This window comes from Miscanthus floridulus, chromosome 8 (assembly GCF_019320115.1).
Source record: "Miscanthus floridulus cultivar M001 chromosome 8, ASM1932011v1, whole genome shotgun sequence".
Classification (NCBI taxonomy): Eukaryota; Viridiplantae; Streptophyta; class Magnoliopsida; order Poales; family Poaceae; genus Miscanthus; species Miscanthus floridulus.
Genome location: NC_089587.1, coordinates 6,317,469 through 6,371,479, shown reverse-complemented (window position 1 = coordinate 6,371,479; position 54,011 = coordinate 6,317,469). Strand labels below are relative to the sequence as shown.

The 54,011-nt window shown below is 49.2% G+C and overlaps 2 protein-coding genes, 1 long non-coding RNA gene and 1 pseudogene across 3 annotated transcripts; 1 reads left to right on the top strand and 3 right to left on the bottom strand.

Moving 5' to 3' along the window:
• Positions 1 to 829: 829 nt before the first annotated feature.
• LOC136468488 (uncharacterized) lies at positions 830 to 3,617 on the bottom strand. Its single transcript, XM_066467048.1, has 2 exons — positions 1,631 to 3,617; positions 830 to 1,137 (listed from the first exon to the last, which is right to left on the bottom strand). Exons 1-2 carry the CDS (start codon positions 3,615 to 3,617, stop codon positions 830 to 832), a joined length of 2,295 nt encoding a protein of 764 aa, XP_066323145.1.
• Positions 3,618 to 4,804: 1,187 nt separating this feature from the next.
• Positions 4,805 to 15,902, bottom strand: LOC136470991 (AT-hook motif nuclear-localized protein 7-like). The gene is made up of 5 exons (XM_066468718.1): positions 15,193 to 15,902; positions 12,540 to 12,607; positions 12,212 to 12,343; positions 5,529 to 5,690; positions 4,805 to 5,376 (listed from the first exon to the last, which is right to left on the bottom strand). Exons 1-5 carry the CDS (start codon positions 15,623 to 15,625, stop codon positions 5,077 to 5,079), a joined length of 1,095 nt encoding a protein of 364 aa, XP_066324815.1. The 5' UTR covers positions 15,626 to 15,902; the 3' UTR covers positions 4,805 to 5,076.
• A 5,711-nt stretch (positions 15,903 to 21,613) lies between these two features.
• Positions 21,614 to 22,583, bottom strand: LOC136470989 (probable calcium-binding protein CML11; annotated as a pseudogene).
• Positions 22,584 to 41,832: 19,249 nt separating this feature from the next.
• LOC136475577 (uncharacterized) lies at positions 41,833 to 42,644 on the top strand. Its single transcript, XR_010763214.1, has 3 exons — positions 41,833 to 41,993; positions 42,069 to 42,167; positions 42,253 to 42,644. It is a non-coding gene; the product is annotated as an uncharacterized lncRNA (long non-coding RNA).
• The last annotated feature ends 11,367 nt before the right edge of the window (positions 42,645 to 54,011 follow it).

Below are 54,011 nucleotides of genomic sequence, written 5' to 3'. Positions count from 1 at the left end.
CCAGTGGTTGTGTTATATATACCTTCGATTGGTAATAGTAAGACCATGTCAGCATGACGAAGACTTTGACGAAGCAACGGTCTTCGTCTTGTCATTATTGTCCTCGGTGGTGCTAGATGTAAGGTAATAACCAAAGAGGACGTTCCCTCTATATGTGGATCATCTAGGGTTTTAGGGCATTCGCCTTAGCTTGGCCTCAACATTAGACTATGCGGAGCCATCCGTGACAATGTTGGTGAAGATGAGGTTACTTTTGTTGGTTCCACCATCACAACCATCATTGTCAAAACTTCCTCTCTGGTGCCATGTTTTCAGGACGGCTGGTCGAGTCTGGACGCCTGGGGACCGTCCAGAACATCCAGGACGATTAGTCATCGTCCAGGACGATTAATCAACCCTGGACGAGTCCCTTGGTCGTCCCCTATATATGGGGAACTGATATACCATATATATTATATAGTTACTCAAACTAATATACACACACTAATATACTACATGTTCTGGGCTCTAGATAGGTCAGTTGGCCACTTACCTGGCTGTTGTAGAGCCCTTTCTTGTCTTGTTGGTTGCTGCTGACAAACTAAAATTATAGAAAAATAAAGCACATTAGCAAGGAAATATGGTGAAAGGCAATCAGGTGAAAGGCAATCAAGTGATCAACAAAGGAAATTAAAACAGTAAAGCACACAATTTAAACCAGTCCAGAACTGCATAGTGCATAGTGGCTAGTGGGCATAGTGCCACACTGCCATTGCCATAGTGCATAGTGCAATAGTGCATACATCAAGTCTAGTACATAAATAGGCAAAACAGCCAATGATCTAAAGAACTACTCAAGTAGAGTGCCATCTACACAAAAGCCTCCTCCATCTCCATCTGTTGCACATCCATGGGGGTCTTCATCCTCCTCCATTGGTGCCACAGGATCAGATGCATCTTGATCTTCTTTGTCTTCATTTCTTGCATCAGCTTCATGGTCACTATCATCTTCTTCACCTCCAGATATATCTTGTGCTGTAGAAGTCCCCCTACGACGCTTCCTGTTCCTAGTATAGGTCTTCTGGATAGTGGCTACAGCACGGCTAGCAGCAACCCTAGGCAAGTTACGAGCCCTTAGATTCTCAGATGCACCAATAGCTTCATCCACAATAGCCCAAGGCAGCTCCCCACAATTCTCATCAACCCATTCACTGTCCCACTAAAACTCTTCTAGCAAGAGAGGGTTGCTCCTCTTTCCTTTGCAACCAAGTTCTCGAATTTTTTGAAACCTATTTGTCATCTTTTTGTTGTAACTGACATAAACCAATTTATTTAGCCTCTTGTGCTCTAATCTATTCCTCTTTTTGGTGTGAATCTGCAGAAAAAAATAACATGACATCACATTGGTCTACAATTTCCAACAGCACTAACACTCTAGCAATGACACTTACACTAGAGAATTCGCTCTAGTTACGCTCACAACCTGATGCTGCGCAACAAAGACTGATAATTTTCTTTGCTAAACATTGTAGTTCAAATGCATGGCCACCATATGAACACCACCAATGAACTGAAACACAATTAGACTAGAATCAGCTCATAGCAAAACAGAATCAACACAATTGAAGGAAAGAAAATGTTCTAAACTTACTAGGGTTCTTTTTGTCCCTTATAGCTAAAGGCATTGAGAAGCCTTCACCTTTAGATTGTTCATAGTCATCAGCTTGCTGCGAAATCTTGGTTGACACATTGTCATCAGCCACCATTTTCCATAGAAATTGATTGAACATGCCTCTTAACCTTGCAGCTTGTCTCTTGTCTTTCTCCCTTATGGCAAAGAACTTGTTTGGATTCAAGAATAGGGCTGCCCCATATAGCTTTTGTTCCATTTGGGTATCCCACCTCTTATCATATAACGCCAGCACCTGGCCAAGTAATTCAGTTTTATCTTTTAGAGATTCTTTGATGGTGCTTTTTGCAACATCCATGGCTGCAGTGATCTCAGGAGCTACTGGTGTCTCATCCCCATCTGCAATCCTTAGAGCAACGAGAAGTGGTTGTGAAGCTTTCAAGCAATATTCCAATTTAGTCCAAAATGGCACAGACCGGATAATATTCTCAACTCGTTTGCCTTCAACAGACTTAGACATGCTGTTATTGTGCCATTCCTCGTTGATGACTAAATTTCTCAAGCCTTGCTTATTTTTATACATACTTGCCAAAGTGAGATAAGAAGTAGCAAATCGAGTCACAGCTGGCCTCACAAGATCCCCACCTATTTTCTGTCTCATTAGATCAAGTATCCTCCCATGCTTGTATAGAAATCTGCTCACCTTCTTTGCTGAATTTATGACAGTGTTGAACTCCTTTATCTCTCCAATGTCTTGCAGCAACAAATTCAGGCAATGGGTAGCACAAGGTGTCCAAAACAAGTGCAGGATCCTATCCATTAGAATCCTTCCCGCTGCCTTGAAGTTGGACCCATTGTCTGTGACAATCTGCACCACGTATTCCCTCCCAATCTTGTCAATTTGTTTCTCTAACAAATCTGCTAGCAAATTCATATCAGCTACCTCACTTGATGCATCAACTGAACCTAGGAAGAAGGTCCCTGCTGGACTGTTTGCAAGAAAATTGATTAGATGACGATGGCTAGTATCTGTCCAACCATCAGACATCAGAGTGCAACCATACTCTTTCCAAGCTTCCTCATGCTTCTTCCTCAGTTCTGTTGTCCTATTGACAGCCCTTTCTAACAATGGCTCCCTAGATTCATGGTAGGATGGTGAGCGGTACCCATGTCCACACTGTCCAATTGACTCAAGCATAATCTCCCAGCTTCTAGAGTTAATGACATTGAATGGTATACGATTTTCATAAAAGAAATCAGCTACATGGTCATCAACAACTTGTTTGTTCTCTTTCTTTGTGCAATGCTCTATAGTAGGCTGAGAAGTCTTGAATTTGTGCCTTTCTGAAACTACCTCTTCTGGTGTCTTCCGAAGCATGGAAACAACTGACTTGGTGTTCTTTTGATTTGCTGGTTTTGATGAACCAGCAGCAGCCATATAGGCAGCGATGGAAGATTGAGCTACTTTCTTCTTTGCTTGTGCTTGCTTTTGCTTGGTCTTTGTACCAGAACTAGGAACTTTTTCTGGTTCAACTTCAGCAACTTCATCACCTTCACCCTCTTTAGAATCTTGTTGAACTTCAGGAACTACCACAACTGCAGACCTTGTATTCTTCTTGATGTAAGCATCCATCTCTTGCTTAATAATCTCAGGGCAATTTGGACATCCAAGTGCATCACCATAGCTTCCAGCAAGGTGTTGTTTGAACCTACTAATTCCTGAGGGAGTTATCTTCTTACAAAAAACACATTGCACAGCGTCCTTCTTTGCAATATCTGGCCACCATCCAAACTTCCATCCAGGGTCTCGAGACTTAGCCTTCCTCTTGGGATCTTTAGCTTCAGCAGCCATTTCTGGAGGCAGTTTTGCTAGGGCCTTTTCCACAAGAGATGCAACATCAGGAGCAGTTGATGCTGCTGAACCAGCAGCAGCAGTAGAGCCTGATGCAACTGAGGAGGCTGGAGCAGAACCAACTTCTCCTTGAACTTCAGCATCAGGGATGTTCATGTACACTTCCACTGCACGTTGCCTCTGTCGATCTAGATCTACACAGAGAAACAGAGCTTCAAGCTTCAAAGCACCAAGATTGAACAAGGAGGTGATGACTGACCTGAGGAGGAGGAGTTCATATTCTTCGTGCAGTCTTCCTCCCTTGAACAGTTGGATCTGCAGTTCTGCACCCGCTGGATCTACAGGCCTGCGTGCCTGTAGCACTGCAGCAACCACAAGGAAGAGAGGGAGGGCAGCTAGAAGGGGGAGGAGCGGCAGGGAACCAAGGGAGGGCAGCTAGAAGGGGGAGGAGCAGCTGGAAGGGAGAGGGAGGGCTGTTGCTGGACTGGGAGAGGTGAGAGACTAGAAGACTGAAGAGTGAGTGTGTCTGCCGTGTGAGTGAGAGGCTGAGGGAGTGAGGGGGTAGGAAAGGGAAACCCTAATGGGCTTGGGCCAAAATATAAAATAGGCCCAGCTCTCAGATACAGCCCACTCTCAGGCTGGACGGGCTAGACGACTAGCACAGCCTAGACGGGCGATTAATCGCGGCTGGACGACGATTAATCGGACGACTAGTTTCCTGGACGGTCTGGCCTATTCGGAGGCCCTGGTCGAGTTGCTAAAACCGTCCAGGATGATTAGTCGCGATTAATCGCGATTAATCGGACGTCCTGAAAACATGGCTCTGGTGTTCGCCATTGGAACTGACCTTTCCATGATGATTTAGTTCAATCGCCTTATAGTACCTGTTATTTGTGCATAAGCCATAAACAACACAATACAACATGATATGTATGTTTGTTTCAGATGAACATGTAAAATTGCTACTGCTACTTTGACGAAGCAACTATATGTCATGAGAGATGAGACTTCTTGTAAGAGGACATCCATAGGAGACGATACTTAGCAGCCACGAACAGTTATGTCCATGACAATGATGGTGGAGATGTGGAGTCCTCAATCGTCTTATACTCTTATATGCATTTGAGTCTTCCTTTTGGTTGGAGTTGGATGGATCTTCATCCACCATTTCGTCACAACATAGGAGACGATACTTAGCAGCCACGAACAGTTATGTTCCATTGGCAGTCTGTCCAAGCCGGAGCTTCCACTGAGGCGTTTGCCATTGAAACTAGCTCATTGAACTTCGCATGGCTGACTTTTAGAGCTCGATCGTGCATAAAAAAAAAACAATTCATGCTATGTATATTTGTTTCAGATGAACAGACAAAAATTGCTACTACTACTACTTAATTACCACTAACAAGGATACACCGATATTAACCATTGTTTATGAAGCTCCATACATATAAACCGGAAAAATGTCAACACCTAATTAAATCATACTGACCCACTTTTGTACTAAAATGGCATCATTATAAACATCATAAATTACTGAGTTCCCTACAAGCTGCAGGGCCTGATGGTCACCAGCCTACAAACCGGCTAATGTGGAGGATCCCAGCCTCGATCAGCCTCACCCTCCGGGAACGGGGACTTTGGCCTCGGACGGCGGCGGTGGCGGTGGTGTCTTCTTCGCCTGATCGGGCGCGGGCGCCGTCCAGTTCTCCACCTTGAACAATGGCGTCGTCGAGCTCCCTTTCGCTGCCACTGACCTTGGATGCTGGCTGCCGCTGTACGCGTCGTCCATGTCCCCGCTAGAGATGGTGAACCCGATGGTCGCCGCCGGCGGCGGCACTGTCGTGATCTCTATGACCGGCTTCTTGTTGGCGTTCTGGTCCATCTGGTAACTCGGCAGGAAGCTTCCCACCACGACCTGCCACAACGGCAAGGGCACCTCAGGTTTTTCCACATTGCAAATCAACAAAGATTTGTTGTGTCATGATAATAATGGACTAGTGACTACTAGTCAATAATGTAATTAACCACAAATTTTCATTTCTGTGGTTCAACAATGGGTTCACGTACCTGGACAGGGCTAGCAGCCACGAGGAGGCCGGCGACTCCGCCTCCAATGACACGGCCGTCGGCGGCTGCTAAGGAGACGCTCATCCCACCGGAGCGGCTTCTGGTGCCACCGCTATCAGTGGGAGTGAAAGATCCAGACAAGGAGAGCAGCTCGAACCGGCCCTGAATTAACAGGATGTATGTCAGTTAAAAATATCACTACAGAAAATGAAATAGCACTTGCTTTCAGAGATCCAAGGATTCACAATATTTTGTCTAAACAACAGACACGCATTCTCTCAAACAGAAGTTGAAGGTCGTCACAAGAGTCCAACATGTGTAATTACTATTCGTCTACCATGTAAATGAACACACAAAGAACTATCAAACAACAGGCCAGCTGGGCACATCCTTTTCCTACTTCTCAACACTTACATGTAACAATTAACAACACACGACTTGTCTATATGTGTATAGTTCTACATATATATAGTTTCTCTGCAGCTTCTTCATGGTGGGATACTGGGATGCTACTAGTTTCCATGCGTTTACCTTTTTCTCAGAAAGAGTGGAAAGGTTCTGAACATAATTGGCCTAGTCACACAAGTCAACACACTCTGCTGGCAGCATTTCTACTAGGCTGCAACTGCAATAGTCACCTTTCAGATTCAGAATTTCTCTTTGAGGCGCCTATTCAAACATGAGTTGCTAGACATTCAAAGGATTAAATGTACTAAATTTAGTTTTGTGATATGCAATTTGAAATTCCGTTGGGGCACGACACAGAGTGAACTAGAAACTTTTAGTGTATTTCCGCTGTTAGCATTTCTCCCAATAGGAATAGCAAAGCCATGACTGAACTATCTGCATACCATATAACAACACACATACAACTATATACAAGAACATCAAGCAACAGGCTAGCTAGGCACATCTTTTTCCTAAGACAATACACTAACATGTAACAACACATGACTGATGCAATATCTATAATTGTATACATGCATATAGTTTCTCTGCAGCTTCTCAATGGTGGGATGCTACTAGTTTCCATTGAGTTTCCATCCATTTACCTTTCATAACAACAAGTGGAAAGGTCCTGATCATGATTTAGTCTAGTCACGTAAGTCAAACCATACGAATATTCTATAACAATATATATATGGTCATGGTGTGTTTTGCAATTTGACCTTCATCTTTAATTTGCGCTCGCTCTCAATATGAGGGCAGCATTTCTATCGGGCCACGATAGCCAACTTCTTTGAAGAATTGCTATCAGATAGCTTATTCAAACATCAGTTGCTAGACATTCAGAGGTTAATTGCTTATTAAATTTAGTTTTGTGATGATATGCAATTTGGCATTTCATTGGGGTATAACACAAGAGTAAACAACAACCTCAGCTTGTAGAATTTTGCTGCTATTAGCATTTCTCCTACTAGCAAACCCATGGTTGTGTTATGTGTATGAAGGTCCTATTAGATAATCTACTGCTTCCTTGTGTGAACACACGGCAGGGGAAGGTGACGCCGAAAAGGCTCCCTGCTGTGGTACTGTAGCCGCTGCAGGGGCAGACGCCGAACGGCTCACCTGCCACCCTATAGCCACAGCAGGAGCAGGTGCCAGAGTCAGCCCTGATGTCCCATCTAGTCACTGTAGCAGCATGACAGCTGTACTAGGACTAGATGGATAGAGTTGTATATATAGTTTGCCACTGCAACTCAGTAAAGAGAGAGTTCAGATTTGCCATCTCCTATACAGAGCTTCGGCCAATGCTGGTGTCTCTGTTGTGTGTGTATGCTCTGTTCTCTCTCCCTTCTTCTACCTCTAGCCATAAGTGTGTGGTCACACAACGTTTGTCGTGGTCGGCAAGACTGGTGAGTGGTCGACTCACCTGAGCCGGTGATCCTGTGGGCCAACAAGTGGTATCAAAGCCATACAACCGCCGTCGCCGGACTAACCGCTGGAGATGATAGACGGTTTGGAGGTGGGCGACAACAGTGGCACTGTTGTGGCTGCTCAGCCACGACAGGAGGTCGTTGTTCGCACGGTGCGGGAGGTCAGCGGCACCAGTTGGCCGACGTTGACTCGCACCAACTATGGAGAGTGGTCGGTGACCATGAAGGTCAAGCTCAGATCCCGATGGCTCTGTAATGCTGTTGACAAGGGCACCGACATGAAGAAGATGACATGTCAGCGTTGGAGACTATCCTCGCTGCTGTACCGACAGAGTACAGGGAGCCGTTGGGGGCGAAGAGCTCTGCTAAGGAGGCGTGGGAGGCTATTGCGGGATGGCCCAGCTTCTGAAGCAGGAGTATGCCAACCTCAAGTTCAAGGATGGTGAATCGGTGGAGGATTTCTCCCTCCATCGACGAAGAGGAGGCGGTCTCCAAGTACCTCCACTCCGTGCCGGCAAAGTACATCCAGATCGCTCTCTCCATAGAGACAATGCTGGACTTATCCACCCTCACCATTGAGGATGTGACAGGCCATCTACGAGCGGTGGACGAGCGCCTAGAGTAGACGACAGCAATGAAGGACAACGACAAACTGTTGCTGACAGAGGAGGAGTGGGCTGCTCAGAGGAACTCTAGGGTAGCCTCCTCCAGCCGCGGTGCGATGGCAAGCGCCGCGGCAAGGCTTTTTCAGAGAAGAAGTTGGTCGACCCCAACTCCTACCGGCGCTGCGGGAAGACAGGTCATTGGGCAAGGGAGTGCCCAATCATAAGCAGAAGAAGAAGGCTGAGGCTCATCTAGCGCAAGCTGACGATGATGATGAGACCACTATCCTGATGGTGACGTTTTGTGCACTGCACAACGTCAAGGCCGAGGAGAAAGGAAACGTGATGACGGTGAAAGGGCCTAGGAAGACCCTGAAGGCTGTCAACCTTTGACGAACCGCGCGTCCAAGTCCACCTCGGACGTATGGGCTGTGAGCAGGAGCAGTGGTGGTACCTGGACTCTGGCGCCAGCAACCACATGATGGGCTCCAAGGCAGCCTTCTCCAAGCTCGACGATGATGTTACTGGTACGGTGAACTTTGGTGGCAGCTCAAGGATGGCAATCCAAGGGCGTGGCACCATCATCTTCAGGTGCCAGAACGGCGAGCACCGTGCGCTAACGGATGTATATTACATCACGCAGCTGTGTTTTAGCATCATTAGCATTGGCCAGCTGGATGAGCGCGGTAGCGAGGTACTGATCAAGGACGGAGTCCTCAGGATCAGGGACCAGGAACAGCGACTTCTTGCCAAGGTGAAGAGGTCCTAGAACTGGTTGTACCTGCTCGACCTGAAGGTAGAGCAGCCGGTGTGCCTGACGACAAGGCTCACTGAGGAGCCATAGCTGTGGCATGCCCGGTTCGCCCATCTCAGTTTCGACACGCTTGGTCGGCTGGAGAAGATGGTTCGAGGGCCGCCTCACATCGACCATAGAGGCGAGCTATGTGATAGCTGCCTAGCCAGGAAGCAGAGGAGGCTGTCGTTCCCAAAGGCGGCCACTCGGAGATAAGGTGCTTGTCTTGCGCGACGTCATGCTTGACGAGAAGGCGGTCTGGGACTGGAACAGTCTGAGCACGGGGGAAGTTGGTGGCTTCACCAACACCTTTGTTATCGAGCATTTGGTCATCCACGGTGGTGGAGACGCTGGGGAAGAGGTGCCGAGCACTCTGGGAGGGGTGCCGAGCACTCCAGTGACAGAGCCGAGCACTCTTGGGGAGGTGCCGAGCACTCCAGAAGGGGTGCCGAGCACTCCAGGAGTGGAGCCGGGCGGTCCTGCAGTGGTGGCGACCACTCTAGGACGGGTGCTGAACACTCCCGTAGCAGAGCCGAGGAGTCTTGCAGTGGTGTCGACCACTGCAAGACGGGTGCTGAGCACTCCGGGAAGGGTGCAGACCACTCTAGGAGTGGTGACGAGCGGTCCAGGAGTAGTGCCGAGCACTCCAGGTGCTGTGCCGACCACTCTGGCGGAACAGGAAACTCCATCAACACCGATCGAGTTCGCCTCACCTCCAAGTGACATCACTGAGTTTGTGGATGCCTTCCATAAAAGTGAGGAGGTGCGGTTCCATAGACTGGACGACATCATCGGTGACATAGGCCCCTCAGGCCTAGCGGGTAGGTTGCTCAACGACCCAGAGTTGTTGCTCATCAGTGTAGAGGAACCACCCACGTTCGCGCTGGCCGAGCGCAATGGAAATTGGCGACGGGCGATGCTAGAGAAAATAAAGGCGATCGAGGAAAACAAGACTTGGCAGCTCGTCGATCCACCTCTAGGATGCCGTCCGATCAGCCTAAAGTGGGTGTACAAAGTCAAGTGGGACGAGCACGACGCCATTGTCAAGCACAAGGCGCGTCTCGTCGCTCGAGACTTTGTCCGACGCGAGGGCATCGACTTTGAGAAAGTCTTTGCGCCAGTAGTGCGCATGGAGTCTATTCATTTGCTATTAGCCTTGGCAACAGCGAAGGACTAGCGCATCTATCATCTGGAGGTAAAATCGGCCTTCCTCAATGGCGAGCTGGCAGAGACGGTCTTTGTCAGGCAACTTCCAGGTTTCGCCATCAAGGGAGCGGAGCACAGGGTGCTCTGACTGCGCAAGGCGCTCTACGGGCTGCGGCAAGCCCCGCAAGCGTGGAACGCCAAGCTTGACGCCACGCTAGGCGAGCTTGGGTTCACGAGGTGCACAACCGAGCACACGCTCTACACGGGGCGACGGGGGAAGGAAGAGTTCATCGTCGGTGTGTATGTGGATGACTTGATTGTCACCGGCGCGTGTGCGGAGGACATCGACAGCTTCAAGCGCGAGATGGCGGCTCATTTTCGAATGAGCGATCTCGACGCGCTCTCCTACTACCTCGGCATTGAGGTAAGACAGTGGAAGGAGGCACTCACGCTCAGTCAGAGCGCGTATGCCTCGAAGCTGTTGGAGTGGAGCGGCATGGCTGAGTGCAAGCCATACGTGACTCCGATGGAGGAGTGGCTGAAGCTGACGAAGGCCTGTACTGCAGCGAAGGTGGATGCAACACTCTACCGAAGCATCATCGGCGGTCTACGCTACCTAGTCCACACGAGGCCAGACATTACGTTCGTCGTGGGCTACGTCAGTCACTTCATAGAGGATCCCAGAGAGGATCGCTGGGCTACGGTGAAGCGGCTACTGCGCTACGTCAAGGGGACGGTGGATCAGGGGATCATCTTCCCCAAGACCGACGTGAGTAGGCTGCAGCTCATTGTGTTCAGCGATGCAGACATAGCGGGGGACATCGACGGACGGCGTGGCACTTCTGGTGTGCTCATCTTCCTCGGGTCGGCTCCAATCTCATGGCTATCGCTAAAACAGAAGGTGATGGCGCTATCTACGTGCGAGGCAGGGTACGTAGCGACGGCCACAGCGGCGTGCCAAGTAGTGTGGCTGCGCCGGCTGCTGGGCGAGCTAACCGGTGTGGAAGCTCACCCACCAGCACTGATGGTGGACAACCAGCCCGCCATTGCCCTCGCGAAGAATCCGGTTCTCCATCACCGGAGCAAGCACATCGACGTGAAGTTCTACTTCCTCAGGGACTGTGTCGATGGAGGGCAGATCGTCATCGAGTTCATCGAAACTGGTCGGCAACTCGCGGACATCCTCACCGAGCCGCTCGGACGTCTTCGACTTACGGAGCTAAAGGAGATGATCGGCATGGAGGGGGTTAAAGGGTTAGCAGTAGGATTAGGGGAAGAATTGTTAGATAATCTACTGCTTCCTTGTGTGAACACACGGCAGGGGAAGGCGGCGCTGAAAAGGCTCCCTGCTGTGGTACTGTAGCCGATGCAGGGGCAGGCGTCGAACGGCTCACCTGCCACACTGTAGCCATAGCAGGGGCAGGCGCCAGAGTCAGCTCTGCTGTCTCATCTAGTCACTGTAGCAGCATGACATCTGTACTAGGAATAGATTGATAGAGTTGTATATATAGTTTGCCACTGCAACTCAGTAAAGAGAGAGTTCAGATTTGCCATCTTCTATATAGGGCTTCGGCCAACGCTAGTGTCTCTGCTGTGTGTGTATGCTCTGTTCTCCCTCCCTTCTTCTACCTCTAGCAATAAGTGTGTGGTCGGACAACGTTTGTCGTGGTCGGCAAGACTGGTGAGTGGTCGACTCACCTGAGCCGGTGATCCTGTGGGCCAACAGGTCCATCTATTATAGGCCCATATGGCCCATGAGTCTCCTATATGTATAGTCATCTCTGCTACTAGAATGTTCATATTCTCAGATCCACAAGGTTAGTAACATGGTACTTTTCAATTGATACTACAGGTGACCAATTAAATATTTGAAATCTGCAAAGTCATTATGACACATCTTAACTGGAGAGGACTATGATAAAAACTAAAGAAGCGAAAGCCACAAAGGCTTGATTATTCAGTTATGTAGGTCACACATAATGCATTGATCTATCTCACAAGTTCATTTAGTTATAACAATTGATTGCTAAAAAAACGTCAAAGAACTCTCTTTCAAGGAACAACTGCTAAACAAAAAAAAATGACACATCATTGTAATAGATAACATGGAAGTAACATGGTAAGTAAGAACTGAAGTTCATCCATTAGCTTCACTTCTTAAATGAAACGTGGGTGCTTTACTGCTACTGCATATTCTAGAATGACCTGGCCAAAAAACTGTTAACATATATATGTATATAACTTCAGAAGTCAATATGGACAAACCTCATAAGTAACTGTGCCACCTAATGAGTCCTGTTGACGCAGTGTAACATTTGCAATAACACCATTGGCAGATAGAATGCAAATTGCCCTTGGACCTCGTTGGGAGAAAGATATGACCTTCATATTGACATCCTAATAGATAAGATAAAAAAGTTGGTAAGAATACTGATGAAATTAAAATGAAATGTCTTGTAAGAAGGAAGATGTCTGAATTCTAAAGAATGCTAATTCAAGAGGAAAGGGCATCGATCAAGAAGCAAATGTATACAGCGCATCAAGTTATTAAGTACAGTGCTTTTATCAAGCAGAGGACATAAATGATACTTACCTCACCAGCAGCAACATTAATAATATGCGGTGTAAAGTTGGCACCAGAAGCACAAGCTAACAATTCACCTGCCCATCACCAAAGATCATGTCTCAGAAATGAAATACACGGAATTCTCAAGAGAATGCTCACTTTGAATATTCTGTATTCATTTTGTTAAGCGCAGAGGCGGGTACAAAGAGTACCAGATGGCAGCCCTATGATGCATACAACAATCTTATATTCAAATTCAACTAATGCGCCAAACTATTTTTTCCTCTTGGGCTGTATAGTGGTCATGCCAGTCTTTATAGTGTTCTATTTCTTGGGCTGTCATCCAAGAGTTCTGCCTAATTTGTTAAATTGGAGGAGAGTCAGGGTGTTAGAGTACGTCATGGGCCTATTGGGCCTGGGCTGGCGGTATAGCCCGTTAGTTTTAGGGTTAGATAAGGTCGCTTGCTTAGGGGTCAAGTAAACCTCTTTATATAAGGAGAGGAGATGTATCAATCTAATCAAGCAAGAATTAAGAAGGAAACCCTTTCCTCTTGCTCGGCCGTGGGCAAAGGCCCTGCGGCCGGCCTCTCACCCTCACAGCCCTAGCGATAAACAGTACCCGCGGCTGTAGCATCGCGGGTACTGTATCACGGCAGTCGCCGCCGCTCCCCTCAACTCTCTCCTCTCAATCCCAACAACCACATAACACAGGGAGTGTAAATTGTTAAGTTTTACTCATCGCAACTCTGGTGGTAAAAAAACAAAGGAAAAGAACAATAAGGAGGAGCAATCAGAAATTGTTACTGTAGCACAACTGACAACAGAGTTATTTCATCATGACACAGTTGTTTAGAATGAGGTGGCAGTGACCTCTGCTGAATCACCTCCGCAGTTTGTGTTTTGTGCTTTTAAGAGTCCCCATAATCTTTGTAGAGAAATTTGTAAGCTATCCCACCAGGCCACCACACTTTATCTGGCTACCCATGCCAAACAGCAAACAGTAGAAACATACAGGTTTCATGGATGAAGGAAACATTGTAAACCACTTAAAAAACGCAGATATCACACGTAACACATGGCCCATCCACCCAAGCAACTTTTAACTATCTGTTTCCCTCCGAAAGGAAGGAATATGCTCCCAGCAGACATCATCTAGTTTAACATCGCTATCAGCCATAGTTATGTGTCCAACTAAATATCAATAAATAGGCTTCCAAGTCACTCAATCCGGTCATCTATGACAACACATCGATCATATCATACATTAATATGAATATATCATTTACAGTCGTGAGGTTCCCATTGAACTTTCAAATGCACAACATTCAGGCAGAATCCCTAATTCCCTGAACAGGCATGACAGACAGTTCCAGTGTCCCTTGTCTTTCTTTCTTTCACCCCTAGGTTTAAGGTACTAGTAAAAGAACTCAGACATGAACAACAATCATGCAGTGGTCAATTTATCAGATAGGGTTGCAAGCATGTCACAGCCTGAAGAATGAAAGCCTGAAATCACTTGCAAAGCACGAGTAAAACACGACACGATACCAGACAGACAAACATGAGCACTACTGAAGTACTGGTCCAAGCAGAAAAAACTGAACTGATATTTGGATAGTAATAATAAAATAAATTACAGAAGTCATAGTAATCAACGAGACGAATTTATTAAACCTAATCAATCCATCATTAGCACTTTGTTACTGTAGCATCACGTTGTCAAATCATGGACTAATTAGGTTTAAAAATTTTGTCTCGCAAATTAGTCGTAATTTGTATAATTAGTTATTTTTTAGTCTATATTTAATACTATATGCATGTGTCAAACATCCAATTTGATACGGAGTAAACTTTAGGGGGGAAATTAAACATGGCCGAAACTAGGGGCCTGTTTAGTTCTCCCAAATTCCAGAATTTGACACTATGCAAAAAGAAGATTCCCCGTCACATCAAACTTGTGGTACATGCATGGAGTACTAAATGTTGACGAAATCAAAAACTAATTGCACAGTTTGGTTGTACTTTACGAGATGAACGTTTTAAGCCTAATTAGTCAAAGTTTGGACAATTATTACCAAATAAAAACGAATAAGCTACTGTAGCTACAGTGGACGCAAAGTCTGGCGGCTCCGAGTTGGTATACCAACTAAGGCCGCGTTTAGTTCGACCCCAGATTTGGCGCCGCCCAAATTCGCGGCACTGTTGCGGCACTGTAGCGTTTTGTTTTTATTTGGTAATAATTGTCCAATTGTTGACTAATTAGGCTCAAAACGTTCGTCTCGCAAAGTACAACTAAACTGTGCAATTAGTTTTTGATTTCGTCAACATTTAGTACTCCATACATGTACCGCAAGTTTAATGTGACAGGGAATCTTCTTTTTGCATAGTGCCAAATTCTGGAGTTTGGATGAAGTAAACGTGGCCTAAACGTGGCCTAGATGCATGTCTCTTTCAGAGTTTCAGTTCACCTACCTAGAATAGCAGAACTCTCACCAACTATGCTCCGACAAAGCAGAGTTTCTTTGACTAATAATAAATAATAATAAAAAAGGTTGCAAGCTGTCAGTTTCGCCCCCCAAACTCCAATCTCGGATCGAAATTGAACGAACTTGCGGCGAAATTTCTCAGAATTATGCAACACAAGGAAGGCGTGAGGAAGGAAAGACGGAGGACGACGTACCGAGCGGCGCCGACGCCGGCGCTGGCGCGGACACGACCACCGCCGGGGTGGGCGCGGCGGCCGTCACGGCCACCGATATCGGCGTGACGCGGCTGATGAACCCGACCGGGCGGCCCCTGCCCCTCTTCATGACGGCCCCGACGGCCGCCGCGGGCGTGTACTGGCCCACTCCCGCGTCGTCCGGCGCCGACGCCGAGATCGGCGTCGCATTCAGCGGCCGCAGCGGGGTCCCGTCCGGCCCGTACTTCCGCGGCCTCCCCCGCTTCCTCTTCCCGTCTCCCCTCCCCGCTACCGCCGCCACAGACGGGGCAGCCGCCGGAGCTGCCAGCGCAGGCTGAGAGCTCGCCATCGTCGTCGTCGTCGTCGTCGTCTCCGGTGCCGGCGCCGGCTGTGTTGCCGGGGCCGGCGACGATGACGCCTCCGTGATCTCCATCGTGGGCTTCAGGCTATACGCTACCACCACGTCCCTGGTCGGGCCGTGACCATCAGAGGCTACTTGCTGCTCTGCTTGTTCACAGACACGAGCGCGATCACGACGCAGGGAGCTCGGAATTATTCAGACCCACAACCCGGAATTCAGCACGAAAACTCGGGAAAGCGAGCGAGCAGCCGTTAAGGTTCTCCGGCGAGCTTCCACCGGCAGTGTTCCGGCGAGAAATTCAAGAACAGAAGCGACGAGGGGAGGAGAGAGAGGGAAGGAAGGAAGGAGACGAAGGAAGAAGATATGGAAATACAGCGAGGAAATAAAAGCGATCGATTGGTTTTTAATTTAATTTAAACAAGGACAGAATGTATTTATTTTAAAATATTTTGCAAATGGACGGAGGGTTTTAAAAAAATTGGAGTTTGTTCGGTTTGGTGATTGGGGCTAAATTAGTGGGGGATTTTTAATGTGAAAAATTAATGGTGGGGTTTATTTTTTAATTGTTTCCTTGTTTTGTATCGTCTAGAGGGGGAATTTTTAATCATGGCTGGTGCTAATTTCGAAATATGCGGTGTGACGCAGAATTAGTTTATGTTTTTTTGTGTGTGTTTTTGTGGGTGAGTCCTTGATGATTTAATTATTTTGATTTTGATGAGGTAGGAGAAGGAGTTCGTGCTGTTTGAATGGTTCCCGCTTCCATAATCCTTTGGTTGCACGACGGTACAAACAAGAGAAAGCATGTTGTTTTCCTCTCTATTTTACTCTCATGTTATAAAAATATTGTTTTTTTATGTGTGCCTCAGTTAGAATTATTGCTAGAATTATTGATTGAACATATATGTTCATATTTTGCTATTAACTAGGATTATTTTTTAGTGGCAATATGTGTTTATACTATAATCTATATGTTTTGAGAAAAAAATAGTACTTTTTATGAAAAAATTCAAGTAATGCTAGTACATAGGACAAAATATATTCACATCCATAGAAAAATTGTATTCATGTCTCAGATTTTTAATTTATATGTATAATTTGTTGTAGTACTTAACAAATATATGGACCACAAATCCATCATCATAGATTCCGGTCATCTTGAAAATAAAGCTGGTGCCTTGGACGACATAAATTTGCAGAAAGAAAGAGTGTTTTCGCAAAACAACATTTTATATTGAAGTTTATTTTGTTAAAGTTATATTTTATAGCCTAGCTAGCGACCCAAACATTAAGAAATGTATGCAAAGGGCATATATGTGGGAAGCAAAAGTATGACTTTGTCTAAACTAAAAAACTATACATACTATTTATGTCAAATTTCTTTGGTGGAGGAGAGCCTCTTGCTCACCACTAATCTACTTCTTATCTGATGACTACTTTAGCAAATGAATTTCTATAAACCACGAAAAATATTGTAATATTAAGTAACTACTTTAGGACCACCTCACATATGTATGTAAGTCATGGTGATCAAGAGGCTTAGGATTAATTAATTGTCCTGCCTATCATAAATCCTCATCTCATCTAGACTAAGTGTGTTGCCTTAACTTTTCCGCTCTATATTTTTTAGTATTTATATTGGGGTTCCCACTTTAGATCAGTGATCTATACAAAAGATAACATCGACGTAGTTTACACTCAAAGGACACCGATTTAAGATGATTTTAGCCATAAATAATCATTTTGCATGACAATAATCACATGGTAATTAAAATATCATTTAATTTCCCTATCCAATATCGACGTATTCATCATCGATGATGTTATTTACTTGTCTACTAGAACATAAATATACATGTATAATACGGAGGCAGTTGGTTATGATGGTATTATCATTATCTTAATCTTGGATCGATGATAACACCTTCAAATAATAAATATAGAAATCAACATTGCACAAGAAAAGTCAGTACATGCCAAACCACCTTTCGCGCAAGTGGCATGATTAGATTATCCTAACCGATGACCATCTTGCAATTAGCACATCGGCTCAATAGTTTTTTATAAATAATTAATAGTTTGGTTCATTCCCACAAAGAAAAGTTGAATCTTTTGGTTAGTAAAGAAAAAGGAGCTGCCAGTTTTTTCCTCAACATGTAGTTCACTTTTATTTTTAACCATGGGTGCACACTTACAACTAGTCCTTACACAAATGTTGTAGATGCTTTATTTTTTAAAACAAAAATATGTTAGATCCTCTCAAACATAACAGTTGATCGGTGCCTCAAGTCAATCTATATTTATATCCTTAGATTTAATTTCATTATTGCAGTGAAAAATACATAACACCTGGACATATATGAGAATATGTCTCAACTCTCAGCTAAGGAAAGAAATGTAGCAACAATAATCAGGGCAAAACAGATAATAATCACTTTGTTTTGAACCAAAGCATACGTGTACCATCTTGAGTTTTTTCATAATAAACAAATAAAAAATGCATTATATATTTTTAAATTCCTTAGTATATTGAGGAAGGGTGTAGAAGCACTTACTAGTTAATTACGATTTCCAAAGTGTTCACATGCATCCGGGCCCATATTTCTTGCAGCCGAATTTTGTAGCTTAGAGCATCTTATAAATACGTTTTATTTATTGAGGCGTAATTTGACTGAATTATTTTTTAGTGGGGGGCAAATTTTGACCGATTTGATATGATCAATGGGACAAGATTATAGTATCTTATTTTACGCGAATTATGGATTTGGGTGATCTAGGTGGTTTAGTCAGTGTGACGTGGTAACAATATTACATTATGTGCCAAAGGAAATGATGTCGATTGGCGTGTTATTGCTCCCTCGCTGCCAAAAATGCTTTTTTAAACCATGGGCACATGACGTATTGCTGTTTGCCCATTAGTTTACACACCCTTGTACAGATAAGTCCTACCCAACGGCCTTATCTCTTTTCCAATTTTTTATATCATATATTAAAATAAATTAAATAGTTCATTTTATGTTCTTTACTGAAAGTCCAGATATTTTATTTATTTATCTGTCTATCCTCATGGAACGATGCATCTTCAAATATATTTTTCTTTCCTAGTAAACTTTGATGGTTTTGAATCTTATATAATAGTTTCGGTCAAAAGAAATTTGGTCCAGTCGAGGTATTACCTCCTCTAGGGCATTGTAATTAAGGTAGAAGGCCTCAACCATACCACCCGAGAAAATCCCCCAAACCACGGCTTTTGCCAGCGAGAGGATTTTTTAACAACGCGCCACGAGCTACCAACTCATATGCACAAGCAGGTCTGTTTAAATTCGCTTCCATGTGGAGCTGAACTCAGAACTTGAGGTAGTGCTACTAATTTCGGTCAAAAAAAAATCATGCGAGCCGCCTATGTGCTGTATAGTCCCTTTATTATTATAATTCGGAATGGAGGAAGTATAATATATTAGCGGTTAAAACTCCGAAGTTCTATCCACTAGGACGTCTTAGAATGTAGTTTTAGAACACGGAAATTCTACAATTCGAAATGAAATCGCGTTGTTTCCTTGTGATGTTCGGATGGAATTCGAATGGAGTCCTTTGCGTCGGAAGTTGGAACTAGACCACTAATATAGGGTGAGAGGTGCAGAGGGCCTCAGAATTGAAGCAAATTAAAACGAGTCCAAATGTCTTCATCTTGGGCTCCGGTGTTCTAAAGCGGGCCGTCGAAACCCTTGTTTCGTTGGTCTGGGCTTCAGTGGACTTCTAAACCATACGTGGGGGTCCGGAGGAGAGAACGCAAGTGGATGGACCACGTGCGCGTATTCATCCGCGGGCTGACAAGACAAACTGAGCAAGCGTAGCGGCCAAGTCTGCAAATGCTGTCCATCAGCAGTACTGGACGCGAACTGATCGTAGAAGTGTTGGTTGGGCCGCTTACACCCGAATTCTAGTTCTCGACTTGGCACGGGGCTTGTATTTTTCTAGGTTTATTTTAGGATTTAATGGCGCTATACTTTCGGTGGTAGGCAATGTACCCGTCGACAGCGATGCGTCTGTGGTGACTTCGTGAATCTCAAGATCTGCCAGCTCAGTTCTTTAAGGGTAGGGTTTGCGGCATCTACGTTGTGTAATTCTCAAAAAAATCTCATGTCGGCTCATTTCTTCGAAGGTGCTTATAGGGGTAGTGTTTGCGGCGTCTGCGTTGTGTAATTCAAAAAAAATCAGCAGTACTAGTCCAAGTCTGGCTGCATTTGGCATGTGTTGGTGTTGGAAACTGGCTCTATACTCTTCTGCCTCTTGGAAGATGTGGATGTGATGACTCTTTTTCGTCTCATGGCTAAAAGAAGTACGGAGTAGTTTTTTTCCCTCCTGATATTTGTTCAGGCCTTGTTTCGTGCATGAACAATTGGAGAGAGTAGTGGCCAAGAAACCATGAGTTTCAAAAGATGAACCAAGGAAGTAGGTAGCAAAGTAGAAACATGATTGTTAGCAATAGTTGAGGTAAATTTATTTGTTTTTGTTAAGGTAGTTTTTGATGAAATTTGGAACGAGCAAACAAAATTATTACGCTATGGGCTTCAAATTATGTCATTCTGACTTTGTACTAAGTCAATCTTCTTTAACTTTAGCCACGGTGTTAAAGAACATATATTGACATCGATCGGTTCAAATAAATGTATTACCAAAACATATGTAATGGAAATTCCAATGAAAGTAATTAGTTGTTGGTTGTAAATATTTAATTTTGCACAAGTACACAAAATAGTAGCTCTGTTAGGCTCCATTTCTCGCGGCTGCAACTGTTGTAGCGGCAAGAAGTGTAGCCAAGCACTTCTGGTACGGGAGACACTAGTGCCCGCACGTCCGGCCCCAGGAGCATGTCCGGATGCAGCTCCCACACCAGCGCCCAACGCACGCAACTCCCTTCGACACCTGCTCTCATTGCCTCTCGCGCCCGCTCGCATTGCGCGCTAGCATCTAGAACCGCGCCCCCACGCCCACACGTGAACCACGACGGTGCCCTGGCAGCAGCACCAGGCTTGCCGCGCCCATCCCGCACCCACACGTGAACCACGGCGGCGCCTCGGTGGCAGCACCAGGCAGCTGCGACCGACCCCTGTCCGCCAGCCACCAGCACACATTGCAACATGTGGAACGCCCTGATCTACTTTTGAAACATAATCATGAAACATTTGCAAGATACAACTGAAACAGATAAAACTTGCTCTTGAAACATGCGTGTATAACCATAGCAACATATGCAACATCTAGGTCCACTTTTGCAACATAAGTCTGAAACATCTAAAATACATGAAAACAAACACTTGAAACATGTGTGTGCAGCCATAGTAACATATTCAACATCCAGATGAAAATACTTGAAACATACGTCTGAAACAACTAAAACATTTTGAACATAGGCTTGAAACATGCGTATATTGTCATTGCAAACATATAGAAACATCCAAGATAAATTTGAAACACTTGAAACATAAGTCGGAACGCTTAAAACACTTGAAACATGGCATCGGCGGCGGCCATGACCTACCTAGTGGGGGACTACCATAGACAGAAAAGTCGGGTTTAAGGGGACGTCGAGAGCAATGGCTGGTGACCTCCTCCTGCTAGCGCCATGGTGCTTTGCACGCCATGGCCACGATGAGCGAGGCGGGTGGCGACGCTCGGGCACGGTGGGGAGGATGATAGCGACGAGGCAGCGCGGTCGCTGTGGAGAGCGTTGGTGAATCGAGAATGGGTGTGGTCGTGGCAGCGATTCGAGAGGAAAGTGAGCGAAGATTTTTTATTCGGAAATGCTATGGAGCAACGTGAGCGACCGTGCGAATGGAATAACCGTGTTGGGCTGTTCGGGCGGGCGTCGAGGCCCACCAACGCTGGCGTACGGACAATCGGACGCACTATCTATAGCATTTCCGTTATGGTATTCTCGCCTACTCTATATTCGTTGCTTATAAAAAGTAAAGTAATGAAATTCGATTTGTCCGTGGTCGAAAAAAGACGAACACAATCAATCATGCATGTAATTTGTCCCTAAATCGATTCTTTTTTTTTGTTTGATCTGTTATTATTCACAAGAACGCCTCACCTCTTCTATAGCTTTCTAAATTAATGTCCCCCACAAAAAGAAGACGAACAAAGTGAAAACTGGGAATGACGACCAAGAAAACCAAATCGACGATCGACAAACACACATCCATCGCGGCTGTCGATAAGGCTGTCGGTCGGTCGGTCGGTCAGCAGAAGATGTTGTCAAATGCGGCGGCGGTGATGGCGCGCGAGAACTCCTGGAAGTTCATGCGACCGTCGCCGTCGGTGTCCGCCTCCTTGATCATTCCCGTGAGCTCCTTGACGGTGAGCGCGTGGCCGAGCCTGGCCATGGAGTGCGCGAGCTCGTCGGCGGTGATGAACCCATTCCCGTCGCGATCAAAGATGGCGAAGAGCTTGTGGAGCTGGTCCTCAGAGTACGGGGACCGGTCGGCGAGGAGGTCGGGGGCGACGAGCGCGACGAACCCGGAGAACTCGACGAAGCCGTTGGAGTTGGTGTCGGCGCGGGTGATGAGCGCGTCGAGCTGGTCGGCGCTGGGCGTCAGGCCCAGGGACCGGAGCAGGGAGCCCAGCTCCAGCTGCGTCAGGCTGCAGTCAGCGTTGCGGTCGAAGGACCGGAAGATCTCCCGCAGCTCCGCCAGCTGGTCGTCGTCCAGCCGTGGCTGCTGCTGCTACTGCGACGCCTGGCTGATGGTGGCGGCCACGGACACGGAGCTGCCGCCGCCCTGTCGGATGCTTGCCATCGTTGTCTCCGGCGATGCGGCGGCGGACGACGCCTGCTTGTGCGCGGCAGAAGCGTTGGCGGTGGGGGCCGTGGTCGCGTCGCTCATGTTCAGATCTCGGGAGCGCGAGGAGGGAGGCGGGGAGGACGATCGACGAATTGGGTGGAGCGGCCGGAGAAGACGGGTCTTCCCTCACCTCCCTGGAAAGTCGGCATGCCAACCCATCTTCGCAACTGCATGCATGAGCTTATCTTCTGTTCTACCGCGTGAAATTTTTGTATTTTGATCTCTTTTGAAAACAATTTCTAGAAAAATACCAACGCCAAAACAATTTCTGAAAATAGACCATTTTTAGGCGTCTTAGCACATGACGCCGAGATATGAGGCTCGGCGTCGTGTCACGCCACGCCGAGGTTCTGCCACGTCATGGACGACCGGGGTCGTCGTCGCCACGTTGGCGCGTGGGTGCGAGACGTCAGCGTCGTGTCAGCCGACGCCAAGTACCCAACATCGGCGCGGTCGGACAGAGCGCCGAGCTCTGGCCCCATCCGGAGCGCGGCCCAGGCGGCCTAATAGAGGACGGTAGCCCAGAAGCTCGGCGTTGGGTCACTTAACGCCGAGCCTCCAGACCTCGGCGTGATCCGACTCAACGCCGAGGTCTGGACCCTTTAGGCCGCGCCGAGGCCCCTTCTTCTTCCTCCCTTCATTCTGAAACCGCCGGCCTCCCTCTCTTCCTCTTCACCCCCGCGCCGCCACCAAACCCTAACCCCCAAAATCGACCCCCGGTGCCACGATCTCGGCTCCCGAAGGTTCCTCGAGGTAATGGTCCCTCCCCTCCTCCATTCTATCCGCGTAGATGTGCTTACATTGTCCTTAATCATTTGGAATCAAGGTTGTTTGGTGATTTGGTATATTTGTGTTTGCATTTGCAAAATGTATGGCTTAGGATGATTGAGTGCATTGTTGTTTAACTGTTATATGTGATGAACATGTTAGGTTAGTTTGGTTTCTAGTTATTTTGGTCATTAGGGTTATTTGTTTATTGTAGGTGTCATTAGGGTTAGTTATTTGTTGGTCATTAGGGTTACTATGTATTTTATTAATTTGTTGGTCATTACATTTCAATTTGTTATGACTAGAAATGATTATGTTGTTGGGGTTGAAAAACGATGAAATGATATATTTTAGTTTCTACTTATTGGATTGAAATATATTCATATGTTACACTACTTGTTGTGTGATGGATGTAGATGGATAAATTAGTGAGGTTGCATCATGGAGGCCGTATTGTTAGGACAAGAGATGATAGTTTGGAATTTCTGGACATGTGTGAGGAGTTGTTGATTTTTTCTGAAACACCATCTTTGACCCAGTTAGTGGAGCGAGTGAAGGTTAAGTTAGGCTGGAATGAAGGAGACGTGCATGTTCAGTTTGAAGGTGTCATAGATGTTGGGTCGTCGAAGGGTCCTCGGATCAAGCGGTTGCTCAAAATTACAAACGAGTCTGAATGGAATGATTACAAGGCAGTTGTATTGGCCTCAGAAGTGCGATCTTTGGATTTAGTAGTAAGTAAGGAGTCCGGCTTAGGAAATGATAACTTCGAAGCATGGCCATCTTCCCCCGCTCACATAGGTTATGGTCCTTTGCCTGAAGAAGAAATACTTGTCACACAACTAGGCTACGGTGGAGATGAGGAAGAGAATCCGGTTGCCGATGGTGAGGGCAATCATGATAGTGATGAAGATGATGATGATTATGTAATTGTTGATGCAGAAGAAGGTTTGGACGATGCTAGCGGAGACTTTTCTATTGAGGATGAGCTTAGCGACGAAGATGATCTTAGTAGTGAAGAAGACTTTGGTGATGCTAGGGCTACGAACCGTTTTGACATGGAGATAGCTGGAGATGATGAGTCCTTCGTAGAGGAGATAGCCGAAGACTCTGATGATGATCGCCCTGTTGGTCGTCTGAATTTAAGGGAAATAGAGATATTGTCTAGGGTCTTGCCTTGGAGAGATCCACTAGTTGGTGATTTCGAGGACCTTAGCCATGGTCATAGGGCAGTAGCTGATGGTGGGCAAAGTGATACAACTATGCCTGATGTTAGCGGTTGCCTCATTGTCGGTGTTTCGTACAAGCACCGGCAAGTAAATTTATAGTAATGCGCGTTAGGCTCGGATGGTGCGCTAAAGGACACAGGATTTATACTGGTTCGGGCTGAACGTCCCTACGTCCAGTTTGTTGCTGCTTGTGTTATTAGCACCGTAACGATCTGTAGTAAGGGATACAAACTGCCGAGAGAGGGACTGGTCCCAAGTCTCTGATCGAAGGATTGAAAGGTGGTCAAGAGCTTCGTAGCTGCTTGAATGTGTGTGAATGTGTTCTATTGTTCGGTCCTATTTTTTCCCGTCCGTTTGATGGAGGATATGCCTCCCCTTTTATAGATGAAGGGGCTGGCTTTACAAGGGTGAGAGCTCCAGGATGCGTACTCTACTTACCTTGTGGCTCATGTCTACCTGGTCAGGTCCTCCATTCTCATGAGTGCGAAGGAAGATAAGTGCTTAAGATGTCGTCAATATCTCTGTAGGATGTCAGATCAGTCACAGCATGCTGCCCCCAGGGTATGGGCTGTAGTACAGTGGTTTTGACTTAGGGGCCTCCCCCCAGCCTTGCTCCACACGCCTTCTGGTTCCCATGATTCCTGTTGGGAGGATTCGGGGTCGGGGTCCGGTGCAGCGCCGTGGCCAAGGCTCTCTGACTTGGAGGACCTGAGGGGTCGGGAAGAGGGCCCCCCCCGCTTCCTCGGGTCCACAGCGCGGTGACGGAGTATCCGTCGTTCATGGAGATAGCAAATCCGTTCTTGGAGTGTAGCGGTTGTCGTATATCTTCGTTGGGTTCCGCGTCCCAGAGCTGAAGGCGGCGCCTACAACTCTACAGAGTGAGGTGCACGCGCCTGTAATACCTTTTGGGCTCTGCGGCGCCCGGAAGGGTCTAAAGCGTCAGTCCTGTCGTTCCCTGGCAGTTCTTTTCCTGTCAGGGTGCAGGGTATGGTCGTTGGAGCCATGGTTGACCCGAACGTCTTGTCTCGTCCTGTACCCATCATTATGAGGGATAGATATCGATCCAGGGCGAGGCTCGTTCTGGGCCGTCGGATGAGACGGAGGCCAGTCCCTATCTCTTGGGCGAGACTAACCCTATCCCTCCGGGATCGGGCGAGGCGGAATCTATCCCTTAGCCCTCGGGCGAGACCGAGCCCGCCCTATAGGCGTCGGGCGAGACGGAGATTAGCCTTGAGCCTTTGGGGCGAGGCAGGGTTATCCCACAAAGGCGTCGGGTGAGGCTGACCCCACCCCTCCGGGATCGGGCGAGACGGAACTCATCCCTCAGCCCTCGGGCGAGACCGAGCCCGTCCTCAAGGCGTCGGGCGAGACGGAGTTTATCCCTCGGTCCTCGGGCGAGACCGAGCCCGTCCCAAGGGTGTCGGGCGAGGCGGAACCGAACTCCTGTCATTCGAACAAAGGATGACAGTGGCGCCCTTATGCGTCCAGAAGTTTTTTACGTTTGGTGGTTATCGGTTCCACCTTCTGGGGTACCCCGGTATTAGGTCCCCGACAGTAGCCCCCGAGACTCTAGGTGATTCGGGCAGAACCGCCTGGAGGGTGTTTTTTGATTTCGCCGAAGCTAAATTGCCGGAGGGTGCGCGCGAGCGCACCCGATGGGTGTAGCCCCCGAGCCCCCGGGTGACTCGAGTAGAGTCGCCCGGGGGGTTGTATCGGTCCCTTCGCGGGTAAGGCTGAAGGACTTAGTTTTTCATCAACTGGGTGTTTTTTCGAGTGGGTCGTGGCGTCCTGTTCGCTGGGGACTGACTCGGGGGACTCGGGGCTGTCTTAACTGGTGCTTCTGCCCCTGATGGCGGATCGTTCGTGGATTCCTTCTTAGTTGGGCTGGCCGGCGAGTTGCTGGGCCCTAGGTGGGCCAAAGAGAAAAGAAACGGGCCTTTGTGGCTTGTGCTTCCCCGGTGGGCAGCGAGTCCGGATTCGCTTGGGGAAGGCGAACCGTCCGCCGAGATTTTCGGGGTGAGAGGATAGGGATTGCGGGCGCGTGTCCCGCGACGTGACGCGGTGGCGCGCGTGGCAGGCCCGGAGATCGAGGCGGACGGTTGCCCTTCTCGTGTCCGTCGCCCCCTATAAAACTGCGGGGTTCGCCCCCAGGGTTCCGTATTTCGCTCCCCTTCCTTTGCGTTCTGAGACATCCGCCGCCAATCTTCCCAGCTCCTCACGCCCGCATCGCCACCGTCGACTGGCTTGCGTTCGTGTTCCAGCCGCCGTTAAGCTCGCGCCTGCCCTTCCCCCCTGCTGCCTCAATGGAGTTGTGGGGCAGATCAAGCATCTCTTCCCGGCGTCTGGAGGGCCTCGTTCGCCGTGGCCTTCTCCGCCCACAATCCGCCGTCCAGGAGTGGTTGCTTCCTGGCGACGAGGGTGAGCCGGTGCCGCCTGAAGGGTATGTCGTCTCTTTTGCCCTCTTCCATGAGCGGGGATTCGGGGTACCCGCGCATAGATTCCTTCGGGGGCTATTAGATTACTATGAGGTAGAGCTGCAGCATCTAACTCCCAATGGGATACAGCATATGGCAGCGTTTGTTGCCCTGTGTGAGGGTTTTCTGGGGATCGATCCCCATTTTGATCTGTGGCGGCATTTCTTTAGCGTTAGTCTGTCGAGGAGGAAGATTGGGGGGAAAGAAGTAGACGCACCGATGGGGTGTGCCAGCATTCACCTGCGCCATACCCGATCGAAGGGCTACCCGTACATGCGTCTGGCCACATCCAACAAGGGATGGCATTCGCAATGGTTTTATGTTAGGGATGATGCGAGTGCCCCCCTACCGAAGTACACCGGACGTCTTATTGTGGATGCTCCGGCGTCATGGGGCTGGGGCGTCCAGACTAAAGACAAGAAGCACATCTCCGACCTTCTCTCCGCCCTTCCATGCCCTGAAGGGTCGGGGTGTAAAGGGGTCGGGGATTATCGGTGCTTACCACGCGAGGAGGGTGGCGCCACTGATGGCGCGCGTGCTTCCCCTGCATCGGATGATGCCAGGGATATCGTTCGAGGGGACGGTGCTCGTTGACGAGGCGCTCCCTTATTCGGAAGTGGCGCAGCGTGTCAAGGAGGCGACGGAGCCGACGAAGGATTCTGCCGGCATGGTCCTCGACATCGTGTATCCGGTGCCCGGGCATCCTCCAATGCGGCCGGAGCCTGGGTTCTTCGAATTCGTAAGCCCTCTTCCCCTGCACTCTTTTCTTTCTCCTGAATCTCCCTTTTTTAATACTGGCTTTTGTGATGTTGGGGCTAGCCGAGGGTGCTAGTCTTCAAGGATAGCCCGGCTCCACTGCCGAAGGACAGGGCTGTGGCGGCGGCGAATCGGCTCGCGGCCGAGCGGGACAAGAAGGCAAAGGAGGAGATGAAGAAGGCGAAACGACTGAAGCAGGAGGCACGGGATCGGGGAGAGGACGTGAGCAGTGAGGATGACGACGATGATGATGATGATGACGGCGACGACGAGGTAGCCGTCGACGTGGATTGGGGCGTCCTGGAGGATGAGGAGACGCTGACAAGTGGCCACCCACCCGTGCAGGGGCCCTTCCCTTTCCACGCGGAGGGAAGTGGATCGATGAGGTCAGTGGAGGCCGGCGAGTCCGCTGCTTCGCATGGCGTGCCGGCCGAGGACCGGTGGATGGGGGAGGGCGAACCCGTCGCCGCCATCCCCGAGGCGACGATGGAGGGGAGCAGCTCCGGTGCTGCACCCCGTGAGACGATAGAGGGGGACGGCTCCGGTGCCGCGCCCGACGAGACGGTGGAGAGGAGCGACTCCGGGGCCGCGCCCGACGAGATGAACCCCCCTGCCCCGGAGCAGGGGGCAGGCATGAAACGGTCCCGCCCAGATGAGTCAGGGCAGGGGTCTGGGGATCCATCCCCAAAACGCTTCCGTCGGCCGAGGACGTCAACGTAAGCTGTTGATTCCTCTGTTTTCATCCTTTTTCCATTTTTATTTTGACTTAATGGTTATTACCTTTGCGCAGGTTCTTGCGGACGGGTCACCCCCTGGGGCTGGCGCCCAAGAAGAGTCTCGCCCTTCAAGTGGGACAGACGGCGTCGCCTGGAGCCACCCCTGTTTCGGGCAGGAGTGGTGCTGATGTCGGGGCCGCGTTGGCCGAACCGACGGCGTCCAAGGTGGCTCCCACACCCGCGGAGGTTACTGAGCGAGCGGTCTCTTCCGTGGCGGGCGTGGAACAGCCGGCCGAGGACCGCATACCGCCGGTGACGGTGGTCGTGACTGCGCCAAGCCAGGATCAGCCGGACGTGGTCGTGGTGGCACCCGAGGGCGTGGTGCGATCCGCGTCGCCAGGCGTCCATGTGGATCCACCCGTGGCGCTCGAAGCGGCCCAAACGGAGGAGGGTCCAGCCGGAGGGTCCTCGAGTGCGGCGGTGGTGCCGCACAGGGTCAGGAGGGAGCCGCCACCGGCCCCTTTGTCGGGAGGAAACCGCTCCCCTGCGCGGGGAGAGCCGCCGCTCCAGTGGATGGATGCTCAGGACCCGACGTCAGCTCTTTTCTCGCTCGATGATCATTCCGAGAGCATGGAGCGGGAGGGTCTTGACATCGGGATCTCGACCATGCTGAACGCCCTGGACCAGGCCAGAGGAGCCCTCCGTGAGATCGTTATCCCTACCACTCAGGTATTTTCTGGACTTTCTTCTTTCTTCATGTGCTTTTGTGTTCTCGTATTCCTGATATCAGTCTTCTTCCTCCTCAGATTCTTGTTGCTCGTAGCCGGGATAAATCCCAATTCCTCCGCGAACAGAAGGCGGAGAGGGATCGCCTTTCCGAGGAGGCCCGGCTGCGAGCAGACTTGGCTGCCCAGCTTGCTACTGTCCGAGAGCGGGAGGCCCAGGCGCGTCAGGATGCGGAGGAGGCGCACGGAATGTTCGAGGACCTGTCGGCGAGGTCCAAGCTGGATGGAGAGGAGATTGCCAGGCTCAAAAAAGAGCGAGACGATCTGCTGCAGAGGAATGCCGCGGCCAACGAGAAGGCCGGCGAAGTCCTGAAGGAGCTGGAGATGGAGCGGGACCTCCGTCGGAAGGCCGAGAGTAGGGCCACAGCCCTCCAGCAGAAGGTGGACGAGGACGTCGAGGTGGTCCGCTCTCTCCGGGCGGAGCTTGATGACGCGGTGAAAGGAAAGTCGAGTGCTGAGAACGCCGCCACCAAGCTGGAGAAAGAGGCTGCCTATACGCGCAGAGCCCTTCAGGCTGAGAGCGATGAGCACGATCTTCTACAAGCTGCGGTCGGGGTGGTCCTTAACGCCCTGAATGTGACGGAGCCGGTGGAGACCAGCCCGCTCGCGGCTCGTGTCGGAGGTATCACGGCTCGGGTGGGCCAGCTTGAGGAGAGTGCCTTTCACGCTGGGATTACCCAGGCCTTCACCGTCGCCCACGCCCACTATGAGAAGGAAATAAACCTGAAAGTGATGAGCGAAGGCTTTCCGTCCACCTACGAGGATGAAGAGCTGGAGGAAATGGAGCAGATGGTCGCTCCCCTTGCGAAGAACCTGGCAGACAGTCTGAAAGAAATGGTTCTCCCTTCGCGGGAGTAATTAATCGAACAATTTTGAGAACAGCTTATATGTAATATGTGGACAAGTGTCGGTATTTTTTCGAGTCTGGACGCCTTTCGTGCTTTTGCGTCTTAATTTCGTTTCGTTTGATTTTTTGCGATTTGATTTTTTACGGTCTTACCAATATGTTCCCCTGAATTATGCCGCTGATTATAATGTGAGGGGATTGAGGAGGTAGCCGTACCTTAACAGCCCCCGAGTAAGGTCCGACCCCCGCACCTGCCTGGGGTCGGGTGTTACTGGAGACCGGAATCGTGGTTTTGGTGACAATGGATGTCATCGCGATAATCCCCGCCCTGTCTTCCAACAGAAATCCCAACTGGGGACTCTATGGGCTCGGCAAGGTGGGGCCTTTGTCCCTGCATTGTTTGGCCCGAGCCCCCGAGCCTTATTAGGGTCTGATAGGGGTCGGCCGTTATTTGCGTGTTACCCCGTCCTCGGTTTTCGCAATCGGAGGGGCTGAGTGAACGACACTTGCCTCGACGGCTTGAGTACCGCGCTCAACGAGCTCGCTAACGGGTACGTTCGTGTGGAATCCGGGTCCATCATTTGCTGATGGGGTCGGCAGAGCCCTCTGGTGGCACTCCACAACTTCTTAACCCGCCTCCCGGCAGATGCCTGAGTCGTTCGATAAGCTCAGGGGGCCCGATGGCCTCTCCTCGATGGAGATTCTGTGGGTTTGGCTCGAGGTTAGAATCGAACGAGAGAAGGTCGAGACGTCCCGGTTTGCTTCTGAGCGAGGTCGGGCAGGGCCGCTGGGGCTCGTCTCGGTTATCTCTCCCTGGCCCTGTTCGGCGTGAGGCGGCCTCGAGCCCTTCGCGGGCCGACCTTCGAACCTCAGCCTATGGCTGCCTATATCGAATGAGGCGACAGCCGTTTCGTGGTGTGACACGAACCGTTTGGATGCAATTTTTTGCATATGAAATGTTTTGAATGCAACATTTAATTGAAGATAAAAGCGGTAACGTTACCTTGGTGGTATGAGTGGCGGAAAAGCTCCTACTTGATGGGTTCGGGCCCTGACCTTTCTTTGGTCGTTCGCTCGTCGTGTCTTCTGGGCCGAACGGTCGACCCAGGAGATCTGAAGGGTCCCGTCCTCGAGTCGTCCGTGATCCTGCATGGGGAGGCGAAAAAGTTGTCTGCCTATGTGGGCGCCTTAATCGCCGCGTCCGGAGCGGGTCAGTGGCGGGCCATACCCAGGCAGTGTTCAGTTTGACCAAAGAGGGACGCTTCGTAGACCGGGGTTCGTCCCGTCACCTCTGGCGCGTCCCCTCAGGTATCAATCAGCATTGATTGCGTATTAAAAAAGGGGAAGGGAGAGGGTTTTTCGTCCGACCTTTCACCTTTCCTTAGTTACTGCGCCTCCTCTTTAAATAGGGAGGGGGAGAGGAGCTCTCGTCCCACCTCCCCTTCTGCCTCCGAGCCGCTATCTCTCCTTCTTCTTCCTTTCCGCCAAACGCGTCCGTGCGTCGCGGTGGTTCCTGAGTGAGGAAGAGTAATGCCAGAGGGAGATAGAGAACTTACAACCTTGCTCGTGAGTCTGGTGCGTGATGTCGAGCCGGAGGTTATCCAACGTAGATGAGATGGTGCGCGTGGCCCTTGGTGAGGAGTCGCTGCTGCTGAAGGAGAAATGGCGTCGGTGGGCGTCGTACGTCGTTGACTGCGCCGTCGTTCGCTGCGCTCCTCCCTTGGCGGGAGGCGTTTCCTGCCCATACGCCGTTGTCAGGGTTATGGCTGGGGATGATGGCGTAGTCCCCAGACGCTCCGGCGGAGGCGTCATAGATGGTGGCGCCTTCGAGGGTCCAGCGAAGATGTCGCCGATGGAGAGCGTGGCACGGCGCCCGCAGTAGACGAGCTGGCCCGTGTACATGCCCTCGACGTCGCCGATGGAGAGCGTGGCACGGCGGCCGCAGTGGACGAACTGGCCCGTGTACATGCCCTCGACGTCGCCGATGGAGAGCATGGCGCGGCGATCGTAGTAGCACTTGTGGTAGAGCTGAGCCGAGACTGTAATGAAATAACGCTGTGGGGAAGCCCCCGAGTAAACAGTCTTCGGAGTATATTGTTCCCTCTTTTTTTTTGTAATGACATTGCTTTGTAAGTGGTGAATTCGTGCAAAAAATGAACGAAATTACATCCTTTGCTTGTGGCAAGTCATTTTAGCGCTTTCCAACTCTTCTCATGGTCTAAGTCATAGGAAGCTAGGAACGTGGGCAAACTAATTCTGATTGAACTGGTGAGCAAAGAGGTTGCAGCCGCTGGGGCGTGGGTGTCTCGCAGTCCTACCTGTTGTATTCAGAATTGGTTCCCAAGATCTTAGCCCTCGAGACTTATTTACGAGGCGAGTGGAAAACTTATAGAATGTTCGTAAGTATAACACAGGGATTTTTTGCAAGCGCGATACTTGTATTACACATAACATATATTACGATCACATGCCAGCCCCCGAGTGAGGTCTGACCCCTCGCGATTTGTAGGGGTCGGAAATCACTAAGGATCGGGGTTCTGCTAAGACAAAAACTGATAAAGAAAAAGCGTAAGCTTATTTAAGGATAGAAACGACGTAGCTGCTCAATGTTCCAGGCGTTGGTGAAGACCTCGCCTTTGATGGTTTTCAACCGGTAGGCGCCTGGGCGAAGTATTTCCGCGATGATGTAGGGCCCTTCCCAGGGCGGGGAGAGTTTGTGGCGATCCTTGTTGCTCTGCACAAGGCGGAGGACGAGGTCTCCGACGTTGAAGGCTCGACCCCGCACCCGTCGGCTGTGGTACCGCCGTAACGCTTGCTGGTACTTGGCTGAACGGAGGAGGGCGATGTCGCGGGCCTCATCCAGCTGGTCCATGGCGTCTTGGTGAGATGCCTCGGCTCCCTGTTCGTCATATGCTCTGATTCTTGGTGCTCCATAGTCGAGGTCCGTCGGGAGAACGGCCTCGGAACCGTAGATCATGAAGAAGGGTGTGTAGCCGGTGGCCCGGCTAGGAGTCGTCCTTAGGCTCCAGAGCACAGCTGGGAGCTCAGCGAGCCATCGCGCGCCGAACTTGTTCAACCGGTTGAAAATTCTGGGTTTGAGGCCTTGAAGAAGCATGCCGTTTGCGCGCTCGACCTGTCCGTTCGTCCGGGGGTGCGCGACGGCTGCCCAATCGATTCGGATGTGCTGTTCATCACAGAAACGAATGAATTTCCTACCGGTGAACTGCGTGCCGTTGTCTGTGATGATGGAGTTCGGTACTCCAAAGCGATGGATGATGTCGAGAAAGAACAACACAGCTTGCTCGGATTTGATTGTGGATATTGGCCGAGCTTCAATCCATTTTGTGAACTTGTCTATGGTGACAAGCAGGTGGGTAAAGCCTCCGGGCGCTTTTTTAAGTGGCCCGACCAGGTCAAGCCCCCAGACCGCGAAGGGCCACGTGATGGGGATCATCTGGAGAGCCTGGGCCGGGAGGTGTGTTTGCCGAGCGTAGTATTGGCACCCTTCGCAGGTGCGTACAATTTGCTCGGCATCGGCTACTGCGGTGGGCCAATAGAAACCCTGTCGGAATGCCTTCCCAACCAAGGTTCTCGGTGCGGCATGGTGACCGCATGCTCCACCGTGGATGTCGCTCAGTAGGAGTTTTCCCTGTTCGCCAGGGATGCAAAGTTGAAGAATTCCGATGTGACTTCGTTGTAGAGTTCGCCCTCTACAAGAACGAAGGATTTGGCGCGTCGCGCGAGCCGTCGGGCTTCCGTCTTGTCGGTTGGTAGTACGTCGTGGAGGAGATAGTCGATGTAAAGCGTTCTCCAGTCATTGGGAGGATCGGACTCCATGGCTGGGTCTTCTTCAAGCTCCATGACCTCGGGGTCGGGTGGAACAGTTGGAGGATCGGCCTTAGGGGTCGGACTAGAAGGGCCACCGTCGGCTTGTTCCGACCCCGCGTAGCGTACCGAGGGTTTGTGTTGGTCACTGGCGAAGACGCCTGTTGGAACTGGCTCTCGGCTGGATGCTGCTTTTGCGAGTGTATCGGCCGCTTCGTTGAGGCGCCTGGGGATATGATTGAGTTCGAGGCCGTCGAATTTGTCCTCCAGACGTCGGACCTCTTGACAATATGCCTCCATCTTGGTATCGTGGCAGCCCGACTCCTTCATGACCTGGTTGACGACCAGCTGAGAGTCGCCCCTGACATCAAGGCGTCGGATGCCCAGCTCGATGGCGATTCGTAGGCCGTTGATGAGCGCTTCGTATTCTGCAGTATTGTTTCGATGAAGGAAAATGAAGTCGAACCATGTACCTCATGTGGACCCCGAGGGGGGATACAAAGACTAGTCCTGCTCCGGCGCCCTTCTTCATCAGCGATCCGTCGAAGTACATTATCCAGTACTCTTGATCGACGGCTGCTGGTGGCATCTGGACCTCGGTCCACTCCGCGATGAAGTCAGCCAGTGCCTGAGATTTGATCGCCGTTCGGGGAACATAAGAAATGCCCTGATCCATCAGCTCGAGCGCCCACTTTGCAGTTCTTCCCGTAGCGTCATGGCTACGAACGACCTCGCCGAGGGGGAACGACGTCACTACTGTCACAGGGTGCGACTCGAAGTAGTGGCGTAGCTTCCTTTTGGTGATGAGGACGGTGTAGAGGAGTTTCTGGATCTGGGAGTAGCGGGTTTTGGAGTCGGATAACACCTCGCTGATGAAATAAACAGGGCGCTGCACCTTGAAGGCGTGCCCCTCTTCTTCTCGCTCTACTATTAAGGCGGAGCTAACCACTTGGGTGGTGGCCGATATATATAGTAGGAGAGATTCTCCATCGCATGGAGGAACTAGAACCGGCGGCTTAGTTAAAAATCGTTTAACCATGTCAAGTGCTTCCTGAGCCTCGGCTGTCCACTCGAAGCGGTCAGTTTTCTTCAGGAGTCGATAAAGGGGGAGCCCTCGTTCGCCGAGGCGTGAAATGAATCGACTGAGAGCGGCAAGGCACCCGGTGATCCGCTGAACCCCCTTTATGTTTTGGATCGGGCCCATCCTCGTGATGGCTGATATTTTCTCTGGGTTGGCCTCGATGCCACGCTCGGAGACGATGAAGCCGAGCAGCATGCCCCTCGGGACCCCGAAAACACATTTTTCGGGATTGAGTTTGATGCCGTTCGCTCGGAGTTTCGCAAAGGTGCGTTCGAGATCGGCGACAAGGTGGTCAGCCCGCTTGGACTTGACTACAATGTCGTCGACATAGGCCTCAACGGTTCGCCCGATGAGATCTCCGAAGCAACTAAGCATACAGCGCTGGTACGTTGCCCCAGCGTTCTTCAGACCAAACGGCATTGAAACGTAGCAAAATGATCCAAAGGGCGTGATAAAAGATGTCGCGAGCTGGTCGGACTCTTTCATCGCGATTTGATGATAACCTGAGTATGCGTCAAGGAAACAGAGGGTTTCGCACCCCGAGGTGGAGTCGACTATTTGGTCTATTCGTGGCAAAGGAAATGGATCCTTTGGACACGATTTGTTGAGGCCAGTATAATCAACACACATCCTCCATTTCCCGCTCTTTTTCCGGACAAGAACAGGATTTGCTAACCACTCTGGGTGGTACACTTCCTTAATGAATCCTGCGGCCAGTAGTTTGGCTATCTCCTCGCCGATGGCCCTGCGTTTCTCCTCGTCGAAGCGGCGCAGGCGTTGTTTCACCGGCTTGGATCCCGGGAGGATTTGGAGAGTATGCTCGGCGACCTCCCTCGGGATGCCCGGCATATCCGAGGGTTTCCACGCAAAGATGTCCTTGTTAGCGCGGAGGAAGTCGACGAGCGCGCTTTCCTATGCGGAGGAGAGCGCGGTCCCGATTCGGACTTTTTTACCCTCGGAGCTACTAGGATCCAGGAGGACGTCCCTGGAACCCTCTGCTGATTCGAACGATCCAGACGACTTCTTTGCGTCGGGTGTCCCTTCAATGACCTCCTCCCTCAGGGTGGCGAGCTCTTCGGACGCGATGACCGCGGATGCGTGTCCGCAGCATTCGACCTCGCACTCGTAAGCGCGCTGGAAGGAGGTGCCGATGGTGATGACCCCACGGGGGCCCGGCATCTTCAGCTTCAGGTATGTGTAATTGGGTACGGCCATGAACTTCGCGTAACATGGTCGTCCCAGAATGGCGTGGAAAGTCCCCGGGAACCCCACTACATCGAAGGTGAGGGTCTCGGTCCGGTAATTGGATCGATCCCCAAAAGTGACGGGCAGGTCAATTTGCCCCAGTGGCACGGCTTGCCTTCCAGGCACGACGCCATGGAAAGGTGCTCGAACGGGACGGAGGTGCGTTCGGTCGACGCCCATCTCGTCGAGCGTCTTGGCGTACATGATGTTGAGGCCGCTGCCCCCATCCATCAGTACCTTGGTGAGCCGCTTTGGGCCGACGATCGGGTCGACGACAAGCGGATACCTTCCCGGGTGTGGGATGGCATCCGGATGGTCGGTCCGGTCGAAAGTTATGGCGGATTCCGACCACCGGAGATAAGCTGGCATAGCCGGTCCAGCGGTATAGACCTCTCGACGTGCGACCTTCTGGCGGCGCCTGGAGTCGTAGGCCGTTGATCCTCCGAAGATCATGAGGGCCCCGGTTGGAGTTGGGAAGGCGTCGTCCTTCTCCTCCGTGTCGTTAGTGGTGGGAACGGGCTCCTTCCCCTGCTCCTCCTTGTTAAGGCCCCCTGCCAAGTATTTGCGCATAAGGCCGCATTCCTTGTATAGGTGCTTGGCCGGGAAGGCGTGGTTTGGGCATGGCCCCTCGAGCATTTTCTCGAAGTGGTTCGGAGTGCCCTCCGCGGGCTTCCGGCCACTTTTGCGGTCGGCAGCGGCCGCGAGTGAGTTGTCGCGCCGTTGCTTCTTATTTTTCCCTTTGGCGGGATGGTTGGAGGCGCCTTCGCGGGCGTCCTCATCCCGCCTTGTTTTTCCGTCGGAGCGATCAAAGATGGCTCCGACCGCCTCCTCTCCAGAGGCGTGACTGGTGGCGATGTCCAGAAGTTCCTTGGTAGTTCGCGGGCCCCTGCGTCCTAGCTTGTGGACCAGGGATTCGCAGGTTGTTCCGGACAGAAAGGCTCCTATCACGTCGGCGTCGGCGACGTTTGGGAGCTCGTTGCACTGTCGGGAGAAGCGCCGGATGTACCCGCGGAGGGTTTCATCGGCCTTCTGACGGCAGTTCTTGAGGTCCCATGGGTTTCCAGGGCGTTTGTACGTGCCCTGGAAATTACCCACGAAGATCTCAGTCAGATCCGCCCAACTCTGAATAGCATTGGACGGTAGGTGCTCCAGCCATGCTCGTGCCGAGTCGGCCAAGAACAGCGGGAGATTGCGAATAATAAAATTATCATCACTCGCACCACCGGCCTGACATGCAAGCCGATAGTCTTCGAGCCAAAGCCCGGGATTTGTTTCGCCAGAATATTTAGGAATGTTAGTAGGCGGTCGATACCTTAGGGGGAACGCAGCGTTGAGGATGTGCCGGCCAAAGGCCTGAGGGCCTGGCAGGACGGGGCTCGGGCTTCGGTCCTCGTTGCTGTCGTAGCGCCCGCCCCGTCGGGGATGATAGCCGCGGCGCGCTGCTTCTCCATCGTCGCCGTGGGCACGTCTCCGGGCGTCGATGATGCTACGTACGTCGCGGCCACGGCCGAGGCGTTGATGTACAGGGACGACGGAGGGCTGCCCGCCGGCTGGCGGTGTTTGGTGTACGGATGCGTCTTTGGTGGGACGCACTGAGGGCGCGCGCTGGCTGGTGTCGGGTTCGCGTCGTCGAGACAACGAACTTTCCGCCTGCTGCGCTGCTGCACGCTCGAGCAACGTGCGAATCTCCCGATGAGCGCGTCGATCCTCGGACGTTCGCGGCCTCCGGGAGGCCATGCAGCAAGGCGGTTGCTGCGGCGATGTTCTGGCTGGCTCGAGCAAAGTAAGGAAAGGCCCCATCGTCAGTGAGGATCCTTTGATGTACGGTGCGGGCCGTGGCGCGCGCGCGCCCCCCGTCTTTGCGGCGTTCAATCTCGCGATTGATGTCCGCGTATTCCCAGTGCGAGCCCTTGCCCGGCCTCATCGATCTCTTGCTGACGAGCCCTTAGCTGCTCCATCCTTAGGCGAGATGGGGCTGTCCCTTCTTCCCCGGATCTGCTGTCAGGATTGTTTGTAGGGGTGGCCTCTTCCTTGGAGACGCTTTCGACGTGACCCTCGGGGGTCTGCGTCACGTAGCATTCCCGGGAAGGGTGGTGGCTCCCCCTACTGGAATCTGAGCTGGAGAGGGATACAGGCTCCTCGTTGAGGAGCTCGTAGAGGGTCTCCGTATCCCGCTCAATCGCCCCCACGAACTCGATGTCCGTGGGTGGTTGAACCACACGCAGCGCCAGAAGACGGCCAGCGGTCGCCGCAACGTTGCGGAGACCGAACGGAAACGCTGTCGGGGCGCTCCATCCGGACCCTTCCGAACACATGGTGGTGTTGTGAGAGGTCTCCTTGGGCGACGGGACTCCCCGGGAGTTGCCCGGTGGGCCCCTAAGCCTGAGACGACTGAGGTTGATCGAAGGGGGAGAGGGAGCGGCTGAATGAGTCAGCGCCAGCTCTCCTCCTAGTGTGATGATGAAATCCAGGTCGCCGAAACGCACGTGTGCGCCCGGGACCCAGGTGATTGCGTGGGTGGCCATCCGAGACCTGATTTGGAACGCGCAAAGCCCCTACCTGGCGTGCCAACTGTCGGTGTTTCGTACAAGCACCGGCAAGTAAATTTATAGTAATGCGCGTTAGGCTCGGATGGTGCGCTAAAGGACACAGGATTTATACTGGTTCGGGCTGAACGTCCCTACGTCCAGTTTGTTGCTGCTTGTGTTATTAGCACCGTAATGATCTGTAGTAAGGGATACAAACTGCCGAGAGAGGGACTGGTCCCAAGTCTCTGATCGAAGGATTGAAAGGTGGTCAAGAGCTTCGTAGCTGCTTGAATGTGTGTGAATATGTTCTATTGTTCGGTCCTATTTTTCCTGTCCGTTTGATGGAGGATATGCCTCCCCTTTTATAGATGAAGGGGCTGGCTTTACAAGGGTGAGAGCTCCAGGATGCGTACTCTACTTACCTTGTGGCTCATGTCCACCTGGTCAGGTCCTCCATCCTCATGAGTGCGAAGGAAGATAAGTGCTTAAGATGTCGTCAATATTGCTGTAGGATGTCAAATCAGTCACAGCATGCTGCCCCCAGTGTATGGGCTGTAGTACAGTGGTTTTGACTTAGGGGCCTCCCCCCAGCCTTGCTCCACACGTCTTCTAGTTCCCATGATTCCTGTTGGGAGGATTCGGGGTCAGGGTCCGGTGTAGCGCCGTGGCCAAGGCTCTCTGACTTGGAGGACCTGAGGGGTCGGGAAGAGGTCCCCCCCCCCGCTTCCTCGGGTCCACAGCGCGGTGACGGAGTATCCGTCGTTCGTGGAGATAGCAAATCCGTTCTTGGAGTGTAGCGGTTGTCGTATATCTTCGTTGGGTTCCGCGTCCCAGAGCTGAAGGCGGCGCCTACAACTCTACAGAGTGAGGTGCACGCGCCTGTAATACCTTTTGGGCTCTGCGGCGCCCGGAAGGGTCTAAAGCGTCAGTCCTGTCGTTCCCTGGCAGTTCTTTTCCTGTCAGGGTGCAGGGTATGGTCGTTGGAGCCATGGTTGACCCGAACGTCTTGTCTCGTCCTGTACCCATCGTTATGAGGGATAGATATCGACCAGGGCGAGGCTCGTTCTGGGCCGTCGGATGAGACGGAGGCCAGTCCCTATCCCCTGGGCGAGACTAACCCTATCCCTCCGGGATCGGGCGAGGCGGAATCTATCCCTTAGCCCTCGGGCGAGACCGAGCCCGCCCTATAGGCGTCGGGCGAGACCGAGCCCGCCCTATAGGCGTCGGGCGAGACAGAGATTAGCCTTGAGCCTTTGGGGCGAGGCAGGGTTATCCCACAAAGGCGTCGGAAGAGGCTGACCCCACCCCTCCGGGATCGGGCGAGACGGAACTCATCCCTCAGCCCTCGGGCGAAACCGAGCCCGTCCTCAAGGCGTCGGGCGAGACGGAGTTTATCCCTCGGTCCTCGGGCGAGACCGAGCCCGTCCCAGGGGTGTCGGGTGAGGCGGAACCGGACTCCTGTTATTCGAACAAAGGATGACATGGCGCCCTTATGCGTCCAGAAGTTTTTTACGTTTGGTGGTTATCGGTTCCACCTTCTGGGGTACCCTGGTATTAGGTCCCCGACACTCATCATACGGAAGGGCATATTGTTTGCTACCATGGATGAGTTGAAATCATGGTTGCAAGAGTACTCCATTGTACACAACCGACCTTTTAGGGTCATCAATTCATTCAAGGAGAAGAGGTACACTGTTGCTTGTGAAGAACAACAGTGTGGTTGGAGAGTATGTGCTAGGAAGACGAAGGCAGGCAAATGGAAGATTACCTCAGTGAAGCAACCACATGTTTGTGCCACTGCTGAGGCAGAAGAGAACCATCTGTAGCTCAATTCTAGGTTCATTGCAAGGCAATTATGCCCCATGGTAAAGCATATGCCAACCATTACGGTGTCTGCATTGGTTGAGATCATCTTCCAACGGTATAATTACTATGTCAAGTATGGGAAAGCATGGAGGGCAAAGCAGCGTGCACTGGAAATAATATTTGGAAATTGGGAAGAAGCTTATGAGCGCCTCCCTGTAATGTTGAACGCAATGAGGGCCGTAAATCCTGGGATGCACTTCGAGTATTTACCTAAGGAGGGTGAAACAAGGAATGGTAGCCAGGTATTTGGAAGGGCGTTTTGGGTGTTCGGGCAGAGCATCGAAGCATTCAAGCATTGCAGGCCCGTCGTCTCAATTGACGGGACCTTTCTTACAGGGAAATTTGAAGGCACAATGCTTATTTGTATTGGGACATATGCAGAGGACCAGCTTGTGCCATTGGCCTTTGCGATTGTTCGGAAGGAGGACACGAATAGTTGGTGTTGGTTTCTCAGGCTAGTAAGACAAGTGGTAATTGGTCTGGGACGTGATGTTTGTGTGATATCCGATAGGCATGCTGGCATTCTGAATGCCGTAGAACAAGAGATTCCTGGTTACGGCCAAATACATCACCGGTGGTGCACCAGACACCTTGCTCAGAATCTTATAAGGCGTGATCACACAAAGGACAACTTCAAATTATTTGAGGAGGTTTGCAGGCAGCAAGAGGTTCAATTATTCAAAGACAAGTTAGATGCCCTGAAGTTAGCCACAAATGTTGATGGCAGGCAATTCTTGAGCGAGTTGATGGCGTCGAAGGATAAGTGGTCACTTGCATATGACACGGGTGGTTGGAGATGGGGCTTCATGACTAGTAACATGGCAGAGATGTTCAACAGCCTTCTAAGAGGTTGTCGTGGTCTGCCTGTGACTGCTATTGCCTCATTCACCTTCTACAAGTTGAATTCTTGGTTCGTTTCGAGGAAGAAGCATGCGAGGTCTCTATGGACAGCAGGCAAAGCTTGGCCACTTTTAGCATCTCAGGAACTAGCTTTCTCAAAGAAAAAGTCTAAACGACAGAAGGGTTCATGTTTCGATCCGATCAACCATGGATATGAGATTCTAGAGGGTGGCGGAACTAACATTGGTGGTGAAGACCGTGGTGCTCGAAAACATAAAGTAGTGATCAATGAGAACAAGTGTACGTGTGGAAAACCAATCATATACCATAGGCCTTGCTCCCACATGATTATAGCCTGTCGCCTTAGACGTGTTGACCCTGAGGTCCCTCCCCGTATGGCCGCGGAGTTCTCTTTGAGGAACCTAATGAGCACCTGGAATCCTCAGTTCGAGCCATATCTTGACAAGGCATTCCATGATTACCTTGTTTGGTTTGGTCAACGAACAAGGCTTCAATTGAGGCCCGCTTGGACGGAGCAAGACATTGCTGACATTGCGAGCGAGGATGAGGGCAACAACCCATATGACCAAGCTACCCGAGAAGGCAGGCAAGTTGAGATCGCCCCTGCGTTAGCCAGAGCTGTAAGTGATACAACTATTTCAATCTCTGAGGTCTTTACTGTGATAGAGACATAAATTATTGTTTTTGTTGCATAGAGCATGGAGATAATGAGGACAGTGGCCGACCAAGGAAGGGCATTGATGATTCCTGTGGGCGATCCTGATGAGGCCTCCATGTTACGACAACACATTCAGGTAGTCTTCTCTCATTCAGTTGATGTTACATCTTTATATAGTTTTGCGACCAACCCCACTTACTAATAGTGCTTTCAAAATGCAGCGTGCCATGCATCGCCTACGAAAGGTAGCTGCACGCCTTGGATGTAGACGTTCCCCGGATGTGGCAGTCCCACAACAGCTTGGTGCTGGACCTTCTACTGCACATGTTGGAGGGACTTCATCTTCACATGGTGCACATGGTGGCATGACTTCTTCTTCACATGGTGCAGCAACTACTGCAGAGGGTGGTCAAGGACATGGTCATTATGATGATGAAGTTGATGAAGGACAGGGAGAGTATGATCATGAGTATGATGAGATTGGCATGTCCCAGCTTGGAGATGCACCCCAAGGAACTCAAGGCCCCTCCGGTTCTGGACGTCCACATAGGACGCTCAGACCAGTGGACAGGTACACTCCAGGTACCTATCCGTTTGGGAGGGGAAAGCGTTACGCTCGCTGTCCACGTTAAGGTAGAAGGAGCGATAAAAGATCCAAAGACTTCATATGCTTTATTTTGTGCATGGACTATGTATGCATTGGACCTTGTACTATGTTTTGGACTATGTTTGTTGATTGATGAAACATATGTATGGACTATGTTGGATGTTGAATGTGTTGGACTATGTTGGATGCTTAATGTGTTGGACCTTTTGTATGTACGGATGTTGAATGAATGTGTCTGTCGGTGTGGTCATGTGTTATGTGAATGTGTGGAACGTCGCCATGTTTCATGTTTCCAGCTATTAAGGGCCTCCGTCGCAACTCACAAGGAAGAAGGGGTGTCATCATCCCCATCCTTCACGTTACGATCAACCTCTGTTGGATCCACGGTGACATGTTAGGAGAGTCGGGGAGCTAGCGAAGGGGACGCAAAGGGGACGAAGCACGCAAAGAAGATCCACGGTGACATGTTAGGAGAGTCGGGGAGCTAGCGAAGGGGACGCAAAGGGGACGAAGCACGCAAAGAAGAGATGATATATTGGTGAACCCAGGGGCTCGGTGTTTAGTCATTTGACACCAACCCCTGGTACGTACTGGAAAGCAATTCACCGAAGCGCCGAGGTGCCCAAGCTCAGCGTTTAGTGATTTCACGCCAACCCCTGGTGCTTCCTGGAAACCCTTGCATCGAAGCGCCGAGGTGCCCAAGCTCGGCGTGTTATGACTAAGCGCCGAGGTTCGGCCCAAACCGGGCCACGGCCGTTTCCAAACCCTAGGGTTGGCGTGGGCCGCCTCGACGCCGAGCCTCAGCCCAACTCGCATAAGCCGAGCCAAACCCTAGGGTCGGCGTGGGACGACTCAACGCCGAGCCTCAGCCCACCACACGGCCGCCAAACCCTAGGGTCGGCGTGCCCTAGGGTCGGCGTGGGCCGACTCAACGCCGAGCCTCAGCCCACCTCACACACCCCAAACCCTAGGGGAGCCTCAGCTCAACACGTAAACGCCGACCCAAACCATTTGGTATATGTTGCGATCCTATTTGCATGATTCAAATGAAAAATCTTTCTCAACGATTCCTCTTCGACTAACACGAGTTATACTAATAAGAGTAGACAAGTTATATTTATGTTTGTATATTTGTTCCTGCAGGAAAAACCGATTGTTGGTTCGATTTCAATCCCCTATTTTTAGGGAGACTCAAATCTTTTTATTCAGTTTGGGAATCAACCATAGTACATGAAACTTAGAGGTAGGTAAACTGCAATTTATGAAATAGCGGAGGCACAACGATTACACTCACATCAAAAGTAACAATGGCATGTCGCAAACTAAACCTAGCATGTCTTAGGGGATTGAAAGAAACAAGTGATACAGACATTACAAAGGGAACACACTCAAATAAAAACTAACAATGGCATGTTGCAAACTAAACCTAGCATGCCTTACGAGATTGAAAAGAACAACTCATACAAGCATTCCACATTCGGATTGACTAACAAATGTTGGTCCTAATAATGCTCCCACATATTGAACTGAGTTGCGCCTTCCCCATAGTATGATCCAGTTGACGGAGGCGGTGGTGGTGGCGGTGGCGGTGGCGGTGGAGAAGGAGGTCCGTCCTTCTTATGGTTCGTGCACTCGCAGTACGGATTATTGCATAGTGCCTCCTCTGCATCATTGCTGTTGTCATCGTCCGACTTGTCCCTGTTACCACTTCCAGGGCCATACTCTAGGTCAAAGATGCGTCCCTGTAGATATGTGATGTACTGTTGATGGGGATAGATAGGAGGAGGGTCGACCCATCTAGTGAAGCCACAGTTATCTGGACAGCTTGAATCCTGAAAACCCATCTACCAATAAGTACTACTAGAAACTACATGCAAATCTTAAAAAGGAGAGAGTTCAAAGGCAATACAAATCTTCGTGGGCATCTGAAGAAACGACGGCCTCCACCGTCACAGTCGTTGTACATCTGCACAACGCAATCCAAACCGTGGCAGCATTTTGGCCAATCTTCAATGCGCTTATCGTATGATCTAAGAGGTCTCTCACGGGTGAAGTCACTCTTCCTCTCCAAAGGAAATTCCTCTATTGCTTCTTCAAAAGAATCAGGACCCAGAGAACCCTCCCACACAATCGGAGGTCCCTTCCTCACCCCCTTTCCTCTCCCTCCACCTAAACCCTTTCCACTCGAGGAACCTCCGCTCGACATTTGCTAAAACTAAACCAGAAAACAAGTTGTGTGGATGTGGAGCAAGACATGGAGCACTATATATAGATATGAAGGCAGGTTCACCATGAATGCTACGTGACAAAAAACATGTGTGCCTACTCATTTATTGAATCTGAAAAGGCTAGATGCTTCATCTGAAAAGCCTACAACCATGACTGGTCATTTCATCTGAAAAAGCTACACCTGTGTTTTGTCACTACATCTTAATGCAGTACATCACTCTGATATTAATTTATTGCGTCTACAGATACAACAGTAAACGAATCTAGGCTTTTCAGTCAGTTTTCAAATAGACTAGTACCCCTTTCAGTGACTGCAACAGTACTTGTAGCCCTTTCAGTGACTGCAACAACACAAGTAGTCTTTTCAGTTATACAAACAGTACCACTACAGTCTTCGGATAGTTAACGAAGTACATGGCATAAGACCATCTGAAATAAAATCATAGTGCATTACAACATAATAAAAAAATTCCAGGGAATAAGTTCATCTGAAATAAAAGCAGAGTGCATTACAACATAGTAAAAAAAGTCCAGGGCTACACGACATCGCTCGTGAATGAACCAAATACCTACTGAGTGCAACGAGGCCACTTTCCCTTCCTCTCGGCATCGGGATTCTCCTCCATCGCTGCCTTCGCTCGGCGCACACGCTCAATCTTCTTCTCCCTCTCCGCCCGGTACACAGCAACACGCCTCATTTCCTCCTCTTCCTTATGCTCCTTTTCTATAGCCTCTAGTCTGTGTCTCTGCTCAAACCTCTCCTTAACCTCCGCATCCCACTCCTTCAGGCCTTCTAGACGCTGCTTGTCCGACTCCTTGATCTCAGTGTCAATCCACTGCTCAAAGTCACACAGTGGTGGAACGGTCTACAAGAAAAACAAATTGTTACAAAACAAATAAATAAGCAATACTTAATATCACAAGAAAATTAATTAACAAAATAAAAATTCCTCACAAACGATGCACGGCGTTGTTGCTTTGTAGGTTCCCATGCATAATTGGGACACATCCAGTACCTCTGCCTATATGTTTCCTCATCTTCAGAGATGTCTACCTTGCAAGGATCACCACAAAAGCACATTGGTCGAGGAACACCTTCAGGGAGAGGCTTTAGGTCGTAGGGATTTGCCCTCTGACGACCATAGCTACAATTGAAAGAATTTAGTCATATTAACGGAGAACCAAACCTAAACCTAGGGTTTTCTATTTGTTGCACAGATAATGAATAAACATTGGGATTACCTTGGAATACGAGCTTTACCACGTCTTGGCATCCTAACGTTACGAAGAAAACGCCTTGGTCATAACAAATTGAAATGTAATGACCAATAAATTAATAAAATACATAGTAACCCTAATGACCAACAAATAACTAACCCTAATGACACCTACAATAAACAAATAACCCTAATGACCAAAATAACTAGAAACCAAACTAACCTAACATGTTCATCACATATAACAGTTAAACAACAATGCACTCAATCATCCTAAGCCATACATTTTGCAAATGCAAACACAAATATACCAAATCACCAAACAACCATGATTCCAAATGATTAGGGACAATGTAAGCACATCTACGCGGATAGAATGGAGGAGGGCAGGGACCATTACCTCGAGGAAGTTTCGGGAGCCGAGATCGTGGCACCGGGGGTCGATTTTGGGGGTTAGGGTTTGGTGGCGGCGCGGGGGTGAAGAGGAAGAGAGGGAGGCCGGCGGTTTCAGAATGAAGGGAGGAAGAAGAAGGGGCCTCGGCGCGGCCTAAAGGGTCCAGACCTCGGCGTTGAGTCGGATCACGCCGAGGTCTGGAGGCTCGGCGTTAAGTGACCCAACGCCGAGCTTCTGGGCCACCGTCCTCTGTTGGGCCGCCTGGGCCGCGCTCCGGATGGGGCCAGAGCTCGGCGCTCTGTCCGACCGCGCCGATGTTGGGTACTTGGCGTCGGCTGACACGACGCCGACGTCTCGCACCCACGCGCCAACGTGGCGACGACGACCCCGGTCGTCCGTGACGTGGCAGAACCTCGGCGTGGCGTGACACGACGCCGAGCCTCATATCTCGGCGTCATGTGCTAAGACGCCTAAAAATGGTCTATTTTTAGAAATTGTTTTGGCGTTGGTATTTTTCTAGAAATTGTTTTCAAAAGAGATCAAAATACGAAAATTTCACTTTTACAGCCCATTAATGCTTTGCGATTCGCGCTGGTCAACACCTACTTACTGTTGGAGTATTTTGTTTTTAGTTTTTTTTTCAAACAAAACTAGGAGCATCTTTTAGTGGCGATATACATCTATGCTATACTATATATGTTCTGAGAAAGTATAGTACGTAATTTTTATAAAAATATTGGATCCGGAGTAAGAACTATACGTGTGGGTGTAAGTTACCCCCAATAACTTTTAATCTGCTCTATCGGGAATAAGAACTTGTCATCTTGGTGAATAGACGGTCCAAAAACGAATCTCTCGCGTACTTGGCAGTTAAGGCTACGATCGGACTCGTATTGTCACGTATACGGCTCGTGCAGCTCACAGGTACACGGCTCATGCGTATAGCAGCTCGCAGCTCTCGCAAGATAGACGTACACGACTGGTGCAGCTCGCAGGTACACGGCTCGTGCATATATCAGCTCGCAGCTCTATCAGGATAGACGTACACGGCCTAACGGAGAAGCCCATGATCTCCTCAAAACGAGGAGCACGACCCTGCTGTACACAGCTCGCTCGGCGGCACGACGGAACCGACGTCAAGATCAACACGAAGTAGAGCACGTTGTCGCCCAAACAAGGCAGCGCTGTGGAGAGCAGTCACATGTTGCACCTGAAGAACTGAACACTACTCAATCTACTCAAGAAAAGTAATAGGCTCAAGATGAGCCACTTCCAGGAGACTTAAATCTTCACCTGCGATAGCTACCTGAGCAATCACATGTTTATCCTTGGTTGTTAATTTCAGTTCAAATTTATGTTACATCATTTGAACACTGTAATGCACATTTCAGATTTCAGTCAAAAATTTCCTACTGCAGTAAAACAAAGCAGTGCATTTCAAACTTTCAGTATAGTTGAGTCTTGCAGAACTTGTTGAAAATTAATGAAGTAGTCTGAAATATCAACATCCCTCTCGCTTCTTGTATTGAATCACTTGATCGACAAAAGCTATGCTGCATCTTCTTTCTCCCTCTCCCTCTCAAGGTTGCAAAGAATCATGGAAATCTTTGCTACAACTTGCTTTACTAGACGCGTAGGGAAGAAAGCAGACCTGCATCTGCTTGCGAGGCTGAGATTGTAACGCCCCAGCTCGGAAAGACGGCTAAGATCCACTCTACACGTTGAATGGACCACACCTGCTAATTAACTCTCTTGCGTTTTCGTCCTCGCTTCGTGCAAAAGGTTCGAACCGGAGTTAATTCCCTCCAGGCTCAGACTTTTAAGCTGGTTCGGCACCTCCTCTGTTCCGATAAGGCCGTAGCTACAGTACTTTTCCGTGGCTACAGTAACCCACACCACCCTGTCGGTGCAGTGCTCGGCTATTTGGCCCAGCCCATCAGACCGACCCAACTTGGCCCATTTAGCAAGGTCTCACATACACCCACTTTTATGACTCGACGTCCTCGTCGAGAACCAAATCGACCCATCTAAACAGGATAAATGTCCAGGATCGACTCTTTTGGCACATGTCCATATTCCCAGCTCCCCGCCCAAGTGCCATGCTCTGCAAGAGCCATGCGCATCCTCTGTTCCCATAAGTCCCGTAGCTACGGTACTTTCCCCATGGCTACAGTCCCACACCACCCTGTCGCTACCGTGCTCGGCCATTTGGCCCAGTCCATCAGACCGGCCCAACTTAGCCCATTTAGCAGAGTCTCACGTACACCCACCCTTAGGACTCGACGTCCTCGTCGAGAACCAAACCAACCCACCCAAACGGGACAAATGTCCAGGATCGACTCTCTTGGCCCACGTCCATATTCCCAGCTCCCCGGCCCAAGTGCCACCATTTGTAACGCCTCAGCCTGGGAAGACGGCTAAGATCCACTCTACATATTGAATGGACCACACTTGCTAATTAACTCTCTTACGCTTTCGTCATCGCTTCGCGCAAAACATTCAAACCGGAGTTAATTCCCTCCGAGGCTCAGGCTTTTAAGTGGGTTCGGCACCTCTGATTCCCACATGGACTAAAGTCCCGCAGCCACAGTACTTGCTACGACTACAGTACCCGAGCCGCCCTGTTGCTGCAGTACTCATCTATTTGGCCCAGCCCATCAGACCGGCTCAGCTTAACCCATTTAGCAGAGGCTCCCAGAGACCTTGGGGAAGAAAGCTGCAGAGGGATCTCCCTGCCTCGTGCGGGTCACCGATGACGACGTCGATGAGCTCGTCCCCATCGCACGAGCCGTGTACATCGAGCAGCTATATGAGCCGTGTACGTCTCTCTTGCGAGAGCTGCCAGCTGCTATATGCATGAGCCGTGTACCTACGAGCTGCACGAGCCGTATACGTGATAGTACGAGTCCAATCGTAGCCTAAACTGCCAAGTACGTGAGAGATTGGTTTTTGGACCGTTTATGCACCAAGATGACAAGTTATTGTTCTCGATAGAGCAGATTAAAAATTGTTGGGGTAATTTGCACCCACACGTACAGTTCTGGTACTCCCGATGCAATTTACTCTTCAAGTTATGCTAGTACATAGTACAAAATATTTTCACATCCATAGCAAACTTGCATCCATCTCTCAGATTTTTAATTTATATGTATTATTCGTTGAAGTACTTGATACGTTGTTACGCAGTAACAAATATATGGACCACAATTCCATTATCATTGATTCGGTCCTCTTAAAAGTGAAGTTGGTGTCTCCAACTGACTTAAAATTGCACAAAGACAAGAGTGTTTTTGCAAAACAGCATTCTATATTGAGGTTTCTTTTGTTAAAGCTATATTTTATAGCCTAGCTAGCGACCGAAACATTAAGAAATGTACGTAATGTAAAGGGCTTATACGTGGAAAGCAAAAGTATGACTTTTTCTAAACTAAAAAAACTATACATATTATTTATGTGAAATTTCTTTGGTGGAGGAGTGCCTTTTGCCCACCACTAATCTACTTCTTATCTGATGATATCTACTAGGATGTGTTAGAGCATCTCTACACAATGACTCTTTTGAAATAAAGAATTGAGTTCCTGCAAATCCTACGAGATTCTTATGAAATGGCTTGTTCCACAAAAATTTTGGAGGAATTCTATCAAGGGTTGAATCTCATGGAAAATTTTCATTGTGCCTCTCTTATCAAATTCCTGTGTTTTTTCTGCACTCCGTTCAAACATTTGATCTTTCAATTTTCTATATTTCTTAATCCATAGCATTTTTTTTAGAAAAAGGAATATATTAATATCCCAGCTTCTGCATCGACTAATGCATATGGCTGTTCATTATTACAAGCGAACAAAATCAAGTTCAAGGAATCTCAAACACGAAGTTTTGAGCCATGAATACAATAAAATTCTTAAAAGGAAAGACTAAAGAGTGATTCTATTGCTAAAACGCCATCCGTGTCTAGCAAACACCTCCATCGCGGCCGTCTCAATAGTCCTATAGCCCGCCTTCATGAAATGGTGATCCTCCTCCTTCTGAAGTAATGTCCACTACCTGGTCCAATACATTCCCTTGAAGATAACCTGCAAATAAGACGGTGCTATGGCCTTGTCAAACACAACATCATTCCGAGTTAACCAAAGAGCCCAGCAAATGGCACTTGCACCCACAAGAATTTGAGACTTCCTTTTTCTATTTAACCCTTCAAACCAACCTATAAACAAATTGTGTACACTAGTTGGGGGTTTCAGGTTAAAGGAAATATGAACAATTCTCCACATAAATTTAGCATAATGACAGTCAAAGAGTAAATGTTGTATGGTCTCATTAGTGGAACAGAAACAACACTTCCTATCTCCTTGCCACTGTCGCCTAGCTAAATTATCCTTGGTCAAGATTACGCCTTTGTATACGTACCACATAAATACTTTAATCTTGAATGGATAGTTTAAGTTTCCAAATTAAAGTGTTGTAAGGTAAAGCCTATACACCTAATAATGCTCTGTACATGGAATTAACTGAAAACAACCCGTTCTGATGCAGCCCCCACACAAAAGCGATCCCTTTGGGTTGTTAAGTGTGCATCTGCAACCATGGCCACTACATTGTGCCATGCTTGCAAATTAACCCCCATCACAGCTACATTTAATGGTGTCGTAGACAGTACCGTCCTAACAGATGCACTTTTTTTTTCTCACAATGTTATATAGTGACGGGAAGAGCGTCTTGAAAGGGCGTGGCGTTATCCACGAATCCTCCCAAAAACACACTTGGGATCCGTCACCTAGATCAAACCTACCCATCGACAGGAACTCACCCTTGACTTTCATAAGGCTAGCCCAAAACTAAGAGTCCCCGGGCATGTATTGAACCTAAGTCAAAGTCTTGTCCCTTAAATACTTATTTTTAAGCAACTTTTGCTAGACACCATCACCATTTATCAGTTTGAAAAGCCACTTGCTTAAAAGGCACTTATTATGGACACCTAGATTTAGGACACCCAATCCTCCTTGGTCTTTTGGTGTACATACTACTTCCCATTTTGTCAATCTATATTTCTTCTTGTGTTCATCCCTTTGCCAAAAGAACCGAGATCTAAAATAATCCAATTTTTTCAAAATCCCTCTAGGTATTTCAAAGAAGGACATTATGAACATAGGAAGACTACTCAGAACCGAGTTAACGAGGACAAGCCTCCCACCCACCAACAGCATCTTACTCCTCCAACCACTCAGTCTCTTTTGAAATCTTTCTTCCATATGTTTCCAATCCTTATTCATTAGTTTTCGATGATGCATAGGAATTCCTAGGTATCTAAAAGGGAATGATCCTACATTACATCCGAAATTTTGTGTATATTCAAATTGATTAGCATTAGCTGCTCCATAACAAAATAATTCGCTCTTATGGAAATTGATTTTGAGTCCCGATAATTGCTCAAAGGCACAAAGCAAGAGCTTCATGTTTTTGGCCCTCTCTAAATCATTGTCCATAAAGATAACAGTGTCATCCGCATACTGAAGGACTGAGAGTCCTTCATCGACCAAATGCGGAACCACTCCATGGATTTGTTCGGCCTCTTTTGCTCATGAAATGAGTATAGCCAGCATGTCAACCACTATGTTAAACAAGATTGGAGATAACGGGTCCCCTTGCCGCACTCCTTTTCTTGTTTGGAAATAATGGCCTAAAGTATCATTGATCTTTACTGCAACACTCCCTCTAGACATGACTTTTGAAATCCATTCACACCAAACCGGTGAGAATCCTTTCATTCTGAGGACTTTTGTATAAAAGGCCACTTAAGATTATCATACGCTTTTTCAAAATCCAGCTTTAGGATCACTCCATCTTTCTTTTTCCTATGCAGCTCATGATGTTAGGAATTCTATTTCTATTTTTTTCCTATTCATGTGTTTCTAGAATCCTACATTCGAAGCAACCCTTGGAATGAATTTCTAGAACACAGAGATTCTATAATTCAAAAATGAAATCACACTTTTTTCTAGTGATGTTTAGGCCAGTCTAGGTGGATAGGAGTTTAATGAACATTAAATAAACTAAAATGACATAGTATAAAAAAGAAAGAAAGATAATACAAGTTTTATGGAATAAAATAAGTTTTATAAGAGATAGAACGTGTCTACGCGGTTTGTATTACATGAGAAAACTATTAAAACTACTATATGAAAACTCTACTTACACTGACGTGGAATTCAGTTGGAGTTACTTGCGTCGGAAGTTGAAACCCCACTATAGGTTTTTTTAAAACACTAGGCCCGCTATAGGACAAGAGGGCATCAGAATCGAAGCAAATTAAACGAGTCCAAATGGCTTCACCTTGGGCTCCGGTGTCCTAAAGTGGGCCGTTCAAACCCTGCGTCGTTGCGCTGGGCTGAGCTACAGTGGGCTGCCAAAGTAGCATACGTGGAAGAGAACGGAAGTAGATGGACATGGATCACGTGCGCGTATTCATTCATGGGCTGACAAGACAAAATGAGCAAGCGTAGTGGCCAAGTTTGCAAATGCTACTTGTCCAGCAGTTTTGTCCAAGTTTGCAAATGCCAATTGGGGAGAGTAGTGGCCAAGGAACCATGAGTTCCAAAAGATGAACCAAACAATTAGCTAGCAAAAGAGAAACATGGCTGTTAGCAATAACCGAGTAGATTTGTTTGGTTTTTTTTGTTAAGGTAGTTCTGATGAAATTTGGAACCGGCTAACAAATTTATTACTCCATGTTATAAGTTGTACTCCATCCGTTCCAAATTGTTGACGTTTTGGCATTTCTAGATACACAGTCTTTATTATATGTCTAGACATAGCCTATATCTAGGTGTATAATAAAAGCTATGAATCTAGAAAAGCTAAAACGTCTTATAATTTAGAACAGTGGAGTAAATTATAGGTCACTTAGGCTTTGTACTAAACCAACCTTCTTTAATTTTAGCCACGTCTTCAAAGAATATATATTGACACCTATAAGTTCGAATATGCAACCCTAGAACATATATGTAATGAGAAAACAATCAATAGAAGTAATCTAATGTTAAACATGTTTATATATCTTTTCTACAAATTTACCAGAATCAAAGAATTTTTATTTAGGACAAAGACCTATACTCTAGGAGCTGGAGGGTAAAAAAAAAGACCACTACTCGTAAATATTTAGTTCTCCATAACTATATGAATAGTAGCTCGGTTGGGCTCTACTCCTTGTAGTTGCAGATGTTGCAGCGGCAAGAAAGTGCAGATGAGCACTCTTGTCTTCCGTGTCACTATAATCTTCTCGCCTACTCTATATATATATGTTTGTCAATGTAAGATGCATTTTATATGTAGATAGATTGATTACTACAATTAGTCAAAATCTTACATGACTAGAATTAGGCTGTTTTGTAACAATTGGTAATATATTGTAATATAAAAATTGAAGATCAAGCTTCGATTTTGAGGACCTTTTTATTTATTTATTTATACTCAAATGTGCTTTTGGATGGAGGAACACTCCAAGTAAATGCCATTTTCCCCATGTCACAAAGGTA

Bases quoted from the DNA above. Each gene is read 5' to 3' on its own strand.
- LOC136470991 (XM_066468718.1), bottom strand. From the start codon at position 15,625: ATGGAGATCACGGAGGCGTCATCGTCGCCGGCCCCGGCAACACAGCCG. The intron at 12,608-15,192 runs GTACGTCGTCCT...GGTGATGGGCAG, and splicing joins GCCGGCGTCGGCGCCGCTCG to GTGAATTGTTAGCTTGTGCT. The intron at 5,691-12,211 runs GTTTGTCCATAT...CTGTTAATTCAG, and splicing joins GTGGCACAGTTACTTATGAG to GGCCGGTTCGAGCTGCTCTC.
- LOC136468488 (XM_066467048.1), bottom strand. From the start codon at position 3,617: ATGAACATCCCTGATGCTGAAGTTCAAGGAGAAGTTGGTTCTGCTCCA. The intron at 1,138-1,630 runs GTAAGTTTAGAA...TTGTGGATGAAG, and splicing joins AAGGGACAAAAAGAACCCTA to CTATTGGTGCATCTGAGAAT.